Source organism: Camellia sinensis, chromosome 7, assembly GCF_055761805.1.
Source record: "Camellia sinensis isolate YWXY chromosome 7, ASM5576180v1, whole genome shotgun sequence".
Classification (NCBI taxonomy): Eukaryota; Viridiplantae; Streptophyta; class Magnoliopsida; order Ericales; family Theaceae; genus Camellia; species Camellia sinensis.
In genome coordinates this window covers 30,141-102,229 of record NC_138967.1, presented here as the reverse complement: position 1 = coordinate 102,229, position 72,089 = coordinate 30,141, and the positions used below count along the sequence as shown (strand labels likewise).

The following is a 72,089-nucleotide window of genomic DNA, read 5'->3' as shown; positions in this document are numbered from 1 at the left end:
CGATTCAATTCTTGATTTGTTTTGAAAGAAATTCGATTTCTGACTTTTGAATAGAAAAACTTGGATTAATCGAACATGTGAAGTGACAATTTCTTGAAAGTACTATTGTAAAAAAGTTTCTCTAGGTCTTGAAAGCGTTTTGACTAAAAAGAGGGGTTATGTTTGGTTTAAGGATCTCACCACCTTATAGTTTCTTTCGAGAAGACATTATCATACATTTCTTCTTTCATCATCGAGGAGCATTAAAGGTGCCTAAATCTTAAAGCCAATCAAAATGAAATGTCTACACCAAAACTATCTTATGTATGTATCCAAAAAAATAAAAAACAAAAAAACAAAAATTATCCATAAACTAGGTTAATTTTGAGATAAAGGGAATTTTTTTTTCAAAGAAAATGACCCACATGCAAGAAGAGAGATTTGAACCACTAACCTCTTAGTGAATTTTCAAGGGTTCTGCCCAAAGGGCTAGACCCGTTGGTTTACTATTTACCAATAATTGAACAACATATTTTTCACAAGGTTGACAAATTTTCTGCTTCAAACAGATTTCCCAATTTAATGCCTCATGCATAATGAAAATCCCTTATGCAATTACAATGTCATTTATTTGGGAGGCCCAATCTTCCTCTGGATCATCTTCTTAAGTGAGTTCTCTATTTTTAGGGTAAAACTTCAGTGTAACAATGATACATGTCATTATCATCCACTAATAAAACACCACATAGATGGGGAACCACACTTTCTACCATCCAACTCAACACACACATATGAATAGCGAGGTAAATTAGTAATTCATGATTGGATGATAATACTACATGTCAATGATGATGTGCTATCATTGTTGTAATGAATTTTTTTCTTCTATTTACCATATGAAAAGAGCATCTCTATTAGTATAGTGTTTCCTTTGCTATTGTAGTATATTAAAAATGCACTTTATATAAATTTATCATAAGTTTCTCCATTAGTATGTAGTATTTACTATGCAAAAATAGAACAAATGCACCAAAAATCTATTATTTTTCTATGCTATTTGCATTTTTATTTATTACCTAACAACTGTCATTCACTAGTTATTTGAGAATTTGTTTTTTTATTTTTTTTATTTTTTATACTAAAAGATGTGTAAAAAGTAGAGAAAGTGACATGACAATTGATAGTAACTTTTTGGTAACAAACCTAACTCCCCAAACGGGGCCTAAATTTAGTCAAAGTTCTAAAATAAATATGAGTTGCACTAAAAATAAAAACAATACATAGTCTGTAGTGACCCACATTTCATGTTCTCATCATGTTCATGAGCATCTGTGTGATTATGATTTGTTAAGTTTGCATGTGTGTGTTGCGATTTGTTTCGTTTGAGTTAATGTGATCCATGCCTTGTCTTGAAGCCTTGTGATTTGTCTAAGTGTAGTATGCTTGTCTTGTTCCTTCCTTGATGTGAAACCTAGGTCACGGCTTGCCGGAGTTATACTAGCCGATGTTATTCCTAGCCGAGGTCATCCTTAGTCTAGTAATAGTATCTTGGAACCCCTTGTCGACCTCAGTCCTTGCCTTGACCACATTAGCCGAGATGTTACCTTGCACCCGAGCGATCTCGTCCTGGAGTGGTGCAACCTAGGCCGAGGTGTGGTGCATCTAGGCCAAGATGTGGCACAGCTTAGTCAAGTGTTGTCCTTCCTAGCCGAGGTCATTGTCGCCTTAGTTGCCGAAGTCCTTTTGTTAGCCGACGACATCCCTTGCCGGAGTGCCATTCCGTGTAGCGTGTTAGATACGCCTCATTGTTAGCCGATGTCATTGCCCCGTCAGAGAGCCCATACCGCTTTGCTTGTTGAACACCCTTCCACCATGCTTTGTCTGGTCTGTCAGCCACCTTTTCAGGATGAACCCAACCAGTCGCCGCCACGTGTCTCAGCAGAGGGTTAACCCCAGAACCGGGTCTAGAAAACTATCATTTAGTATCATAACCTTGTCTTGTAGAGAGAGAAGCTCTAGAAGAGGAAGAAAGAGTTTTAGAGTGAGGAAGTAGATCCTCAAGCTTGATTCCTAGAGATCCAGCCGTTAGATCCGCGTTCTAAGGTTAGATTCTTGATCTACTCATGATGTTCTCTATGTTTATGTTATTGCATTGCATGATCGGACATGATTTGTAAACCATGCATCGTTTTGAAGCTCGATTTTAGAAAGAGAAAATGGCATTCATGTGTTCTTCAAGAAAAGTCTTGTTTTGATCCGAAAGCTTTTTGCCTAGACTCGTGTTTTGTGTTTGTTCTTACATGATTTTCAACTACGGGTACCCAGGTCCATGTTTTCAAACTCATAGCACGAAAATCCCGGATTTGTGATAACAGATTGTGATCGAACATCCATATTTTTCATGTTTCACACTCATGTTCTTCATGTTCATCAGCGGAGGGGAACCCAGAATTTCCCGATCTCTTTTCCTTGCACGTGGCCCTCGGGAACACACCTCGGCGAAGAGGTGTGGAACCTCGGCCTAGACCTGGTTGGTGCCCAGCATGTTTTCGAAACCATTTGTGTACATACGAAACTTGTTGAAGGTGCATTCAATAGGCTTTGCCCTGTATTTGTAGGACTTGGGCTTGTCTCGACCCCGACGTGTGAAGAAACTATGTGAGTGGTATTTTTAATAAAGCTATGTTACACTTGTTTTGATAAATCTTGTTTTGCCTTGTCTTGAAAAGTATTTGATTTAGCATGAATGACTATCCCTACTTGCATATCAAGCACTATCTTGTTTTTATGACATTTCTTGAAAGTCCTTAGCTGCAGGGGACTATAATGCAACTGCACTCTTGTCTTGACAGTCCTTAGTGCTAGAGGACTCTAAACTTTCGCAGCACAGCTTGTCTTGACAGTCCTTAGTGCTAGAGGACTATAAACTTTCGCAGCACAGCTTGTCTTGACAGTCCTTAGTGCTAAAGGACTATAAACTTTCGCAGCACAGCTTGTCTTGAAAGTCCTTAGTTGCAGGGGACTATAATGCAACTGCACTCTTGTCTTGATATGTCATCACCCCTTGAAATAAGTAGATGTTATTAACATCCAAGGAACTTGAAAGCCGGCAAATGAACTTGACTTTTTCTTTGATTGTAAAGTATACTATGTATTGTTTTGTAAGAAATCTTGGATATCAATCATGCAAACCTTTATTTCTAACATCATTCACTGAGTATCCAAGCTCACCCTCTCTATATATATATGTAGGTGATGAACAAGAAGGCATTGAGGCCTAGACGTGATTGCCGATGTGTTTTGGGCGCATAGCCGACATGTTTTGGATTTGTGTTTTGCATCGTCTTGAAGATTATGCTTCTCGGCTTATGTTTTCTTTTGTTTGTTTTGACATATGTCGGCTTGAGAAGCCTTTTGGTCAGGATGTATTTTGGTATCTCATTCTTGTTGTATCTAAATTGTAAGACTTGTAAAGATGCTTGATGTATGACATTCCATTGGACATATGCACGGCTCTCATGGACTACTCAGTTTTATATGTGTATTTTGCTTCCGCTCTTGTAAGCCCCATATTTCATACTCCGGTTGTGTGTGATTTATTTTGTAAGTCGGCCTTCGGTAATCTCGGATTACTGGCCATCACGGCACCAAACTACTAGGGGCGGTTTGGGGGCGTGACAGAATGGTATCAGAGCACAAGATCCTTGTAGTACGTTAATCACACACCTCGAGTCCTAGAGAGCCTAGGATTTCCCTTAGAATGATGTTAGGAATTGCATCATATTGCTTGCTACTTGACTATGTGTGCATCATTTTGGCCTAGACGCTCGTTACTTGCGCATGTGTCATTTGTTTAGTTGTTTTAAAGTCTCATCTTGCATTCCCCCTAGCATCATGAGGAGAGGTAGACCCCCAGTTGGCCGGGATCGTTCAGAAGACAGGTTGGAGAGATTGGAAAGGTTAGTCGAAGGCTTGGTTCGTGAGCAGAGACAACCTAGGCCGCAGGATACTGGTACCACTTCTATGCATGCCGAACAGACGAATGGCCGATATGCAGCTCCACCCCCTCCAGTGCCACAAGTGCCTCCGCAGCAAGCTTTGTATGGGAACGACACGATAACTCTAATCAGAGAGTTCAAGAAGATGAAACCGCCGAGATTTCAGGGAGGCATAGAACCAATGAAAGCCGAGGCATGGGTTTTAGAGATGGAGAAGTTATTTGAAGTTTTCCCCAGTACAGACGCCCAGAAGGTATCTCTGGCAGCATTCACATTAGACGACGATGCTCGTAGGTGGTGGATGATGGTCCGAGAAAGCAATCCGGGTTTGACTTGGGCAAAATTTTTGGAGTTGTTCTACAACAAGCATTTCCCCCTCAGCGTCCGAGACCGAAAGACCACGGAGTTTCAGAATCTGATGCAAGGAAACAAGACAGTCACAGAATATGATCGTGCCTTTACTGAACTGGCGAGATATGCGCCTCATATGGTTGACGATGAATACCGCAAGGCGAGAAAGTTCGAAAGTGGGTTACGTGGACCGATACAAGATAGAGTCAATATGCTCAATATGCCGACATACGCTGGAGTACTGGACAAGGCCATCATGGCTGAAGCTAATTTAAACCGATACCAGAGTTCGGGTGAGGGTCAGAGGAAGAGACAGAATTATGATAATCGCCGAGTTCCGTTCAATGCTAAGAAGAGAATGAGCACAGACAGTTCCAGCAACTCAAATCAGGAGGGTAACGCCAAGCCGGTGTGCGCGAGTTGTGGAAAGCTCCATTTCGGGGTTTGTCGTTGGGCAACAGGAGCTTGCTATGAGTGCGGCGAGATAGGTCATCGTGTGAAGGACTGCCCGAAAGCAAAGGCTGATGACGGAAGGAAGAATGGAAGCACCTCGGGCCTTGCACAGAACAACAACGTTGGGAGGATATAGGCAAGGCAAGGCAGAGTTTTTGCATTAGTACCAGGAGACGCCCAGAATGCCGAGGCGGTAGTGTCAGGTACCCTCTCAATTTGTTCTCGAGATGCATACGTATTGATTGATTCGGGTTCTACGCATTCATTTGTGTCCACTATATTCGCCGAGAAGTTGAGTAGAGAATTAGAACCCCTTGATTATGTATTATCTGTGTCTACTCCATCTGGGAGGAATATGATTGTTACATCCATTTATAGGGCGTGTATTGTTACGATTGAGAGTGTAGAATTGTTAGTTGATTTGATGCCATTAAACATGACTCACTTCGATGTTATATTGGGAATGGATTGGTTAGTGGCGAATCATGCATCCATTAATTGTGTTACTAAGAATGTCACATTGAAGACCCCAAGTCAAGCCGAGGTCATTTTCCAGGGTAAAGGAGTAGTACCCCCACCTTACTTAATCTCATCCATGAAGGCCTACAAGTTGATCCAAAAGGGATGTCAGGGTTATTTGTGCAGTATACTAAGTAATTTGAATGGAAGAGTTGAGTTAGCCGACATACCCGTGGTTGAGGAATTCCCCGACGTCTTTCCGAATGAGTTGCCGGGCCACCTTGTCGATAGAGAAATAGAGTTTACTGTGGACGTCTTGCTAGGAACACAACCTATCTCCAAAACACCCTACAGAATGGCTCCAGCAGAACTTAGAGAACTGAAATCGCAATTACAGGAATTGTTGGATAAGGGATTCGTCAGGCCGAGCACTTCACCGTGGGGAGCACCCGTTCTATTTGTTAAGAAAAAGGACGGCACGCTTCGTCTTTGCATTGACTACAGAGAACTTAATAAGGTGACCATCAAGAACAAGTACCCATTGCCTAGAATTGACGATTTACTTGATCAACTACGAGGAGCACGAGTCTTTTCCAAGATTGACCTTAGGTCGGGCTACCACCAGTTGAAGGTTAAAGCCGAGGACATTGAGAAAACCGCTTTTCGGACAAGATATGGCCACTACGAATTCTTGGTAATGCCCTTCGGAGTAACCAATGCCCCAGCAGCATTCATGGACTTGATGAACAGAGTCTTTAAGCCGTACCTAGATGAGTTTGTCATTATTTTTATCGACGACATATTGATCTATTCCGGGAGTGCGAGCGAGCACGAGAATCATCTGAGACTTGCCCTGCAGACCTTGAGGGATAAGAAGTTGTACGCCAAGTTAAGTAAATGCGAGTTTTGGCTTTCCAGCATTTCATTTCTAGGACATGTGATTAACGAAGACGGTATATCAGTTGACCCCAGTAAGATCGAAGCCATTGTGAATTGGCCGACGCCGACCAACGTGTCCGAGGTTCGTAGTTTTCTGGGTTTGGCAGGTTATTACAGAGAGTTTGTGAAGGATTTCTCGAGGATTGCAGTGCCTTTGACACAACTAACTAAGAAGGGAGCAGCTTATGAATGGACTAAGGAAAGAGAATCGGCCTTCCAGGAGCTGAAGACAAGGTTAGTTACAGCACCAATTCTGGTACTACCATCAGCTAATGAGGAATTTCAGATTTACAGTGATGCTTCACATAAGGGTTTGGGTTGCGTGCTAATGCAAGAAGGTAAAGTCATAGCGTACGCGTCTCGTCAGTTGAAGCCCAATGAAAAGAATTATCCTACCCACGATCTGGAGCTAGCTGCCGTGGTTTTTGCTTTGAAGATATGGCGTCATTACCTGTATGGAACCTCTTGCCAAGTTTTCACCGACCACAAGAGTCTGAAGTACTTGTTCACCCAGAAGGAGCTAAATATGAGACAGAGAAGATGGCTCGAGCTACTGAAGGATTATGACATACAGATTCAGTATCACCCAGGTAAGGCAAATTCCGTAGCCGACGCATTGAGCAGGAAGTTAGTTGGAAGTATGGCGTGCCTGACAGCGGTTTCGGTGGAACCAACCATTATTGAGGAAGTGAAGACCAGACAGAGGGAGGATAAATTCCTCAACAAGGTAATTGATGAATTCGTCACCAAGCCGAGGCCGGGATACACTATGGAGAATCAAGTGCTTAAGTTTGAAGGAAGATTGTGCGTGGCCGACGTACCAGAGTTAAAAAGGAAGATTTTGCAAGAGGCTCATAGTTCCAAGTTTGCCATTCACCCAGGGAGCACCAAGATGTATCAGGACGTAAAGCGGACCTTCTGGTGGCCAAACATGAAAAGAGAAATAGCCGAGTTTGTATTTCAGTGTCTGTGTTGTCAGCAAGTGAAGGCAGAACACCAGAGACCAGCAGGACTTCTTCAACCCTTGTCAATTCCTGAGTGGAAATGGGAGCACATCTCCATGGATTTTGTAGTGGGTCTACCGAGGACGCAAAGAGGTATGGATTCCATTTGGGTTATAGTCGACAGGTTTACCAAGTCAGCTCACTTCTTGCCTGTCAAGACTACATTCAATGCCGACCGACTTGCCGAATTGTACGTGAATGAAATCGTTAGGCTTCATGGCGTGCCGATGTCCATTGTGTCAGACCGAGATCAGAAGTTCGTTTCTAGATTTTGGCAGAGTCTACAAGGAGCCTTGGGAACAGAGTTGAGATTTAGCACAACCTTTCACCCTCAGACCGACGGGCAGACAGAAAGAACGATTCAGACACTAGAAGACATGCTCAGACTGTGCGTGTTGGATTTCCAGGGAAGTTGGGAGTCGCATTTTCCATTAGTAGAGTTCGCGTACAACAACAGTTATCAAGCCAGCATAGGTATGGCGCCGTATGAAGCTTTGTATGGAAGGGAGTGTAGATCGCCGATATGTTGGACTGAAGTAGGAGACAAAGCTCTAATTGGCCCCGAGTTGGTTCAGATGACGACTGAAAAGATCAAACTCATTCAGCAGAGGATTAAAACTGCACAGAGTCGACAGAAGTGTTATGCCGACCAAAGAAGGAGGGAGTTAGAATTTGAAATTGGGGACCATGTATTTTTGAAGGTCTCGCCGATGACAGGAGTTTCGAGATTTGGGAAGAAGGGTAAACTCTCACCCCGATATATTGGGCCGTTTGAAATTCTGGAGAAAGTTAACACCGTTGCTTACAGACTCGCTTTGCCGCCAGATTTGAGCCAAGTCCACAGTGTGTTCCATGTCTCAATGCTGAGAAAATACATCCGAGACCCACTGCATGTCATAGATTACTCTGGAGTTGTAGTTAACGAAGACTTGGGCTACGAAGAGAAGCCGATGAGAATTATCGACAGACAAGTGAGGCAGTTGAGAAACAAGTCGATATCAATGGTGAAAATCGAATGGGAGAAACATTATGGCGCGGAGGCCACATGGGAAAAGGAAGAGGAGATGAAAATCCGTTACCCGGAGTTATTCGTAGGACATGGTAACTTAAGTTTGGGGACCAAACTTCCTTAAGGAGGGTAGACTGTAGTGACCCACATTTCATGTTCTCATCATGTTCATGAGCATCTGTGCGATTATGATTTGTTAAGTTTGCATGTGTGTGTTGCGATTTGTTTCGTTTGAGTTAATGTGATCCATGCCTTGTCTTGAAGCCTTGTGATTTGTCTAAGTGTAGTATGCTTGTCTTGTTCCTTCCTTGATGTGAAACCTAGGTCACGGCTTGCCGGAGTTATACTAGCCGATGTTATTCCTAGCCGAGGTCATCCTTAGTCTAGTAATAGTATCTTGGAACCCCTTGTCGACCTCAGTCCTTGCCTTGACCACATTAGCCGAGATGTTACCTTGCACCCGAGCGATCTCGTCCTGGAGTGGTGCAACCTAGGCCGAGGTGTGGTGCATCTAGGCCAAGATGTGGCACAGCTTAGTCAAGTGTTGTCCTTCCTAGCCGAGGTCATTGTCGCCTTAGTTGCCGAAGTCCTTTTGTTAGCCGACGACATCCCTTGCCGGAGTGCCATTCCGTGTAGCGTGTTAGATACGCCTCATTGTTAGCCGATGTCATTGCCCCGTCAGAGAGCCCATACCGCTTTGCTTGTTGAACACCCTTCCACCATGCTTTGTCTGGTCTGTCAGCCACCTTTTCAGGATGAACCCAACCAGTCGCCGCCACGTGTCTCAGCAGAGGGTTAACCCCAGAACCGGGTCTAGAAAACTATCATTTAGTATCATAACCTTGTCTTGTAGAGAGAGAAGCTCTAGAAGAGGAAGAAAGAGTTTTAGAGTGAGGAAGTAGATCCTCAAGCTTGATTCCTAGAGATCCAGCCGTTAGATCCGCGTTCTAAGGTTAGATTCTTGATCTACTCATGATGTTCTCTATGTTTATGTTATTGCATTGCATGATCGGACATGATTTGTAAACCATGCATCGTTTTGAAGCTCGATTTTAGAAAGAGAAAATGGCATTCATGTGTTCTTCAAGAAAAGTCTTGTTTTGATCCGAAAGCTTTTTGCCTAGACTCGTGTTTTGTGTTTGTTCTTACATGATTTTCAACTACGGGTACCCAGGTCCATGTTTTCAAACTCATAGCACGAAAATCCCAGATTTGTGATAACAGATTGTGATCGAACATCCATATTTTTCATGTTTCACACTCATGTTCTTCATGTTCATCAGCGGAGGGGAACCCAGAATTTCCCGATCTCTTTTCCTTGCACGTGGCCCTCGGGAACACACCTCGGCGAAGAGGTGTGGAACCTCGGCCTAGACCTGGTTGGTGCCCAGCATGTTTTCGAAACCATTTGTGTACATACGAAACTTGTTGAAGGTGCATTCAATAGGCTTTGCCCTGTATTTGTAGGACTTGGGCTTGTCTCGACCCCGACGTGTGAAGAAACTATGTGAGTGGTATTTTTAATAAAGCTATGTTACACTTGTTTTGATAAATCTTGTTTTGCCTTGTCTTGAAAAGTATTTGATTTAGCATGAATGACTATCCCTACTTGCATATCAAGCACTATCTTGTTTTTATGACATTTCTTGAAAGTCCTTAGCTGCAGGGGACTATAATGCAACTGCACTCTTGTCTTGACAGTCCTTAGTGCTAGAGGACTCTAAACTTTCGCAGCACAGCTTGTCTTGACAGTCCTTAGTGCTAGAGGACTATAAACTTTCGCAGCACAGCTTGTCTTGACAGTCCTTAGTGCTAAAGGACTATAAACTTTCGCAGCACAGCTTGTCTTGAAAGTCCTTAGTTGCAGGGGACTATAATGCAACTGCACTCTTGTCTTGATATGTCATCACCCCTTGAAATAAGTAGATGTTATTAACATCCAAGGAACTTGAAAGCCGGCAAATGAACTTGACTTTTTCTTTGATTGTAAAGTATACTATGTATTGTTTTGTAAGAAATCTTGGATATCAATCATGCAAACCTTTATTTCTAACATCATTCACTGAGTATCCAAGCTCACCCTCTCTATATATATATGTAGGTGATGAACAAGAAGGCATTGAGGCCTAGACGTGATTGCCGATGTGTTTTGGGCGCATAGCCGACATGTTTTGGATTTGTGTTTTGCATCGTCTTGAAGATTATGCTTCTCGGCTTATGTTTTCTTTTGTTTGTTTTGACATATGTCGGCTTGAGAAGCCTTTTGGTCAGGATGTATTTTGGTATCTCATTCTTGTTGTATCTAAATTGTAAGACTTGTAAAGATGCTTGATGTATGACATTCCATTGGACATATGCACGGCTCTCATGGACTACTCAGTTTTATATGTGTATTTTGCTTCCGCTCTTGTAAGCCCCATATTTCATACTCCGGTTGTGTGTGATTTATTTTGTAAGTCGGCCTTCGGTAATCTCGGATTACTGGCCATCACGGCACCAAACTACTAGGGGCGGTTTGGGGGCGTGACAGAATGGTATCAGAGCACAAGATCCTTGTAGTACGTTAATCACACACCTCGAGTCCTAGAGAGCCTAGGATTTCCCTTAGAATGATGTTAGGAATTGCATCATATTGCTTGCTACTTGACTATGTGTGCATCATTTTGGCCTAGACGCTCGTTACTTGCGCATGTGTCATTTGTTTAGTTGTTTTAAAGTCTCATCTTGCATTCCCCCTAGCATCATGAGGAGAGGTTGACCCCCAGTTGGCCGGGATCGTTCAGAAGACAGGTTGGAGAGATTGGAAAGGTTAGTCGAAGGCTTGGTTCGTGAGCAGAGACAACCTAGGCCGCAGGATACTGGTACCACTTCTATGCATGCCGAACAGACGAATGGCCGATATGCAGCTCCACCCCCTCCAGTGCCACAAGTGCCTCCGCAGCAAGCTTTGTATGGGAACGACACGATAACTCTAATCAGAGAGTTCAAGAAGATGAAACCGCCGAGATTTCAGGGAGGCATAGAACCAATGAAAGCCGAGGCATGGGTTTTAGAGATGGAGAAGTTATTTGAAGTTTTCCCCAGTACAGACGCCCAGAAGGTATCTCTGGCAGCATTCACATTAGACGACGATGCTCGTAGGTGGTGGATGATGGTCCGAGAAAGCAATCCGGGTTTGACTTGGGCAAAATTTTTGGAGTTGTTCTACAACAAGCATTTCCCCCTCAGCGTCCGAGACCGAAAGACCACGGAGTTTCAGAATCTGATGCAAGGAAACAAGACAGTCACAGAATATGATCGTGCCTTTACTGAACTGGCGAGATATGCGCCTCATATGGTTGACGATGAATACCGCAAGGCGAGAAAGTTCGAAAGTGGGTTACGTGGACCGATACAAGATAGAGTCAATATGCTCAATATGCCGACATACGCTGGAGTACTGGACAAGGCCATCCTGGCTGAAGCTAATTTAAACCGATACCAGAGTTCGGGTGAGGGTCAGAGGAAGAGACAGAATTATGATAATCGCTGAGTTCCGTTCAATGCTAAGAAGAGAATGAGCACAGACAGTTCCAGCAACTCAAATCAGGAGGGTAACGCCAAGCCGGTGTGCGCGAGTTGTGGAAAGCTCCATTTCGGGGTTTGTCGTTGGGCAACAGGAGCTTGCTATGAGTGCGGCGAGATAGGTCATCGTGTGAAGGACTGCCCGAAAGCAAAGGCTGATGACGGAAGGAAGAATGGAAGCACCTCGGGCCTTGCACAGAACAACAACGTTGGGAGGATATAGGCAAGGCAAGGCAGAGTTTTTGCATTAGTACCAGGAGACGCCCAGAATGCCGAGGCGGTAGTGTCAGGTACCCTCTCAATTTGTTCTCGAGATGCATACGTATTGATTGATTCGGGTTCTACGCATTCATTTGTGTCCACTATATTCGCCGAGAAGTTGAGTAGAGAATTAGAACCCCTTGATTATGTATTATCTGTGTCTACTCCATCTGGGAGGAATATGATTGTTACATCCATTTATAGGGCGTGTATTGTTACGATTGAGAGTGTAGAATTGTTAGTTGATTTGATGCCATTAAACATGACTCACTTCGATGTTATATTGGGAATGGATTGGTTAGTGGCGAATCATGCATCCATTAATTGTGTTACTAAGAATGTCACATTGAAGACCCCAAGTCAAGCCGAGGTCATTTTCCAGGGTAAAGGAGTAGTACCCCCACCTTACTTAATCTCATCCATGAAGGCCTACAAGTTGATCCAAAAGGGATGTCAGGGTTATTTGTGCAGTATACTAAGTAATTTGAATGGAAGAGTTGAGTTAGCCGACATACCCGTGGTTGAGGAATTCCCCGACGTCTTTCCGAATGAGTTGCCGGGCCACCTTGTCGATAGAGAAATAGAGTTTACTGTGGACGTCTTGCCAGGAACACAACCTATCTCCAAAACACCCTACAGAATGGCTCCAGCAGAACTTAGAGAACTGAAATCGCAATTACAGGAATTGTTGGATAAGGGATTCGTCAGGCCGAGCACTTCACCGTGGGGAGCACCCGTTCTATTTGTTAAGAAAAAGGACGGCACGCTTCGTCTTTGCATTGACTACAGAGAACTTAATAAGGTGACCATCAAGAACAAGTACCCATTGCCTAGAATTGACGATTTACTTGATCAACTACGAGGAGCACGAGTCTTTTCCAAGATTGACCTTAGGTCGGGCTACCACCAGTTGAAGGTTAAAGCCGAGGACATTGAGAAAACCGCTTTTCGGACAAGATATGGCCACTACGAATTCTTGGTAATGCCCTTCGGAGTAACCAATGCCCCAGCAGCATTCATGGACTTGATGAACAGAGTCTTTAAGCCGTACCTAGATGAGTTTGTCATTATTTTTATCGACGACATATTGATCTATTCCGGGAGTGCGAGCGAGCACGAGAATCATCTGAGACTTGCCCTGCAGACCTTGAGGGATAAGAAGTTGTACGCCAAGTTAAGTAAATGCGAGTTTTGGCTTTCCAGCATTTCATTTCTAGGACATGTGATTAACGAAGACGGTATATCAGTTGACCCCAGTAAGATCGAAGCCATTGTGAATTGGCCGACGCCGACCAACGTGTCCGAGGTTCGTAGTTTTCTGGGTTTGGCAGGTTATTACAGAGAGTTTGTGAAGGATTTCTCGAGGATTGCAGTGCCTTTGACACAACTAACTAAGAAGGGAGCAGCTTATGAATGGACTAAGGAAAGAGAATCGGCCTTCCAGGAGCTGAAGACGAGGTTAGTTACAGCACCAATTCTGGTACTACCATCAGCTAATGAGGAATTTCAGATTTACAGTGATGCTTCACATAAGGGTTTGGGTTGCGTGCTAATGCAAGAAGGTAAAGTCATAGCGTACGCGTCTCGTCAGTTGAAGCCCAATGAAAAGAATTATCCTACCCACGATCTGGAGCTAGCTGCCGTGGTTTTTGCTTTGAAGATATGGCGTCATTACCTGTATGGAACCTCTTGCCAAGTTTTCACCGACCACAAGAGTCTGAAGTACTTGTTCACCCAGAAGGAGCTAAATATGAGACAGAGAAGATGGCTCGAGCTACTGAAGGATTATGACATACAGATTCAGTATCACCCAGGTAAGGCAAATTCCGTAGCCGACGCATTGAGCAGGAAGTTAGTTGGAAGTATGGCGTGCCTGACAGCGGTTTCGGTGGAACCAACCATTATTGAGGAAGTGAAGACCAGACAGAGGGAGGATAAATTCCTCAACAAGGTAATTGATGAATTCGTCACCAAGCCGAGGCCGGGATACACTATGGAGAATCAAGTGCTTAAGTTTGAAGGAAGATTGTGCGTGGCCGACGTACCAGAGTTAAAAAGGAAGATTTTGCAAGAGGCTCATAGTTCCAAGTTTGCCATTCACCCAGGGAGCCCCAAGATGTATCAGGACGTAAAGCGGACCTTCTGGTGGCCAAACATGAAAAGAGAAATAGCCGAGTTTGTATTTCAGTGTCTGTGTTGTCAGCAAGTGAAGGCAGAACACCAGAGACCAGCAGGACTTCTTCAACCCTTGTCAATTCCTGAGTGGAAATGGGAGCACATCTCCATGGATTTTGTAGTGGGTCTACCGAGGACGCAAAGAGGTATGGATTCCATTTGGGTTATAGTCGACAGGTTTACCAAGTCAGCTCACTTCTTGCCTGTCAAGACTACATTCAATGCCGACCGACTTGCCGAATTGTACGTGAATGAAATCGTTAGGCTTCATGGCGTGCCGATGTCCATTGTGTCAGACCGAGATCAGAAGTTCGTTTCTAGATTTTGGCAGAGTCTACAAGGAGCCTTGGGAACAGAGTTGAGATTTAGCACAGCCTTTCACCCTCAGACCGACGGGCAGACAGAAAGAACGATTCAGACACTAGAAGACATGCTCAGACTGTGCGTGTTGGATTTCCAGGGAAGTTGGGAGTCGCATTTTCCATTAGTAGAGTTCGCGTACAACAACAGTTATCAAGCCAGCATAGGTATGGCGCCGTATGAAGCTTTGTATAGAAGGGAGTGTAGATCGCCGATATGTTGGACTGAAGTAGGAGACAAAGCTCTAATTGGCCCCGAGTTGGTTCAGATGACGACTGAAAAGATCAAACTCATTCAGTAGAGGATTAAAACTGCACAGAGTCGACAGAAGTGTTATGCCGACCAAAGAAGGAGGGAGTTAGAATTTGAAATTGGGGACCATGTATTTTTGAAGGTCTCGCCGATGACAGGAGTTTCGAGATTTGGGAAGAAGGGTAAACTCTCACCCCGATATATTGGGCCGTTTGAAATTCTGGAGAAAGTTAACACCGTTGCTTACAGACTCGCTTTGCCGCCAGATTTGAGCCAAGTCCACAGTGTGTTCCATGTCTCAATGCTGAGAAAATACATCCGAGACCCACTGCATGTCATAGATTACTCTGGAGTTGTAGTTAACGAAGACTTGGGCTACGAAGAGAAGCCGATGAGAATTATCGACAGACAAGTGAGGCAGTTGAGAAACAAGTCGATATCAATGGTGAAAATCGAATGGGAGAAACATTATGGCGCGGAGGCCACATGGGAAAAGGAAGAGGAGATGAAAATCCGTTACCCGGAGTTATTCGTAGGACATGGTAACTTAAGTTTGGGGACCAAACTTCCTTAAGGAGGGTAGACTGTAGTGACCCACATTTCATGTTCTCATCATGTTCATGAGCATCTGTGCGATTATGATTTGTTAAGTTTGCATGTGTGTGTTGCGATTTGTTTCGTTTGAGTTAATGTGATCCATGCCTTGTCTTGAAGCCTTGTGATTTGTCTAAGTGTAGTATGCTTGTCTTGTTCCTTCCTTGATGTGAAACCTAGGTCACGGCTTGCCGGAGTTATACTAGCCGATGTTATTCCTAGCCGAGGTCATCCTTAGTCTAGTAATAGTATCTTGGAACCCCTTGTCGACCTCAGTCCTTGCCTTGACCACATTAGCCGAGATGTTACCTTGCACCCGAGCGATCTCGTCCTGGAGTGGTGCAACCTAGGCCGAGGTGTGGTGCATCTAGGCCAAGATGTGGCACAGCTTAGTCAAGTGTTGTCCTTCCTAGCCGAGGTCATTGTCGCCTTAGTTGCCGAAGTCCTTTTGTTAGCCGACGACATCCCTTGCCGGAGTGCCATTCCGTGTAGCGTGTTAGATACGCCTCATTGTTAGCCGATGTCATTGCCCCGTCAGAGAGCCCATACCGCTTTGCTTGTTGAACACCCTTCCACCATGCTTTGTCTGGTCTGTCAGCCACCTTTTCAGGATGAACCCAACCAGTCGCCGCCACGTGTCTCAGCAGAGGGTTAACCCCAGAACCGGGTCTAGAAAACTATCATTTAGTATCATAACCTTGTCTTGTAGAGAGAGAAGCTCTAGAAGAGGAAGAAAGAGTTTTAGAGTGAGGAAGTAGATCCTCAAGCTTGATTCCTAGAGATCCAGCCGTTAGATCCGCGTTCTAAGGTTAGATTCTTGATCTACTCATGATGTTCTCTATGTTTATGTTATTGCATTGCATGATCGGACATGATTTGTAAACCATGCATCGTTTTGAAGCTCGATTTTAGAAAGAGAAAATGGCATTCATGTGTTCTTCAAGAAAAGTCTTGTTTTGATCCGAAAGCTTTTTGCCTAGACTCGTGTTTTGTGTTTGTTCTTACATGATTTTCAACTACGGGTACCCAGGTCCATGTTTTCAAACTCATAGCACGAAAATCCCGGATTTGTGATAACAGATTGTGATCGAACATCCATATTTTTCATGTTTCACACTCATGTTCTTCATGTTCATCAGCGGAGGGGAACCCAGAATTTCCCGATCTCTTTTCCTTGCACGTGGCCCTCGGGAACACACCTCGGCGAAGAGGTGTGGAACCTCGGCCTAGACCTGGTTGGTGCCCAGCATGTTTTCGAAACCATTTGTGTACATACGAAACTTGTTGAAGGTGCATTCAATAGGCTTTGCCCTGTATTTGTAGGACTTGGGCTTGTCTCGACCCCGACGTGTGAAGAAACTATGTGAGTGGTATTTTTAATAAAGCTATGTTACACTTGTTTTGATAAATCTTGTTTTGCCTTGTCTTGAAAAGTATTTGATTTAGCATGAATGACTATCCCTACTTGCATATCAAGCACTATCTTGTTTTTATGACATTTCTTGAAAGTCCTTAGCTGCAGGGGACTATAATGCAACTGCACTCTTGTCTTGACAGTCCTTAGTGCTAGAGGACTCTAAACTTTCGCAGCACAGCTTGTCTTGACAGTCCTTAGTGCTAGAGGACTATAAACTTTCGCAGCACAGCTTGTCTTGACAGTCCTTAGTGCTAGAGGACTATAAACTTTCGCAGCACAGCTTGTCTTGAAAGTCCTTAGTTGCAGGGGACTATAATGCAACTGCACTCTTGTCTTGATATGTCATCACCCCTTGAAATAAGTAGATGTTATTAACATCCAAGGAACTTGAAAGCCGGCAAATGAACTTGACTTTTTCTTTGATTGTAAAGTATACTATGTATTGTTTTGTAAGAAATCTTGGATATCAATCATGCAAACCTTTATTTCTAACATCATTCACTGAGTATCCAAGCTCACCCTCTCTATATATATATGTAGGTGATGAACAAGAAGGCATTGAGGCCTAGACGTGATTGCCGATGTGTTTTGGGCGCATAGCCGACATGTTTTGGATTTGTGTTTTGCATCGTCTTGAAGATTATGCTTCTCGGCTTATGTTTTCTTTTGTTTGTTTTGACATATGTCGGCTTGAGAAGCCTTTTGGTCAGGATGTATTTTGGTATCTCATTCTTGTTGTATCTAAATTGTAAGACTTGTAAAGATGCTTGATGTATGACATTCCATTGGACATATGCACGGCTCTCATGGACTACTCAGTTTTATATGTGTATTTTGCTTCCGCTCTTGTAAGCCCCATATTTCATACTCCGGTTGTGTGTGATTTATTTTGTAAGTCGGCCTTCGGTAATCTCGGATTACTGGCCATCACGGCACCAAACTACTAGGGGCGGTTTGGGGGCGTGACAGAATGGTATCAGAGCACAAGATCCTTGTAGTACGTTAATCACACACCTCGAGTCCTAGAGAGCCTAGGATTTCCCATAGAATGATGTTAGGAATTGCATCATATTGCTTGCTACTTGACTATGTGTGCATCATTTTGGCCTAGACGCTCGTTACTTGCGCATGTGTCATTTGTTTAGTTGTTTTAAAGTCTCATCTTGCATTCCCCCTAGCATCATGAGGAGAGGTAGACCCCCAGTTGGCCGGGATCGTTCAGAAGACAGGTTGGAGAGATTGGAAAGGTTAGTCGAAGGCTTGGTTCGTGAGCAGAGACAACCTAGGCCGCAGGATACTGGTACCACTTCTATGCATGCCGAACAGACGAATGGCCGATATGCAGCTCCACCCCCTCCAGTGCCACAAGTGCCTCCGCAGCAAGCTTTGTATGGGAACGACACGATAACTCTAATCAGAGAGTTCAAGAAGATGAAACCGCCGAGATTTCAGGGAGGCATAGAACCAATGAAAGCCGAGGCATGGGTTTTAGAGATGGAGAAGTTATTTGAAGTTTTCCCCAGTACAGACGCCCAGAAGGTATCTCTGGCAGCATTCACATTAGATGACGATGCTCGTAGGTGGTGGATGATGGTCCGAGAAAGCAATCCGGGTTTGACTTGGGCAAAATTTTTGGAGTTGTTCTACAACAAGCATTTCCCCCTCAGCGTCCGAGACCGAAAGACCACGGAGTTTCAGAATCTGATGCAAGGAAACAAGACAGTCACAGAATATGATCGTGCCTTTACTGAACTGGCGAGATATGCGCCTCATATGGTTGACGATGAATACCGCAAGGCGAGAAAGTTCGAAAGTGGGTTACGTGGACCGATACAAGATAGAGTCAATATGCTCAATATGCCGACATACGCTGGAGTACTGGACAAGGCCATCCTGGCTGAAGCTAATTTAAACCGATACCAGAGTTCGGGTGAGGGTCAGAGGAAGAGACAGAATTATGATAATCGCCGAGTTCCGTTCAATGCTAAGAAGAGAATGAGCACAGACAGTTCCAGCAACTCAAATCAGGAGGGTAACGCCAAGCCGGTGTGCGCGAGTTGTGGAAAGCTCCATTTCGGGGTTTGTCGTTGGGCAACAGGAGCTTGCTATGAGTGCGGCGAGATAGGTCATCGTGTGAAGGACTGCCCGAAAGCAAAGGCTGATGACGGAAGGAAGAATGGAAGCACCTCGGGCCTTGCACAGAACAACAACGTTGGGAGGATATAGGCAAGGCAAGGCAGAGTTTTTGCATTAGTACCAGGAGACGCCCAGAATGCCGAGGCGGTAGTGTCAGGTACCCTCTCAATTTGTTCTCGAGATGCATACGTATTGATTGATTCGGGTTCTACGCATTCATTTGTGTCCACTATATTCGCCGAGAAGTTGAGTAGAGAATTAGAACCCCTTGATTATGTATTATCTGTGTCTACTCCATCTGGGAGGAATATGATTGTTACATCCATTTATAGGGCGTGTATTGTTACGATTGAGAGTGTAGAATTGTTAGTTGATTTGATGCCATTAAACATGACTCACTTCGATGTTATATTGGGAATGGATTGGTTAGTGGCGAATCATGCATCCATTAATTGTGTTACTAAGAATGTCACATTGAAGACCCCAAGTCAAGCCGAGGTCATTTTCCAGGGTAAAGGAGTAGTACCCCCACCTTACTTAATCTCATCCATGAAGGCCTACAAGTTGATCCAAAAGGGATGTCAGGGTTATTTGTGCAGTATACTAAGTAATTTGAATGGAAGAGTTGAGTTAGCCGACATACCCGTGGTTGAGGAATTCCCCGACGTCTTTCCGAATGAGTTGCCGGGCCACCTTGTCGATAGAGAAATAGAGTTTACTGTGGACGTCTTGCCAGGAACACAACCTATCTCCAAAACACCCTACAGAATGGCTCCAGCAGAACTTAGAGAACTGAAATCGCAATTACAGGAATTGTTGGATAAGGGATTCGTCAGGCCGAGCACTTCACCGTGGGGAGCACCCGTTCTATTTGTTAAGAAAAAGGACGGCACGCTTCGTCTTTGCATTGACTACAGAGAACTTAATAAGGTGACCATCAAGAACAAGTACCCATTGCCTAGAATTGACGATTTACTTGATCAACTACGAGGAGCACGAGTCTTTTCCAAGATTGACCTTAGGTCGGGCTACCACCAGTTGAAGGTTAAAGCCGAGGACATTGAGAAAACCGCTTTTCGGACAAGATATGGCCACTACGAATTCTTGGTAATGCCCTTCGAAGTAACCAATGCCCCAGCAGCATTCATGGACTTGATGAACAGAGTCTTTAAGCCGTACCTAGATGAGTTTGTCATTATTTTTATCGACGACATATTGATCTATTCCGGGAGTGCGAGCGAGCACGAGAATCATCTGAGACTTGCCCTGCAGACCTTGAGGGATAAGAAGTTGTACGCCAAGTTAAGTAAATGCGAGTTTTGGCTTTCCAGCATTTCATTTCTAGGACATGTGATTAACGAAGACGGTATATCAGTTGACCCCAGTAAGATCGAAGCCATTGTGAATTGGCCGACGCCGACCAACGTGTCCGAGGTTCGTAGTTTTCTGGGTTTGGCAGGTTATTACAGAAAGTTTGTGAAGGATTTCTCGAGGATTGCAGTGCCTTTGACACAACTAACTAAGAAGGGAGCAGCTTATGAATGGACTAAGGAAAGAGAATCGGCCTACCAGGAGCTGAAGACGAGGTTAGTTACAGCACCAATTCTGGTACTACCATCAGCTAATGAGGAATTTCAGATTTACAGTGATGCTTCACATAAGGGTTTGGGTTGCGTGCTAATGCAAGAAGGTAAAGTCATAGCGTACGCATCTCGTCAGTTGAAGCCCAATGAAAAGAATTATCCTACCCACGATCTGGAGCTAGCTGCCGTGGTTTTTGCTTTGAAGATATGGCGTCATTACCTGTATGGAACCTCTTGCCAAGTTTTCACCGACCACAAGAGTCTGAAGTACTTGTTCACCCAGAAGGAGCTAAATATGAGACAGAGAAGATGGCTCGAGCTACTGAAGGATTATGACATACAGATTCAGTATCACCCAGGTAAGGCAAATTCCGTAGCCGACGCATTGAGCAGGAAGTTAGTTGGAAGTATGGCGTGCCTGACAGCGGTTTCGGTGGAACCAACCATTATTGAGGAAGTGAAGACCAGACAGAGGGAGGATAAATTCCTCAACAAGGTAATTGATGAATTCGTCACCAAGCCGAGGCCGGGATACACTATGGAGAATCAAGTGCTTAAGTTTGAAGGAAGATTGTGCGTGGCCGACGTACCAGAGTTAAAAAGGAAGATTTTGCAAGAGGCTCATAGTTCCAAGTTTGCCATTCACCCAGGGAGCACCAAGATGTATCAGGACGTAAAGCGGACCTTCTGGTGGCCAAACATGAAAAGAGAAATAGCCGAGTTTGTATTTCAGTGTCTGTGTTGTCAGCAAGTGAAGGCAGAACACCAGAGACCAGCAGGACTTCTTCAACCCTTGTCAATTCCTGAGTGGAAATGGGAGCACATCTCCATGGATTTTGTAGTGGGTCTACCGAGGACGCAAAGAGGTATGGATTCCATTTGGGTTATAGTCGACAGGTTTACCAAGTCAGCTCACTTCTTGCCTGTCAAGACTACATTCAATGCCGACCGACTTGCCGAATTGTACGTGAATGAAATCGTTAGGCTTCATGGCGTGCCGATGTCCATTGTGTCAGACCGAGATCAGAAGTTCGTTTCTAGATTTTGGCAGAGTCTACAAGGAGCCTTGGGAACAGAGTTGAGATTTAGCACAGCCTTTCACCCTCAGACCGACGGGCAGACAGAAAGAACGATTCAGACACTAGAAGACATGCTCAGACTGTGCGTGTTGGATTTCCAGGGAAGTTGGGAGTCGCATTTTCCATTAGTAGAGTTCGCGTACAACAACAGTTATCAAGCCAGCATAGGTATGGCGCCGTATGAAGCTTTGTATGGAAGGGAGTGTAGATCGCCGATATGTTGGACTGAAGTAGGAGACAAAGCTCTAATTGGCCCCGAGTTGGTTCAGATGACGACTGAAAAGATCAAACTCATTCAGCAGAGGATTAAAACTGCACAGAGTCGACAGAAGTGTTATGCCGACCAAAGAAGGAGGGAGTTAGAATTTGAAATTGGGGACCATGTATTTTTGAAGGTCTCGCCGATGACAGGAGTTTCGAGATTTGGGAAGAAGGGTAAACTCTCACCCCGATATATTGGGCCGTTTGAAATTCTGGAGAAAGTTAACACCGTTGCTTACAGACTCGCTTTGCCGCCAGATTTGAGCCAAGTCCACAGTGTGTTCCATGTCTCAATGCTGAGAAAATACATCCGAGACCCACTGCATGTCATAGATTACTCTGGAGTTGTAGTTAACGAAGACTTGGGCTACGAAGAGAAGCCGATGAGAATTATCGACAGACAAGTGAGGCAGTTGAGAAACAAGTCGATATCAATGGTGAAAATCGAATGGGAGAAACATTATGGCGCGGAGGCCACATGGGAAAAGGAAGAGGAGATGAAAATCCGTTACCCGGAGTTATTCGTAGGACATGGTAACTTAAGTTTGGGGACCAAACTTCCTTAAGGAGGGTAGACTGTAGTGACCCACATTTCATGTTCTCATCATGTTCATGAGCATCTGTGCGATTATGATTTGTTAAGTTTGCATGTGTGTGTTGCGATTTGTTTCGTTTGAGTTAATGTGATCCATGCCTTGTCTTGAAGCCTTGTGATTTGTCTAAGTGTAGTATGCTTGTCTTGTTCCTTCCTTGATGTGAAACCTAGGTCACGGCTTGCCGGAGTTATACTAGCCGATGTTATTCCTAGCCGAGGTCATCCTTAGTCTAGTAATAGTATCTTGGAACCCCTTGTCGACCTCAGTCCTTGCCTTGACCACATTAGCCGAGATGTTACCTTGCACCCGAGCGATCTCGTCCTGGAGTGGTGCAACCTAGGCCGAGGTGTGGTGCATCTAGGCCAAGATGTGGCACAGCTTAGTCAAGTGTTGTCCTTCCTAGCCGTGGTCATTGTCGCCTTAGTTGCCGAAGTCCTTTTGTTAGCCGACGACATCCCTTGCCGGAGTGCCATTCCGTGTAGCGTGTTAGATACGCCTCGTTGTTAGCTGATGTCATTGCCCCGTCAGAGAGCCCATACCGCTTTGCTTGTTGAACACCCTTCCACCATGCTTTGTCTGGTCTGTCAGCCACCTTTTCAGGATGAACCCAACCAGTCGCCGCCACGTGTCTCAGCAGAGGGTTAACCCCAGAACCGGGTCTAGAAAACTATCATTTAGTATCATAACCTTGTCTTGTAGAGAGAGAAGCTCTAGAAGAGGAAGAAAGAGTTTTAGAGTGAGGAAGTAGATCCTCAAGCTTGATTCCTAGAGATCCAGCCGTTAGATCCGCGTTCTAAGGTTAGATTCTTGATCTACTCATGATGTTCTCTATGTTTATGTTATTGCATTGCATGATCGGACATGATTTGTAAACCATGCATCGTTTTGAAGCTCGATTTTAGAAAGAGAAAATGGCATTCATGTGTTCTTCAAGAAAAGTCTTGTTTTGATCCGAAAGCTTTTTGCCTAGACTCGTGTTTTGTGTTTGTTCTTACATGATTTTCAACTACGGGTACCCAGGTCCATGTTTTCAAACTCATAGCACGAAAATCCCGGATTTGTGATAACAGATTGTGATCGAACATCCATATTTTTCATGTTTCACACTCATGTTCTTCATGTTCATCAGCGGAGGGGAACCCAGAATTTCCCGATCTCTTTTCCTTGCACGTGGCCCTCGGGAACACACCTCGGCGAAGAGGTGTGGAACCTCGGCCTAGACCTGGTTGGTGCCCAGCATGTTTTCGAAACCATTTGTGTACATACGAAACTTGTTGAAGGTGCATTCAATAGGCTTTGCCCTGTATTTGTAGGACTTGGGCTTGTCTCGACCCCGACGTGTGAAGAAACTATGTGAGTGGTATTTTTAATAAAGCTATGTTACATTTGTTTTGATAAATCTTGTTTTGCCTTGTCTTGAAAAGTATTTGATTTAGCATGAATGACTATCCCTACTTGCATATCAAGCACTATCTTGTTTTGATGACATTTCTTGAAAGTCCTTAGCTGCAGGGGACTATAATGCAACTGCACTCTTGTCTTGACAGTCCTTAGTGCTAGAGGACTCTAAACTTTCGCAGCACAGCTTGTCTTGACAGTCCTTAGTGCTAGAGGACTATAAACTTTCGCAGCACAGCTTGTCTTGACAGTCCTTAGTGCTAGAGGACTATAAACTTTCGCAGCACAGCTTGTCTTGAAAGTCCTTAGTTGCAGGGGACTATAATGCAACTGCACTCTTGTCTTGATATGTCATCACCCCTTGAAATAAGTAGATGTTATTAACATCCAAGGAACTTGAAAGCCGGCAAATGAACTTGACTTTTTCTTTGATTGTAAAGTATACTATGTATTGTTTTGTAAGAAATCTTGGATATCAATCATGCAAACCTTTATTTCTAACATCATTCACTGAGTATCCAAGCTCACCCTCTCTATATATATATGTAGGTGATGAACAAGAAGGCATTGAGGCCTAGACGTGATTGCCGATGTGTTTTGGGCGCATAGCCGACATGTTTTGGATTTGTGTTTTGCATCGTCTTGAAGATTATGCTTCTCGGCTTATGTTTTCTTTTGTTTGTTTTGACATATGTCGGCTTGAGAAGCCTTTTGGTCAGGATGTATTTTGGTATCTCATTCTTGTTGTATCTAAATTGTAAGACTTGTAAAGATGCTTGATGTATGACATTCCATTGGACATATGCACGGCTCTCATGGACTACTCAGTTTTATATGTGTATTTTGCTTCCGCTCTTGTAAGCCCCATATTTCATACTCCGGTTGTGTGTGATTTATTTTGTAAGTCGGCCTTCGGTAATCTCGGATTACTGGTCATCACGGCACCAAACTACTAGGGGCGGTTTGGGGGCGTGACATAGTCATTAAAAAATATGCCCCCATTAAAGTCGTAGTTTGTTGAGTGTGCTATTATTTTGGCATAATTGTCATTTTTACATTATTGATGATAAGTTTTTAGTTGAGGCTCCATGTTAGAGATGTCCATGACTATAATCATATTATCATTTTCTTTATACTTCATTTCCTTTCAGCCTTTTTGTTACCCTTTCTTTTCTTTCTTCTAGTCTAGTTTCCCTATCTTGAGTATCATATATTTGTTTGCTAAATTTCTCCAACAAATTGCAAAACATAAACTCATCAAATCATGTGCAACATTGCTCTTTCTATGCAATTTCATTTTGGTTTTCTTCCATTAAGCTTTTTAGTTTTTGGAGAATCAACACCAATTTCAATTAGATTTCAATTAAAATTCAAAGATATAGGAGTGTCAAAATGATAGTAGTAGATTGGGGGATAGATTTAGGGGTTGTTGCATGAGTTATTTTCGTTTTGTTATAGATTAATAATGCTAGGATGAAAGTAATAAATTAAATTTCAATTATAATGCAAGATAGGTGTGTTCGTTGGAGTTTAATGTTGTTCTATGCATGATGTTATTGTAGGAGTGCTCGATGATGGATTCATGGCGAAGGACCTAACAATCGAGAACATGGCAGGTCCCAGTGCCCACCAAGCAGTGGCATTCTGATCAGATAGCGACCTACCCATCATAGAAAATTGTGAATTTATAGGAAACCAAGACATTGTATATGCTAACACACTTCGACAATTTTACAAGTCCTATGGCATCCAAGACAATGTGGACTTCATTTTTGGATTTTCGACTTCAATCTTCCAAGATTGCCTCATCCTAGTCTCTCCTAGCCCCCAAGTCTTCCCTCAAAACAATGTCATAACAGCTCATGGAAGGTTTGACCCTGCCCAAACAACCGGCTTTGTGTTCTTGAATTGCACAGTTAATGGTACTAATGAATACATGATGACATTTTATAACAAAAGGAATCCTAGTCCTAAGGAGGTTGCAAGAACTTCTTGGGGAGACCATGGAAGGAGTATTCAAGTACAATTTTTATTCAATGTAACTTAGGGGATCTCATTGCACCCACAGGATGGATGCCTTGGGATGGAAACTTTGCTTTATCAACCCTATATTATGGGGAATTTGACAACTTTGGCCACGGATCCAATTTGTCTCTTAGAGAAAATTGGAGTAGCACAATTCCAGCTAATCATGTCCAAACATATTCAGTGCAAAATTTTATACAAGGTGCTAAGTGGATCCCAACATCTCCAACCTCATCTTACTCATAATGAGTCATGGCCCATAGGGCAACATGGGGCTATACTATACAATGGAATCCTATCCTCTTTTATTGCGCTTTTGTATCACCATAAATTCTTTCAATCCAAATTATATCATCAAATGATTTTATTTGTCTAAACTAAAGTGGCTCAAATTAGATATCAATGGGCTTTTAGGGGTGTTAGAGTGAATTGGGGTTAGTTCTAGTGCATTTAATTCCGAATTAGAGGTGGCAAATTGGGAGTTTTCGGTCATTCTCAATTACATCATAAAGTGACATTCCTCAAGTGGGGCAAAGAATTATAGTTAGTTAAAATGTGGTTCTACACCTACGACTTACCACTTATTTTAACCTATATTGTTAACAACTTAAAAAAAATGTTACATATAATCTTTTTATTTTTTATTTTATCACTCAATGATGCAAGTGAGTAGATCTTATATGTATATGTGTGTAGGCACCCCATTTTTGACCGTCCTCAAGACTTGGACGTCACCGTTTGAACACTCGGTGATTATCCATGTTGGTGTTCGTTTGGAGTTCCCGAAGGTCTCGGTTACGCGCCTTGCCTCAGGATCTCCGAACTCGACTGTTTAGTGTCTGGTTTTGCACCAAACACTTGTGTTTTGCCTTGGAGGGGCAGGGAATGCTTTGTGAGGCATCCCCACACACCACCGGCAGTGGCTAGAGGTCACCGGCTGATTTTTGCTGCCATCGGCACTTTTTTTTGCCGGTCGGCACATTTTGTTGCCGGTCGGCACTCATTTTTGCCAAAATGGCATCTTTCGCCGGCCGACTACTGTGCATCTGCTTTTGCAGATATTTTATCACAGCTGTCTTGCTTTTTGCTCCCCTCCATACACGTGTATGGAGGGATCTCTCTCTTGAGAAGCTTGTCTTGTAAGCTTTACAAGACAAAAGGCTCTATAAGAGAGAGCCTTCGCTCTTGGCTTTAGGGTTAGACACTTGAGAGACTTAAGATATTTTTAGACAGCCATTCTTAGGGTTTTGAGTTCTAGGGTTAGAAACCATACACTTTCTATCTCTATATCTCCCTCTTGTGTGTGTTTAGGTGCATTTGTGTCTTACTATTGCACACAAACACATAGTGTTTCACCTTCACTTAGCTACTGAGGTTCTAAGAGGTTGGTTTTGAAGTTTTGGAGCTATTTTCAACCTAGAAGGAGCTGTTGGAGCACCATTGTTGAAAGGGGTCTTCAAGGGTAACAATTTTGCCTCTTTATTCCCCAATCTTGCATTGTATTTATACCTATCTTAAAATCGTTTTTGAGCTTAGTGTATAATACAAAAAATTTCTGTTTTTTAACCCTCTTGACTGTTTATTAAGAGTGTTTTTTGGTTTGGAGGTGTTTGACCCCTCTTAGGCCTTGAAAGGCCCCATTTTGTGCTATTTTGAGTGAGATTCGAGACTTTGGTGTTTGGGCCTCTTCACCACTGAAATCTTGAGGGATTTCAGTGGTGGAGATGGTGCCTTGAAGTCTCCTAAAGGGGAGGGCCACCCCCTCTCCTTGTTATCCTTGAAATGGACCCTTTTTGGCCTCTTGAGAGAGCATCATGTTAGAGTGTGTATTGATCATGTCTTGGTTGTTTTCCATGCTTATTATGCCATGATATAACCTTGTTGTGTGTTGGTTTTGGTACACCATGCATGCTTAGCATACCTACCATGTAATGCCTTGTTATTGCCTTAATATGTCTTAGGTTGTTAACCTTTGCTCGAGCATGTTTTAGGTCTCATTTTGTGAAGCTTGTGTGCTTATTTTGCCATGCTAGAGGTCTGTCCATAGTTGTTTGGGTCGGCCATGGCACACATTATATGCCCCCTTTGCATTTTGGCTTGTTGGCCTCAAGTGTGTGAGTTTGTAGCATGCACTATTTGCTTTATTCTAATGATTTGGCATCATTTTTAGCATAATTTCAAACCTTATAGCATGCTTGTTTGTTTGCTTTGGACACCTCTTTGAAGCTTTTGCTTTGGACACCTCTTTGAAGCTTTGAAAGCTTGTGCAGCATGTTCCATGTTTTGGCCATTGTACATGCCTTTGAATTTGAGCCACTTAGATGCCATCTAGGGGGTCCCCTTTGCATGGTCTAGGTCTGCCTTGAACCTATTTTAAGTCTCCTTAGCCTTGTGAGGCTTGGTTGGCTTGGTCATGGTTCAAGCCCTTTTGACTTGCTTCAAGCACTTGGGCCATTTGTTGCATGTTTAGCTTGATTTGTTGCTTGGTTTGGCACCATGTTTTAACATGATTTTCAGAGCTTATGTTGCATGCTAATTGTCCATGATATCCTTCTTTCAAATGTGTTTGAGAGTTGTCCCATTGGTGCTTAAGTGTTGACCTTTAATCATGTGTGTGTATGCATGTGTATTTGGTCCCTTATTATAGCACTATGGCCACTGTTTTAGGCCTATTTAGAGTTGCCTAAATCATGTATAAGTCCACCTTTCCATCAATTTGCATTGCCTCATGTTTGCTTGTATGCTTGCATAAGTGTCTTGCCATGCCATGTTGCGTCCTTAGCTTGTATGCCTAGGTTGCATTGCATCTTGCATGCATGCTTTATTCCTTGACTTGGTGATAGGAATTGGGCCTTGGTTTGTTTGTTTGGTTTGCATTTCATTTGACATAAAAGTTACACACTTGATTCTTTGGGCCGTCATGCATGGAAATGCGTGATTGGCGGTCCGAGAATAGAGACACGTGCCCTTTTGAGTCATAAACATGATAGAGGGTATAATTGGTGCATACATTGTTTGAATTGTATTGCCATGCAAGTTCTGTCCTCTGCTGCTGTGAGTTGCAGGTTCTGCAGGCATTCTTTGCCGACCGGCAATGTACATTGCCAACCGGCAGTAATTCACCAGCCGATGGATCAATTTTGTGCCGATGACCACATACCACTGCCGGTGGTAATTCTACTCAGCCGGTGGTGATTCCCAGTATCCAGAGAAACATCCCTGAGGTTTTGGTAGCCTCCAGAAGAGCAGAGCAGGGAAAACAGAGGCAGACTATGCATGGCCGTGCATTTCCGAACGGGACCCGAGCATACGCTGCATCTGGCTCTCCTCCCAAGGCGGTTTACTGTTTTTCCTAGCTTAGTTAATTTATTAATTAATTAGGCAATTTGTAATATTTAATTAGCTTGCGTAGTTAATTAATTTGTATTATTTATTTGGTCCCTCCGCGCGAGGGCAAATCTGTAATAAGTGTGTGTGAGTGGTGTGTATGTCTTCCAATCCCCACTTCTTTCTTCCCTTTTATTTACCTGCTTTGATGGTAGATTAGGGCACGTTTAAATTAGCATACCTTATGCAATGCATGCGTGCATTCATTCATTTGTTTTACATGCACCGGGCTCGGTACATCACGCTAACTGCATTTGTACTTCAATTCCAAATTGAATACGTGCATCAATTGACTGCGTTTCACATGCCATGCTTAGGTTAGCCGAGCCTACTCTAATTGCATTTTGCATGCGTTGCATTAGCCACTCTAACATGAACTAGGATCATGCATGTTTGCTAACTAGTTTATTGTTTTGGCATGGAGTACTATGTAAGTATTTTCCTGCTTTAGCATACTGCATGCGTGCGATTGTTGCCATGACAGTATGCCTGCCATGCGGCTAAATGCTTACGTGATATAATTGTTTGGATGTCTGTGGGTGAAGGTTGGATGGCCCGAATTGGAAAAACTCGTTGAAATCCGTATTTTAGCCTACTTGCGAGTAGCAAATTCCAAAAACGTTTTTCAAGATAAACAGATATGCAATGCTTGTTTCCAAATTAGGCAATCTAGTCTATACTTGTTTGTTGTGCGCATAACATAGTAATTCTAGGCTAACAAATGGAATAAGAACACATAACGTTTTCAAAATCGGATATCATGGTTAGTAGAGGCCGGTCTTCGGACCGGGCGAAAGGGGGTGCTCATAGCTGACCTTCCCCGATCGTACCCTAGCTCCCGAGCCGAGACAACTCCGGTGATGACGGACACGTGGCCTTTGGCACCGAGTCAGGGTTTCCTAAATTCCCCCATTTTAAAATATTTAGGTGGCGGCTCTGTATCTCGCAAAGCAGTCCATTTTGGCACTTCTTTCCTAAAATCTGTTTTCTCAAAACGATTTGCCAGATTTGGACTCTTTGGTTCAAGATTAAGAACCGCGACACAAATCGAGTCCGAACTGTAGTAGCGGGGTCCCTCGCGGGCGCGTGCTACAATGTGTGTATGGGTGGGGTGGGGTGGCTTGGGGGGATTACATTGCTTTGTGTCTCAATGTGAAAAAATGAGATAAAAATTAATTATTAATCGTTATCAATTTTAACACTTTTCTTTTCTATTTATCAAATCAAAAAAGAAATTTGGATTAATTACGCAAACCTTCCTTGAGGTTATTGATAATTGCAAGAAGCTTTATAATTTTTAAAATTACATTACTCTTCCTTATTTTCATTAACAACTTACGGAAACTTTTGTTGTGTAATCTAACTAGCAAAGGTGATAACAAAAGCGGATTTTTTTTAAGCTCTCTGATATTAAAATTTTATAGCATAAAGGACACCCAATATTTTCATAATGTTTAAGGTCTCTCAATATCGATCCAGAAAAAATTTGATCCAGAAAAATTTTGATCCAGTGAATTTCTTTGGACTTTCCAAAGAAAATTCGATCCAGAGAAAATTTTACACATCTCCAACACCAAAATTCTCTGGACACATCACATAAATTTTTTTACACATCACAAAAAAACATTTCTCTGGACACATCACAGAGAAAGTTTTACACATATGCAACACCAAATTTCTCTAGACACATCACAGACAAATTTTTACACATCATCAACACCAAATCTCTCTAGACACATCATAGAAAAAATTTTACACATCTCCAATACCAAATTTCTCTGGACACATTACAGAGAAAATTTTACACATCACCAACACCAAATTTCTCTGGACACATCACAGAGAAAATTTTATACATCTCCAGTACCAAACTTCTCCTAACACATCACAGAGAAAATTTTACACATCACCAACACCAAATTTCCCTAGACACATCATAGAGAAAATTTTACACATCTCTAACACAAAATTTCTCTGCACACATCACAGAGAAAATTTTACACATCACCAACACCGAATTTCATTGAACATATTACAGAAAAAATTTACACATCTCCAACACCAAATTTTTCTGGACACATCACAGAGAAAATTATACACATCGCTAACACCAAATTTCTCTAAATACATCATAGAGAAAAATTTACACATCTCCGACATCAAATTTCTCTAGACACAGGAAGTGAGGGTAAAACCTAAGGAGGTCTCAAATCTACCCAAAAACTTAACAAAAATAAAAAACGACCCCAAGAAATCAAGATACTTTACTTTGCACCCCCTCTACTAATCATATCCTTGTATCTTCTAACGGAGTCCAGCCTCTACAATTTCAATTGTTGCCTGAACATATTGATGAAATCATCAGCCTTTACATCAGCCTGCTCATCTTCTACAGCCTCCATTAAGACTCTACCCTCTTTCACAGTCGCTGGACGGTGAGCCTCCATGATTTTATCTTCCTCAAAATGCGCAAAACTCGACTTGGCACTCGCCGGAGGTAGGGTTGGTGTTGGACTTGGTTTTGTTCACGTGATGATGGTAGACCTCATTTAGACTCTCATATCATCTTTGAGAAAATGGGTTTGTTGAGAATTTTGATGGGTCTCTGATTTGGGGGATTTTGAATCTAGGTTTGGATTTGGATTGAAGTCTTGAAGTGAGGTTTGGATTTAGAGAAAGAGAGAGAGATGAAATAGGGAAGGTAGAGAGAGAGATGAGAATTGATTTGAGAGAGTCAAATTTCTCTGTGATATATGGATGTTGGGTTAAGGGACCTTAAACAATACAAAATAATATTTTTGATCTTTTCCATTACTAAAAATGGGATAGGGACTTTAAACTAATTTTCTCATAACAAAAGTTGGTTTATATAAGCAAATGTTAGTAACTAAATATAGGTTTCCTTTCAGAATCAATTATTTTAGTTAATTTTTAAATTTAAAAAAAAAAACATAAAAAATGAAATAAAAAGAACAACCCTATATATCCTTTCAAACAAACAACCGACTCTCAATATATCCATACAACCAAACAAACCCATTCCATTTATTTATCATTACAAGAAACAGCCCCCATCTTGTTCTTATCTTCCCTCTACTCAATCATTCATTGCCCTTACTCCACCGGCGACATGGTGACACCACCTCCTCATCCTTTTCTCCATCGGTAGCAGCACCATCACTCGTGTTATCCCTACCCACTCTTCATCCATCCCTCCTTAACTCTCTCTCTCTCTCTCTCTCTCTCTCTCTCTCTCTCTCTCTTATACCCATCATGGATTTAAACAACCTTTTCTTTGTCTCTTCACTGCCCCAATTTTATTTGCCCCCATTCTTACAGTAATTACAGAGTACTGTTTAAGTGTGGCATTTCCTCGAACACCTCATACCTATCTATACCCATAAACATTGTCAACATCCCAGAAAATTTCAAAACCATCCACACCCCCCTCTTTTCTCTTCAAACCCAACAATGAGATGAAAAAAAGAAAGAAAAAAAAAAGGATTTGAATATATATATATATATATATATTCAGGTGGGTTTCACACTTGCAGAGGGTGGCGGTGGTGGCTCTCTCAGTGTGTAAGTGCAAATGGAAGGAAATGAAATATTTGAGTGGTAATGGTATGCTTTAAATTGACCGTGAACATCTCTTGATATGCTTTAAATTTCAGCCTGCTTGTGTGAATTGCATGTATAATTGAAGATAAATGTGTATATATGTGTATATATATACAGATACATATACACATATTTATATAGGAGTAGTTTTTTTTTTTTTTGAAACCTGTAAGTGTATATAATTGAAGTCACTGTGCTGTTACTGTATGGTGAATTCTATGTATAATGAAGATAAATATGTATGTAAATGCATTTGTGGTCTTTCGTTATTACCTATTGTCGTGTTGGTTGTGATTCAAGAGCTCTTTAGTTATATCTTACGTGTTGTTTGTTAGTAACTAATTTTTTTTTTATTATTATATAGTTATGACTCCTATGAGGGTGAGTTTTGAGGGTGTGTACCATAGCATTAACCATCTATATATGATTGAAGTAACACTGTTGTTTGTTGTTAGTGTATTTTGGTGGTGGTATAGGAATGGTGGTGGCACAGGAATGTTAGTGTAACACAGCTGTTTGCTAGAGAGAGAGAGAGGAAAAAGGGAAAAGGATGGGTACAGGCATGATTTTGTTTGGTTCTAAAGATAAATAATTGAGGTGAAAGTTTGGTCTTTAAATTAAGGCTGTTTGGTTATAAGAAAGGAGATCAAAATAAAAGGGTGAAAATGTAAAATTATTTTTTCTGTCAATTTCCATCACCCATCAACTCTAACAAGGGAGGTTAGTGTAATTTCAAAAACCATAAGGGAGGTTACGGTATTTGTCAAAAACCTCAAAGGTCCATGTAATTAGCTCAAAAAATTTAAATGTACAAGTGTAAAGGGAGGAGAGTTAGTATAGCTTGCATACAAAAAATAAGTGGACAAGTGAGAAAGGTAGAGAAATAGAGGATACTGGTTTTAAACTATATTATAGTGGCAAGGATAGACACAGGAATGGGATAGGAATAATAGTTGCTAAGAGTCTTGTAGAAAATGTAGTTGCGATCATTAGGAAATGTGATAGGATTATATTAGTTAAACTAGTTATTGGAAAAAATATAGTGAATGTTATTAGCGCGTACGCCTCTATAGTAGGATTAGGTGATCAGACTAAAAGAGATTTTTGGGACCAAATGGATGAGGTATTATAGGAGATACCCGTTGGAGAGAACCTAGTTATAGGCAGTGATTTCAACGGCCATATAAGAATAGATGAACTAGGATATGAGAGGGTGCATGGTACGTATGGTTTTGGTGATAAAAATGAGTCTAAAGAGAGTATTTTAGATTTTGCGTTGGCTTTTGACTTGGTGGTAGCCAATACTATATATAAGAAGAGAGAGGAGCATTTGATAACCTTTAAGAGTGGGTCAATTAGGAACCAAATAGATTACTTTCTAGTAAGAAAAGTAGACCATCTAAAATGCAGTGATAGTAAGGTGATTCCTGGAGAGAGCCTGATGTCTCAACATAGGATTTTGGGACTAGATTTATACCTTAAAAGGGCAATTCCAAGCTATGAAGGATAGTGGGCGTTGTAGGACGAGATGGTGGGACCTAAAAGGAGATAAACTAGAAATATTTAAGAATAGAATGGATAAAGAAGGTACTTGGGACTTGGGACTTAGAAGATGATGCAAACACTATGTGCAACTTGATGGCCAATTGTATGAAGAGAATCTTAAGAGAAGTTCTTGGATAGTCGAAAGAAAAGGGACCCAACTCTAGGAAAACTTCGTGGTGGAAGGAGGAGGTTCGAGAGGTAGTAAAGATGAAAAAAATGTGCTTTAAAAAGTGGCAGAGTGATAGAATTGAGGGAAATCTTAAGAGTTACAGATTGGCTAAAGATGTCAAAAAAGTAGTGAGAGAGACTAAGTTGAAGCCTATAATGACCTATACACTAGATTAGATAGTAAGTAAGGAGAGGAAATGATATACAAAATTGCTAAGATGAGAGAGGAAAAAAAGTGACTTTAATCAGGTTAAGTGCATCAAGAGTGAGGACTTCAAGGTGTTGGTAAAGGATGAAGAGATTAAGGAGAGGTGGAAGAACTATTTTGAGAAGTTGTTAAATGAAGAACATGGAGGTAGGTCAAAAGGGGAGGAAGTAGGCAGTAATAAGGAAAACTAGGACTACAGGTTCTATTGTAGGATTATGAACTTCGAAGTGAAGATTGCACTTAAGAAGATGAAATTAAATAAGGCTTTAGGACCCGATAATATCCCTTTTGAAGCTTGGAAATGTTTGGGTAAGAAGGGGATGGCTTGGTTTTTATTTATTTTTTATTTTTTTGGAATTAAGGGGGTGGCTTGATTAACTAGGTTATTTAGTAAAATTTTGTTGACTAGGAAAATGCCAGAGGAGTAGAGGAAGAATATCTTAGTGCCAATCTATAAGAATAAAGGAGATGTTCAGAACTGCAACAACTATAGAGGAATCAAGCAAATGTGTTATATAGAGAGAGTAATGGAACATCGATTGCGAGATATAACAAAGGTGTTAGAGAATCAATTTGGGTTTATGTCTGGTAAACCAACAATGGAAGCGATCTATATTTTGAGGAGAGTAATAGAAAAGTATAAAGAAATGAAAAGAGACATTCATATAGTTTTTATCGATCTTAAGAAAACATATGATAAAGTGCTTTGGGATATAATCTGGTGAGTGTTAGAGAAGAAAGGGGTGACAAGAGGTTACATTGATGTGATTAGAGATATGTATGAAGGTGTGGTGACCACTATTAGATCACCGGTTGGAGGGGCAAGTGAATTTTCCATTACTGTAGGGTTGCATCAAGGATCAATCTTAAGTCCTTATCTTTTTGCTTTAGTTATGGATGAGTTGATGAGAAATATTCAGGATGATGTGCCATGGTGTATGCTTTTTGCAGATGATATCGTGTTAGTGGATGATACTAGAGAATGAGTTAATACTAAGTTGGAGACTTGGAGAGAAGCACTTGAATATAAAGAAATTAGGATAAGCAGAACTAAGACAGAGTACATGGAGCATTATTTTAATAACAGTAACAATGGAAGTAGAGGAGAAGTGAAGATTGAGGACTAAGTACTACTAAAGAGCAAACATTTTCGTTATTTACGATTGACTATCACAACGGTTGGGGAGATTGGAGCAGATATGGTCCATAGAATTAAGGCAGGGTGACTTAAGCGGAGGAGTGCGTCTGCGGTACTGTGCGATAAATAGGTACCCACTAGACTAAAAGGAAAATTTTATAGAACGACTATTAGACCAGCGATATTGTATGGGATGGAATGTTGGGCAATTAAGAAACAACATGTAGATAAGATGAGTGCTGCTGAGATGAGGATGCTTAGGTGGATGTGTGACAAGACTAGAAAAGACAGAGTTAGGAATGAGTATATCCGAGAATGGGTAGTATGGATAGAATATATGTTGAAGGAGAATAGTTTGAGATGGTTTAGTCATATACAACGGAGACCAACAGGGGCAGTAGTGAAGAGATGCGATATAGTGACCATAGATGGAAGTGTTAGGAGAAGGGCAGACCTAGATTGACCTTGGTTAGTGTATTAAATAGAGATATGAATCTCCTTAATTTGACTAACAATATGGCCTTGGATAGAGTCGAATGGAGAAGAAAGATTCATGTAGTTGACCCTATTTGATGGGACTTAAGGCTTAGTTTGGTTTGGTTTGGTTTGGTTTGGTTAAGTGTAAATGGAGGTTTGCACCCACTGCTATTCCAATTTAAGGCCTTATTTTACTACTCACTGGTCTGTTCTGCAAATCATCTGGGAAAATGCTATAATGTTTTGATTTCGTTTGATTTTATTTTTGGTGGATTTTTTTTAATCATTTCAAATTAAACATGAATTCTATTGGAAATGAGACAATTCATTTTTAAGTTCTTATCATGTTCAACGTTGAAGAACTCTGACACTTAACAATTACACTCTGTTTGCATAGTGGGGTAAGAAAGCTTTGCGTAACCAATCTATGCAAGGCCTCATATAGATGTTTGTTTTGATAGATTCAAAGCTTGTATCTATGCTCTGAAAATAAATAGGGGATACTTTTTTTTGTTTTTCTCTTTTTTATGATTATGATAAATTCAAAGTCTGTGTCACTTCTGCAAAAACAAGGCTAGTTTTGCCATAAAAATGAAAATAGGGCTTTCTTTATATTGTGGGTGTTTGGGAAGTGGGTTTTTTTGTAGGTTTTTTTAGTTGTAGCATATTATTAGAGAATTTTTTTTTTTTTTTTTTTTGTATTTGGGAAGATAGTTGGGTTTTTTTGTGGTTGGATGTGATATTTGTGAGAGAAAAAGTGAAATGATTACGGGGTTTGATGTGATATTTTGTTTGGATTGTTTTTTTTTGGTTTTGTAATCAATTTGTCTTTTACTGAAAAAAAAACAAAAACCAAATACCAAAAACCCAACTTCCCAAACAGTGCCATTGTTCTCTAAATTTTTCACTAGTTATGATAGGTTGCCGGACTTTATGTTCAATGACGAAGATTCATCCAAACAATCCAATGGTTTAAATTAATTTTCATGTATTTTTGGGCATCACAATTAAACCCCAAAGTTGAGAGAATTTTACGCTTCACACTCTCAATGGTGGACTCTTTTCACTTGTTTGAATGTTCAGGGCAAAGCAATCTAGGGTTTTCTCTCGTAGGACCTTCATGGCAGTTTTTCTTTGATTGCATGTAACTTCTCACCCTAAATTGTTTCTTTTCGATTCTATGTGATTATTCTGTTACATACACTCACATACATGCAAACAACAAGGGTTTTAATTTCATTTATTTTCATTGGCTTTTGCTCAATTGAAGAGTGATGATGTTTTGAACTTTTAAATTAAGGCTTTTTTTTCTTTTTGTTTGACTGATTGTAATTGGATGATTTATTTTTTTCAATATATACTTTGACTTTGAACTAGTGTTTGAAGAAAGCCCTAATTCTTCCATCATGAACAATATTTTGTGAAATTTTCATAGTGATGAGTAATACTCTGTGTGGCGTAGTTTGATTAGTAGGATCAATAGTGAGGGGACAATGTAGTACTGGTTATCCAATTGGATTAGTCGAATAAATAATCCCCTCTTATGCACATTTGTTTTGCAATGGATACGGAAATATATAATATGTTTGTTTTGCATTATTAGTTGTAGGATTAAAAAATGGGCCAATTTTGTTAGATAAAATGTTTGTTGGAATCTAATCCAAATAGCAAAAATTGCAATCAAACATTGGAATGTGATAATCCCAATCCTACGCTATAATTAGCCAAATCAAATAGGTCATGTAGATTCAAAACTAACTTAATTTTTCTTAGTATTTTTGTTTACGCATGGGAACTCAATTTTTGAAGGGTTGCACAAAACATTGTATTTTTTGAACCACAAAATATGTTTGGATTTTGCATATGATTTAGTTATAACTAATTTGGAGTGGCTAGGGTGCCCTTAACTGCCATATAACCCTATAGTAGATATTGTTGACTTTGTGGTTGGCTATAAAGCAAGGGTACTTCGAAAATGTTGCCGTGCTCGTATTGGATACTTACGGGGTACTGGTACATATATCAATAGGATTACTGTATACATACTGGGTACTCGAAATACGTATTGAGTACTTTTTACATTCTTTGGCACTTGGGTACATTGCTGGTACTTCGTGGGTACATGATCGTGTAGACGTCTCGAACGTCCCGGGGGAAAATCCCCCGTGTTTTGTTCATCTTGGGCTTACTATAGTAGTGGACTCAAATGTCACGGTTTTGAATCTAATCTCGCAAAGTGCAATGCAAGAATGATAAATCACCAAAGAGTCCAAATCCGGCAAATCGTTTTGGAAAACAGATTTTTAAGAAAGAAGTGCCAAACATAGACTGCTTTGCTAGATACAGAGTCACCACCTAAATATTTTATTTTGAAAAATTTAGGAAACCCTGACTCATTGCCTACGGCCACGTGTCTGTCATCACCAAAGTTGCCTCGGCTCGGGAACTTGGGTACGATTGGAGAAGGTCATCCATGAGCACCCCCGCTCGTCCGATCAAAGATCGGCCTGTACTAAGTATGATATCTTGTTTTTGAAAACGCATGTGCTCTTATTCTGGTTATTAGCCTAGAATTACTATGTGATGCGCACAACACACAAGTATAGACTAGATCGCCTAACTTGGAACAAAACATCTCATGTTTGTTTGAAAATGGTTTGATGATGCTACTCGCAAGTAGGCTAAGATGTGGATTTGCCACCCTCGGGTGGGCTTAGAAAACATGATTTTGCCACTCGCAAGTGGGCTTAAAACTTGCATTTTGATGAATTGTTCCAATTCAAGTAACCCAACCTTCACCCACAGGCAGTCAGGCACTTATATCACATAAGCAAATAGTCTCATGGTAAGCATGCTATCATGGAAACACTCACACACATGCAAGGATGCTAAAGTATAAAAGCTTGCCGAGTACTCCAAGCCAAAGAAAGAAGTTGATTAAAAATCATGCATGAATCCTAACTATGCTGAAATGCCTAATGCAACACATACAAAAATGCAACTAGAAATAGGCTCAGCTATCCTAAGATGGCATATGAAATGCAACATTTGATACATGTATTCAACTTGGAATTGAAATACAATGCGGTTAGTATGATGCGCCGAGTCTGGTGCATGCAAGACAGATGAATGATGCAAACATGCTAGCATAAGTATGCTAATTTAAACATGCCCTAAACTAACCATCATAAGCTGGTAAATAAAAGGGAGAAAGACGTCGGATTGGAAGACATGCATCACACACACGCACACTTATTACAACAATTAGCCCTCTCTCGGAGGGTCCGAATAAATAATACAACACCAACTAGCTAATCTAAGCTAATCTAATTAAGCTAGTTATTACATAACCAAAATGAATAATAAATTACAGCTAATTATTACACAACTCTAATTAATTAACAAACTAGCTAAGTAAGCAAATAAACTAGCATGCAAACTACATGAATGTGGACTGCCTCAGCTCTGCCTTGAATGATAAAGGGTGCATGCATGCTCGAGTCGCCTCGTCGGGAAATCCATCGCGATGCCCCGGCTTGCCTTTGTTTGCAATTGATTTCAGAACACTGCACGAAGCTCCAAAAGGCTGAAACTCTACCCTGGGAATCCATGGGAGGGCCACCGACCAGCCATGGACCTTGGAGACCACCCACCGACCAGTTTTTGTGAGAAAAACCAACAAGGGTGGTCGGCCTGCCAGAAAAGCTGGTCGGCCGACCAGTTTCTGCCTCTGGTTCTGGTTTTCTGCAACAAGGAACAAGAGAGGAGCATGGCAAGGTATTTTCAACATATGTGTGCTCGACCACTCTCCCCATCATTGTACAAGCTCAAGGGAGTGTAGGTCTCGATCCTCGAGCCATCAATCACGCATCTCGATGCATGATGGCTGAGGAGTCGAATTGCACGACTCAATGTGAAATGAATGCACATATAAACACATAAATGCCTAAACTCCATCATGTGTTAGTCAAGAGTTTCGGCGACCGAGAATCGAGGCACGTTTCATCACTTTGAGTACGAAACGTCCCTTGTTTCCTGTGTTTGGACTAAACCCTACTCCAAACACAATGCAACAAACAATGTATGGACAAATGCAACTCTAGCATGCGATTTAAATGCAATGCAACTAGGTGATGCAAAGATGCACGGAATGACATGCAAGCATGCAAATGGCATACACAATGCTATGAACTAGTCAATGGCATACTCATTGCACATGGATTATGTGGCATGCATGCACAATGCACTAACATACACAATGTTATGAACGAGGAATACGCAATGCAATGATCGAGCATGCGACAACATGGATATGGCATACATAATTCAAGATAGACTTAAACTAAAATGAATGGGCCTCAGCCACACTCAAATCAGTGGCCATACATGGTGAAAATGAAGCGACAACACACATGCAAACATGCACAAATGCAGGGGACCAAACCTAAGGCACAAAGTGCAACTCCACCAAAGCAGGGTAAGCATGAAATATGGCATACAATCACATATTTTTCAGATCTGAAATGACATGCAAGATGGTCCCGAATCATGCAAACACCTCACACAATGCATGCTAGATGGCCCAAATACCGAAACTAGTGAAGTGGATTACACTATAGGCATGCAAAGCAATACTCAAATGGCTAAACCAGCTCCAAATAGTCCTTGTGCAGGCCAAAACAGTAGCAAATATGGACTAAAATGATGGCTCGCAAAGCATGGAAATGAAGCTCATGCAATGGTCCAAAAATGAGGTATTCATGCACAACGCTCAAACACACTTAAAGAGTGGAAAACATGGGAATATGGCATACCTATAAGCTCTAAAATATGATTCACAATGATGCCAAAACATGGAAACACCTCAAAATACGCATGCAATACGCTTCACAACTCAAAGCTAGGCAAGGGTATTGAACTACAACCATGCATAGCAAACATCATTTGACCATGAGGCCAAAAAATAGAGCTAAGGAAGTCCAAAACATACACAAAATCAGTTTAAGGCATGGCCAAAAAGTGCTAGAATCAAAGACCAAAATAGCATGCAATGTAAGCTAGTAAAGAGGGTTTGCACTACAAGCATGTGAGGCAATCAAGAGGCCACTAAACCAGCAAAACTCAGAGGTATGACATGCCAAATAAAACCCAAAAACCCACTGAAATATCGTTAATGCATGCAACAATGAGATGCTCCTTTGATATGCTATGAAGAGGGTTATTCTACACATACAAGATGGACATCCAATATGGAAAAACAAGCTCTGGAAAGAGCCTATACAGGTCCTAAAACTCATCAAAAATGACTTGAAACATGGCTTGGAAGCATGCAAATAAGGGCTCCTTTGTAAGGCCAAAAATGCTAGAAAACAAAACAAGGAGAGAGAGGGTCACCCCTCTCTGATTTTGGGGATCAAAATAGCATGGTAGCCACTAAAAATCCGCTGGATTTCAGTGGCTAAAAGGCCAAGAAAAGGCTAACACAAATGCTCTAAGGCATGGCTCAAAACAAGGTAAAATGAGGCATGCAAGGGGATAGATGACCCCCAATGGAAAAATGATCTTAAACAAACATGTTAAGGGCCTTAAAATAAGACTTTTTTAGTTTACACCAAAGCTCAAATATGCATTCAAATAAGGCTAAGAGATGGATCAAGATAAAGCTTAAAAGAGGGAAAAAGGAGTTACCCTTGTAGCTCTGCAAAACCAGCAACTTCTCCAGCCCAAAACCAACTCTTTGAGACCTCTCAAGACCTCCCAAGAACCTTAGAACAATGGTGGAGGTATGTGGCTATGAGGTGAAGTGTAAAAGGGCAAGAGTCATACACTTTCTAAGCCTAAAATGTAGAGATATAGAGAGATATATTGTATGAGCCTTAGCAAATTTTCTAAACCCCCTACAAGGAAGGGGAGCCCTTCCTTTATAGACAAGAGGGACTAAAGCTTCTCCTAGAAGCTTCAAACCAAGGGCAAACATCCTCCATACACGTGTATGGAGGATGCAGTCTGTGCCTCCCAGTTGGCACAGCTGGAATCAACTCACTGAGACAGAACTGAGGGAAGCAGGCCGACCAGTTCAGGTGGTCGGCTGACCACTTCCCCTAGTCGGCCAACCAGTTCAAAAGGGTCAAACCAATGAATGGTGGTCGGCAGCCCCATTTGGTGGTCTCCACAGGAAATGCAAGCAAGTGGTATGGTGGGAGACCAGCAATTGTGGCCAAAAAAATGAGGGAGACCAATTACCTGACAAGAAAATCGGCAGGCGGGGGAAAAGTGGTCTCCAAGGAGAAAAGGTGGTCTCCCATCCTTGTACCACCTTCTAAACAATGAAAATAGGGTCCATGCCAAAAATGAACCAAGACGGATGCAAAATGAGGGTTCGGAGGCCAAAACGCGCAGCCGGGTGCCCCGAAAACTGACTGTTAAGCATTGAAAGTGGCGTGCGACCACGAAGGTGGTCTCCCAGGCCACAGTGTCCCTATAGAGAGAGGAAACAAGGTGTGTGCCAAAAGCCAGAGCAAACGGAGAAAGTTAAGCGGTCCTGAACCGAGGCGCACGACCGACGGCTTTGAAAATCAGAAACTGGTCTCTAGACGGGAACAGTGGTCTACGACCACGAAAAGTAGCCTACGGCCACTGAGAGATGGTCTACAAGACCTCTCCCTCCCTTCAAGAAGAGAAAACAGAACCTGGTTCGTAAACCGAGGCAAAGCACAAAAGTGTCCCGAAGTTTGGAGGCAAGGCTCTCAACCGAGCCTCCGTAACCTCAGAACGAGCACAACATGCGCAATCACCGAGCGCTCAATCAATGACGTTTGAGTCTTAAGGTTGGTAAAAAATAGAGTGTCTACAGTTGCCCCTCTTTGACAGAACTCGGAAGTCATAAGTGACGAGAGTGAATGTCAAAGCCCAGAGACGACCCATTTTTGACAAGGCCGAAGACTTAGACAAACATGCAAGATAACAAAGAGATGCGCCTGCAGGCAGGGGCAAGATGCAAAGGATATGCCCAAAGCCGAACATAACTCATGATCATGCGAAGCAGCAAACCGCAATGAAGCAAATAGTCACAATAAATGCGACAGTTTTAAGCAAGCATGCAGAGCAAAACTATATTTCATGCAGTAAGGATGTAAGAGAATTACAATTCTCGCTACGTCTCACACGGAGAAGATACAATACCTGTCCGATTCGTCTGGTCGCGCCAGCTTCAAATGAACCGTGCATACAATATCGTGCCTACAAAAGAGAGAAACCTAACAGGCACAACATAGTTAGCAACATATGTTCAACGCTATATCGAACGCAGACAAACATGGTGCCGATGAAAAAGTACATCGCGATGCAAGAAGAAACGTGCACGACAACGCAAGTTAAGCATGGAGGTATGACGATACCAGTGAAATGTGCACAACGATGCAAAGGATGCGCATAATAATGCCAGTGACGTGCATAACAATGCAAGATAAGCGCAACTTCAAAAGCATGTTTGAAACAAAACATTGAGCAAAGAAAAGCAAGCCTCGACGAGGGCAACTCAAACGCGACCTCCGATTTACCTCTCGGAGGGGTCGTAACGTACTCAAAAAGGATACACCTGGCTCTTGGCGAATAATGATGAGCCATGCATCGAGGATTGGATTTGAAGTTCCCGCGAAGGGATTTCTCGCCGAAAAATGCACTTTCCTTGTACTATCTTGAGAGTCGGGGACTCCGATCACCACTAAAATTTGCAGAGAGAACAAAGAGTCATTGGAGGCCACCCAAGAGGGCCACCGACCACCTAGGGAGGCCACCGACCAGGTTTTGTGCAACGGGGTGGTCGGCCTACCAGGAAAGGTGGTCGGCCGACCACCTGTCCAAATCCGGGACGGTTTTGTCTTTTTACACTTGTTTTTTTAAATCCATATGTCCCAATCACTATTCCTCACACCCTCAAGGCCGAAATCAGTTCTCCTTCCTTCCTAAACCATTTTCTCTCTCAGATCTGCGCTTTATACGCGTTTTCCAACACCCCACGCAAAGTTGTTTCGCGAAATCTTCCAGTTTTCTTCACTTTGGACCGATTAAAATTTGATTTCAAAGCTTATTCCTTCATTTTCACCACTTGAGGTAAGTTTGTCTCGACATTTGGTACATTTTCTCAGGAGTTGACTTTTGTTGACTTTTTCATTTCCCGAGAGTTGACTTTTGTTGACTTTTTCTAATTTTGGCTCATTTTGCTCATTTGTGCTCCTTTTTTGCAGATTTCTTCAAATGGCGGGTCATTTTCCTCATGGTGGAGGTCCTTCAGGTGCCGAGGGTGAGCCGGACATCATGTCCTTGCCCCCCGAGAGTTCGGCCATTTGATCCCGAGAGGTATCATCCTTGGGAGCACGTCCTTCCTCAGGCCACTTTCTACCATTTCACTGACTTTGATGACCGAGCACCTGCGGATCTATTACTGCGGGAGCCAGAGACTCATCTCTCTCATCAGGCACAAGAGGTACGTACTTCACTTTTACATTCTCTGCATTGTATTCTGCATTTCATGCACATTTCATACTTTCGCTATGTATACTTATCCGCTCGTTCTGAACACATTTGCACACCATATTTCTGCTTATTTTAGCACATACCTCACAGGACAGAATTCTGTTGAGTGGGCACACAGCTTGTTCTAAACACTTACTCTATAACATAGCATTCTGTTTGCATTTTGAACACACAACACAATCACTCGGATTTTTGAACACGCAGCTCATACTTTTTATCTTAAACACGCAGCCCACAGTTTTTTAAAGTTGAACACGCAGCCCAAACTCTTGATGGTGAACACACAGCCCACTTTTTTGAAAACTGAACACGCAGCCCAAACGCTTGAGGTGAACACACAGCCCACAGTTTTTGAAATCTGAACACGCAGCCCAAACTCTTGAGGTGAATACACAGCCCGCAGTTTTGAAAGTTTGAACACTTAGCCCAAACTCTTGAGGTGAACACACAGCCCACAATTTTTAAATGTTGAACACGCAGCCCAAACTCTTGAGGTGAACGCACAGCCCACAGTTTTTGAAATCTGAACACGCAGCCCAAACTCTTGAGGTGAACGCACAGCCCACAGTTTTTGAAATCTGAACACGCAGCCCAAACTCTTGAGGTGAACACATAGCCCACAGTTTTTGAAAGTTGAACACGCAGCCCAAACTCTTGAGGTGAACACACAGCCCACAGTTTTTGAAATCTAAACACGCAGCCCAAACTCTTGAGGTGAACACACAGCCCCCTGTTTCTGAAATCTGAACACGCAGCTCAAACTTTTGATGGTGAACACGCAGCCCACTTATTTCATTTGCACGCAGCGCATATTGAACACACAGTTCTTACATTTCACTTTTGAACTCACAGCTCATTCATTTCATTTGCACGCAGCTTATACATTTCATTCTGAAAATGAATACTTCTGTTCATTTTGAACGCAGGTACCCTCTCGTTCTATGCGAGGTTATGGCTCGATTATTGCTAGGGAGTGGTATGTAGAGCTCCCAGAGACCGTTCATCACATGGTGGATGGGACAGGATTTGGGCCCTTCTGCACGGGGTTATCTCGCTATCCTGCGAGGAGGACCTTGATGGGGGCACTCGTGGAGAGATGGTGGGACACCACCAACTCTTTCCACTTCTCAGCTACCGGGGATATGACGAGGACCCCATTCGACTTTGCGATGCTGACTTGCCTTGATGTGGCCGGCCGACCGGTCCCCTACGACGAGGATATGGGCGAGTGAGAGGCTGCCTGGATCTATCTGTTTTGAGCTCGCCCACCGATTGACCGATCTTCGGGCAGAGTCAGGTACACTTGGTTTCCCATGTAGTATAAGATGAGTATGCCTGAGACTCTTGAGGAGATAGAGCAGTACGCTCAAGGTTTTTTGATATTCCTCCTTGGGACCACTTTGTTCTCCGATAGGGGGAACACAGTTGGACCGTATCTGCTCAGTGCTTTGGTGGACCTATCACAGGTCAGTGAGTATGACTGGGGTGGCGCCGGCCTCGCTACCCTCTACTGCTATATGACTGCGACCTCCCGCGGACGGGGGAACATAGTTGGCGGCTACTGGAGAGCTTGGAAGGTACCTTCTGCCCTCTTGATTTACATTTCTGCTTTTCACTCTCTGTACACTGCACACGGCACACTTTACATTTTGTATTCTACATTCTGCACTCAACACTTTGTATTTTCTGTATATTCTGTATTCTGATGGCTACTGCCTTGTTTTCCATAGCTATGGATTTACGCGTACTTTCCAACGCTAGCCCCAGAGTTCGAGGTGGAGGTGCCTTTTACGATCCCTTACTCTCACGTATTTGAGGGTCGATGTCAGACGAGGGCTCGAGAGACTCAGCCCTTCTTGCGACAGTTTTTTGACACGGTGCAGGCGACCGAGGTACTTCAAAACTCTCAGTTCTTTATATTTTCATCTTTGATTCATCTCGCATATTTATGACATCTGATTGGCTCATGCACTTGTTATCCTCAAATCGCTTGGCGGCCTTGGGCACCCTTGGGAGGAGATATCTGTTTCTAGTTCCCGGGGGCATGGGCTTCTTCTCAGTATAGGACTTTGTTTGAGGGGCCAGTTGGCAGGGCCTAGTTTCTGGGAGATCGCTTCATGCGCCAGACGATAGGCGTCCCTGAGCAGAGTGTCCCTTCAGCACCACCAGATGGCATGCGGTCCGCTGAGAGACTCACTTCCGAGGAGGTCGATGTCGCTATGTTGGGTACCGATGCAGCTCTGCACACGAAGGAGGGGGAGTATGTGACTTACCGCCACACGTACTTGATGCCCCCACTGATGGGTGTCCGTACTCCTACTAGGAGGGCTGCTGGTGCATCATCATCAGCTCGAGCCCGGGCTATAGACGTTCCTTCGTCTAGCAGGGCCGACACATCGAGGAGTGGGGCTAGACAGATTCCCCCGATTCCCCCGACTTATCAGCATACCGGGTGGCCAGATCTTCCGACCGAGTTGACTGGATGGCGATACGAGTCACCTTACCCGATTCCAATAGAGCCTCCTATGCCCGATCACCGATATGTCAGTGATCCTGACTCACCACCGGTATGTTCCACTGCTTTTCATTTATCACTCAGATACTTAGGCATTCATTTATTCGTTGATGACTTGAGCTTGTATCTGCAGCCTCCTAGGGAGTATTTTGATGATCTGCTCGGATTTGTGGCCTCACTTGAGGGCATGGTCTTGCGGAGGGAGACACAGCTGTTCATCGCTGGTGTTACGGTATTTTTCAATTTTCTCGCATTTATCATACTTCTGATGACATGTTGTATTTAACCATTTCACTGCATTGCTTCACTATGTGCATAGAGCACATCTGACACACACCATATTCATACATTGTATCTGCATACACCCACTCTATGTAGCATTCTTATCTCTGCATCAGATATACATGTTGGCTAATGTACTCAAATTGTCCTTTTCAGATGCCACCACTACAGGCCAGGCCATCCAGGCCTTCTCGACGAGTTGGGAGAAGGGACTCGTCTCGCAGACGAGGTAGGCGCAGAGCACCCGTCATAGATGACGAGGAGTCCAATGAGGAGGAGTCTGTGCATCCTTAGTCAAAGACGTCTGCAGACAGAGAGGAGGACTCCAGCTCTGGTTCTGAGAGTGGAGGTGATGTCAGGGAGGATCCAGAGGATGACAGCTCCGATTCAGATGATGGTGCTGGTGGAGGTATTGCCGAGACTGTTCAGGCGAAGAGGATGAAGAGGGCCTCCCGATCTTGAGTCCGAGAGCATATATGCAGATGTTCCTGCTTTATTTGCCTTTTTTACTAGTAGTTGTAGCACATTGTACATTATTAGGCAGTTTTATTTTCTGTAAAACTTGTATCCTTGTTGTAAAATGTTATAACAAAGGAAGCATGATGGAATGAAACAGCTTTTTGAAAAAGTGTCGTATTTTATGTTCTTAGCATCGCATCGCATCATTTTGCACAAAAATGAGGTTGAATGAAAATTGAGCATCGAAAATTGCCAAGCCAGTTAGTGAACCGACGCAACAAACTAAACAACTTAACTTAGTAAGAAACAACAAAACCTTAGCAAGTTTACAACTCGATAAGCAAATCCCGACAATGTTGATTAAACAAAGAGTAACAACTCGATATACAGAACTCAATGACTCGATAAGCAACAACTCGATAAACAAAACCTTAATAACTCAATAAGCAAAACCAAACAACAACTCGATAAACAAAGAACAACAACTCGATAAGAAAATGCATCTCGGACAGTTGGAGTGACGAAACGCATCCGAAACAGAGGTAAGCTCGGACCTTCAACACTCCCAACGCATGGAAAAGCTAGGATCTCTTTTTTGGAAACTAGGAACAGACCAAAAGACCAACTTTTCTCCATAGCCGACCACCAGAAGGGGCTGGTCGACCAGCTATTTTCCTTGGAGACCAAAAGGGTGGTTGGCCTACCAGAAAAAGTGGTCGGCCGACCACCTGGTTTGGTGACCACCAGATTTTTGACACGTGTCCCCAAACAGTGCCTTATCCTCTATAAAAGTTCCAGCTTCGTGGTTCTTTCATTTCATCTCAATTTTGCATCAAAATGGAGGCATTCCTCATCGAAAATCTCGCAGCTTGGATTGCTACTTTAGACGGCTCGGAAAAGTTGAACTTCCGGGGCTTCAGCTTGAATGCACTATTCACATTAAGCCACACTCCGCTGCATCTTCCCTTTCTCCATGCCGCGGCGAGGTTTTGGAATCCGATAACACATGTCTTTAACTTCGGCGGGCAAGAGATGTGTCTTACCTTCGAAGATTTCCAAGCTTTGATGGAGTCCGAGCGCAACGAGGAGATCTTGCCCTAACTCCGCTTCGGCCATGCTCAAGCCCTAGGACGAATGTGTGGGCTCACTATGCACGACGCTCGGTCTCTGATCTGTAATGGAGAATTGGACATCCTCAGCTTGATTCAACGTTTTTCTGATCCCGATGACCGCGGTGACCATCATTGGCAGGGCTTTCGGTGACATGCCCTTTGCTTGTGCATGCTATCTCATTTCTTGCTTGCCTCAAGCTCCGGAAGATCTAGTGTCCGATTGATCGAGGTTGCCCAATGCTTAAGGGAGGGCAAGAGCTGCATTGCCATGTCATTGGCCGAGACATTGATGGGCTTGGATGCTTTTCATCGCCGAGAGACGACCAGATTTGCGGGGAGTCCACTACTGCTGCAGGTAATGCTTCTACCCCTCCTCACATATATTACTCACATCACTCGGCTCTCAGGCTCGATTTTTATCTGAAGAAACCTTTTCTCACTTTTTCTCTCAACGTACACCTCTCTATTCTTTAATCTCTCATTTTTCAATCCCTCCCTAGGTATGGTTGATGGATAAATTGAGAGTGGTAGACTCATGCTCAGCATATTCAGTCCGTAGCTATTTCTTCTGACGTCGCCTAGTCAATGCCCTTGATGAGAGATTGTGGTAGAACTGGATGTGCAGTTTGTTCGCGGAAGACATTGCTTGGCGCTACCCCTGGCTCAATCTACCGGTAATGAGTTACAACATGTCTCGCCAGCTTGGAATCCAGCAGATTGGCCTGACCCACTGTGTTTTCTATTTCTCATTTCGGTTCTAGCGTCAGTTCGACCATGATCAGATTTGCCCGGCAGAGGGGATAGAGTACCCGGCTGCATTTCTAATCCGAGGCGCACAGCTTGCTCGGTATGCCAGGGCATGGAGGACGAGAGAGCTTCTGGCCCCTGCTCCCATTTTCAGCTGCACCCTCTCTGATGAGTGCACAGATTGGCTCAATGAAGAGGCACAGATCGAGCCCAGCTTGGCATCAGAGGCTTCCACAAACTCTGGGAGGGGGCGCGGGAACACTTGACTATGCCCTGAATTTATTGCTTTATCAGTACTCTCAAGTTTTCTTTATGAATGTAATAAAAAGAAACTTCAATTTGTATTCAAGAGCAGGAGAACTCTGTACTAAAATCAGTGTAATTGAAGATTGTGGGTACTGAAAATTTTCTGTTCGGTCCAAAAATGGTCTAAGTTGTAAAAAGATTAATTTGCGCAAAATCAATTTTTATTAAAACTTTTCAAAACCATTTTTGATATGGATCACAACTGGACACGCCTAAAGTTTGTTACTGAGATGCACAACCCCGGATCCTAGCATTTGGAAAGTTGTCCCTAGTTTGAATAGCACTGCACTGGATATCACAATCGAGCTCTTGAATGCGGAGTAGACAAAGATGACCAAACATGATCACATGGACAAAGTTGATTGGGGAAGAGTTTATTGCTGGACTTCAGGATGAAGTTGCCTACGTATCCCAAAGATAGTAATCAAGCCTTGCGTAGTTCCGGCTTGGGTTCACTCGTGTATTTTCACTCTCCTTTTGCGCCCTAACTTTTGCCAAGGCCGCCCTTTGCGGGTTTTCAACCTTGCGAGCTCAGTTTTTATATTTTCAAATTTTTCATGCTCTAACTTTTGCCTAGGTCGCCTTTTCAGGTTTTCGGCCTAGCGAGCCACTCAGGGGTAATATTTCTTCAACTTGTCCATGTTGATCGGCTGTGAGATCTCTAGTCCATCTAGGTCCATCAGAACGACAGCTCTACCCGACTAAATAGACTTAATGATGTAGGGACCAGTCCAATTGGGTCAGAACTTGCTCCTAGGGTCATGGATGGGAGCTCGGTTGTCTTTGAGCACAAGATCTCCTTCTTTCAAATTCCTGGACTTAACTTTCTTGTTGAAAGCCCTGGCAATTCTGTGTTTATATCCCTGAATATAGTACAGTGCTTTCAGCCTCTTTCATCAAAGAGCATGAGTTCTTCAAATCTGCTCTGCTGCCAATCTGCCTCGACTATCTAACACTCGGCCAGTACTCATAATGACGGAACCTCAATTTTGATAGGTAGAACAGTCTCCATCCCATATACCAATGAATACGGAGTTGCTCCAGTGGAAGTTCGAATTGAAGTTTGGTAGCCCTTGAGAGCAAACGACAGCTTATCTGGCCAATCCCGATAGGTTTCCACCATCTTCTGTAGAATGTGCTTGATGTTCTTGTTGGCGGCCTCAACTGCGCCATTAGTCTGTGGCTGATATGTGGATGACTTATGAAAAGCCACGTTGTATTTTTCCAACAAGTCAATCACTTCTTTCTTGAAATAGGAACCATTATCTGAAATGATCTTGTTCGGGACCCCATAGCGACCGATGATGTTGTTTCTGATAAACTTGGCAACATGGGAAGCTTTCAACACTGCATAAGATTGGGCCTCGACCCACTTCGTAAAATAGTCTTTCGCGACCAGAATGAACTCATGCCCATTAGACCCTTTCGGACTGACAGCCCTAATTACATCAATTCCCCAAACTGAAAATGGCCACGTCGAAGTCATGCTGTACAGCTTGGACAGCGGAATGTTCATGCGGTTTGCATGGATCTGACATTTATGGCATCGCCGAACAAAACTAATACAATCCTTCTCTATGGTGGACCAGTAGTAACCTTATCTGAGAATCTTCTGGGCTAGCATCACTCCGTTCATGTGCACTCCGCACTCTCCCCCATGGATGGCCTCCATCAGATGCTTCGATTCTTCAGCTTCCACACACAGCTTATGCATCCAGAGATGACCCCTTTTGTACAGTTTAACCCCACAGATGATGAACTAAGCAGCGATTCTTCTGATTGCCCTTTTATCCATGGCATTTGCCCCTAGTGGATACGTCTCCTTCTCCAAGAAGTTCCAGACATCGTAATACCAGGGGTTCTCATCTTGAACCTCTTCTACAGCAGCAATCAGTTCGTAAGCTGGCACAAATTTCTTCTTGATGATGATTGGACGCATCTGGACTCCGAAAGGGATGTCTATCATGGACGATAGAGTTGCTAAAGAATCAGTGAACTTGTTGTTCTCTCTTAAAAGATGAGCGAAATTCAGTTTCTCAAACCGAGGAATCAGCATGTCCAAGGTCTGGTGATAGATTTTTATCTTTTCCTCTTTGGCTTTCCAATCTCCTTTAGCTTGAGATACAACAAGGTTCGAGTCCCTGATGACGTCCAACCATTTTGCCCCTAGTTCTAGGGCCGCTTCTAGTCCAGCAATGCATGCCTCGTACTCTGCTTCGTTGTTCGATACTTTGAACCAGAGTTTGAATGCTAAAGGTATGCGAGAATTGTCAGGTGCTATCAGCAACACCCCTATCCCATATCCATATTGGTTTGACGCTCCATCAAAGTACATCGTCCAAAATTCTTCTTCAACATGTAGAATGGCCTCGTCTGGGAATAGGTACTCAACTGCTTCATCCCCTTCAACTAGGTGATCGGCTAGGAACTCCGCTACCGCTCTCCCCTTTACTGACTTGCGCGTTACATACTTCAGATCAAATTCAGAAAGCAGAAGCAACCAATGAGCTAGCCTACCTATAAGTGTCGGTTTCTCGAAAAGGTATTTGATGGAATCTAATATGGAAACCAACATTACGGAGTGAGCTAATAGGTAGTGCCACAACTTCCTGGTAACCCATACTAAGGCCAGACAAGCCTTCTCAAGCAGAGTGTAGCGGGTCTCGTTATCAAGCATCTTCTTGCTCAGGTAGTAGATGGCTTTTTCCACTTTGTCTTCGGACTCCTGTGCGAGCATGCAGCCCATTGTAGTCTTAGTCACTGAAAGATACAAAATCAACGGTTTCCCTAATTTAGGTGGTGACAACACAGGCGGGTTCTGCAAGTATTGTTTGATCTGCTCAAAAGCTGCTTGGCATCGACCGTCCCATTGGAACTTCGTTCCTTTTTTCAGGAGACCAAAAAGTGGTTCACAAGTCAAGGTTAATTTTGCGATAAACTGTCTTATGAATTGCACTTTACCCAGAAAGCCTCGCACCTCCTTTTCAGTCATTGGTGGTGGCATTTCTAAGATGGCCTTGATTTTGGAAGGGTCGACTTCGATACCTCTCTGTGTAATCAAGAACACCGAACGTACATTTTTAAGGATTTAGCCGCAACCGAAATTCTCTAATCCTTTGGAAGAACTTTTGCAAGGCGGTGTAGTGGCCCTCTCTTTCCTTGGACTTGACAATCATGTCATCCACGTACACCTTAACCTCTTTGTGGATCATGTCATACAAAATCATGGCCGCGGCCTGTTGATATGTAGCTCCAGCATTCTTCAACCCAAACGGCATCACCCTGTAGCAATAAGTCCCTACGGGGTGGTGAAAGCAATCTTCTCCCGGTCTTTAGGTACCATCACTATCTGATTGTAGCCTGAGAATCCATCCATGAACGAAAGCAATGCATGCCCCGCTGTGAAGTCTACTAACTCGTCAATATGCAGCAAAAGAAAGTCGTCCTTTGGATTGGCTCTATTCAAATCCCTGAAGTCCACACATACCCGAATTCTGCCGTCCTTCTTTGGTACTGGAACTATGTTGGCCAACCAAGTTGGGTATTCAGATACCAGCAGGAACCCTGTGTCAATTTTCTTGGTGACCTCTTCTTGATCTTGAGGGCCCAGTCCGAGCGGATCCTTCTGAGTTTCTGTTTAACGGGTCGGGCCTCGGGGTCAAGAGGGATCCGGTGCTGTACAATCTCAGGATCGATTCCAGGCATGTCTTCGCAGGACCACGCGAAAACATATTTGAAATCTTTTAATAAAGCGACTAAGCGCTCGCGCTCCTCCAAAGACAATGTGGACCCGATCTGGACCAACCGTGGGTCCTTCTTAGTACCCACATTAACTATAGTGATTTCGTCAACCAGGGGTTTAATAAATCTCTCCTGCTCTTGATCAATTAAACGTTGTAAAATCGGAGAAATTTCTTCCTCGTCGTTTTCATCAAAATTTTGAAAATCCTGATTCAAGCAATAAATTAAAGGCACAGAAAAATACTCAGAAGCCACAGCCATTCCATTCTCATTAAGTACCTCCAAAACGTCATATTCCTCTGTTACAACAGACTCAAAAGAGAAAGAAAAAGACGACCTTGACAGGACTGTGGCATCCAGGTTGTCACCCCCAGGAATACCGGACTCAGACTCAGACGAGCTGGAACCTGATTCCGACTCCACAGACTCGGTGGAATCAGATTCCGGCTCACTACCTGACCCGGTGCTGCTTGACAAAAATCCCTCCTCGTACTGCCAGATGAGGGAGGGTGCGATGGATGCATCCAAAATATTTGCAGATAAGCCCGCAGCTATTTCATTCTCGATCATGGATACCAAGAAGTTATTCCCCAAGCACTTCTGTACGATCGGAGGATCTGAAAGTAGACAAGCCAGTGCTACCCCCATTTCATTCTCGGTGCTCTCGAAACCCACTTCCTTACACTGCTCAAACTCAGCTGATGGGTCTGTCTGCTCTTCAGCAACATCTTCCCCAGATAACTGCAGGTCGAAGAAGATCTCAAACCCCGGCAGACGCTTCTTCTCCGCATTCAACCATGGCTCTGGGAAGCCGTAAAATGGAAAATCCTCCCCCTCTTGGACCTTTGGCGGTAGATGGATCGATGAATTCCCAAAAACTATAGCCACCCCTTTCTCGTAGGGGTATTTCAACATCTAGTGAAGGGTGGAAGAGACTGCCTTCACCTGGTGCAGCCACGGCCGCCCCAGGAGTAGATTGAAGGTTGCGGGAACGTCCAAGACATGAAAGTCAATCTCGTGTTGTCCTGGACCAACCTAGGTTTGAATTTTCACTGTCCCCATCACCTCTCTCTTGTGTTATCATATGCCCTTATCACCTGCATTGTCGGCGCAAAGTCCGCGGGCTTCAACCCGATTGCATATGTTGTCCTTGCCGGGCACATGTTGATGGCGGATCCGGTATCGACAAGAACCACCGGTATCCATGTGTTTCTACACTCCACAGAGATGTAGAGAGGTTTGTTGTGATCTGAGCCCTCAGGCGGTAGTTCCTTGTCGAAAAAAGGCAACACTGGAGAACCTCCTCCTGGAAAAACCAAGCCCACCAGTTGTTCAGGCGTGGTGTCTATGAAGAGTTTAGCCTTGTCCATTGCAGAAAGGACAGCCTGTCTATGTACCCTGGAAGCCATAAGCAGTCCCCAGATGGAGATGTCCACCTGTATCTTTTTCAACTGATTCAGCACAGCCTCTTCTTCAAGTAGCTTCTCTTTCTGCTTTTCCGCCTCCTTGTCCTTTCCGGACGCCTCTGGTTGATCTAAGTGCGGGAGCTTAAAATACCGCCCGCTCCTAGTCATATGGTCAACTTCGCCAATATACCAGGTATCATCCGGCTAGTTATTCCCCCAGTCCTCATCTATGTGGGTGAGACATTGGTCATCGTCCTCCCACCACATTCCATCGGCAACCGACAAACACCTGTCCAGCTCTGTTACAGCTATTCTCGTGCCCATAACACCTTCTATTCCTATGCTCACAATATGTTCTGTTCCTGTGCGTACAGTACGTTCGGTCCGCATAGGAGCTTTTAGCCTTTCTGGCTCTCTCAGAATCTTCGATGCCTTCTTGTTCGAGCTGCTTCAGTGTAGCCTGCTGTTCAACATCTTCTATACTCAAAATACCTAAATCTCGAGCGAAATTCTTAGCACCAGCGCTCTCCGGCGATGTATTCTGATCCCCGGCCCTTCCGGCCACAATTGATGTCCTGGTCCCCAATTGCCCCCGTTCTAGCTGAAGTTCTTTGACAATATCCGAATGATCGTTAAGCCATCCTGTGACCTCTGCTGACTCCTCAAAATTGAACCAGTTGACTGTCATGTCCCCCGGATTTTGTTCATTGAAAATCTGAAGGTCGGTAATGTCCCCTTCCAGAACTACTAAGTCATTTATCCTCTGATCAAGTCCATCCCCCCGGAGTACACAAATTTCTGCCCCCACCAGCAATTCCATATTTGGCCTAATCTGACCTGCTGACGCAATGTAGCCACTCGGATCGTACACCCCCTCAGCAGAGCTCCCCAATTCCTCAGTCCCTGAATCCACTGTACCACTTTCCTCCGAAATCATCCCTATCCTGTCTTCAACAGCCACTACCATTGGTTCGGGTTGGGTTCGGGAGATGTCCAACACGCACAAGTCAGTGCTGTCAAGAATGAACACCTCCGGCTTAGGTAGGTGGGACGGGGTGATATACATGCTGGGGTCGTATGACACAATCTTAGTTTGGATTGAGTTGATGCGTTTGGGAGGTGGAGCCTGGTTATGTGGCGGAAGAGGGTTGGTCGTGACATTGGACTTTTCCAGAGGCACAATCACCCTATTGTCGACGAGATCTTGAATCTCGTGACGCAATCTAAAGCAATGGCCGGTGTCGTGACCATGTTGTTGGTGAAAGGCGTAGTATTTAGCAGGGTTGTGAGAGGGAGGAAATGGATTTGGCAATGGCCGTGGCTCTAGAGGCTTCAAGTGCCCTTTCTTAATTAAAACCCCTAGAGCCTTGGACAGGGGCATATATAGTGGGGTAAAGGTTATTTGGCCTCTAGGGGCATATTTGGTTGTTTGCGAGTTAATACCGGACGCACCAGTGAATGGTGTAGCTGAAAGTGTTCTTGGGGTGGTGGTGGTGACCATACTCACATCTGCAGCTCTGGCGGTTGCGGCATTACTTGTGCCTGTATTGGTGTTGCGGTTGAAGGTTCTCCTGGGTTGCTCTTTGTCTTGGTCAATCAGACCCTATTTCATAGCATCCTCAATTTGTACCCCCATCTCATGTAAATCTGAAAAGGTGGGGAAAGGGAGAACAGTCATTTTCTACATAAGCTTGGGCTGGAGATTGCGCACAATCATCTGAATCTGATCTTTGTCAGTGGGCCTAGTGGTCATCATTGAGGCCTTGGCCCTCCACTGGGTTACGAAGTCAGAAAAACTCTCCTTAGGCTCCTGCCTGTCATCTCTAGCTCATGGGTTGTGATCTCGATCTGTGTATTATAGGAGTACTTAGCGACAAAAGCCTCGGCCATCTCATCCTAATTCCTCTTAACATCGTCTTCCAATTTTGCGTACTAGATGGCCACCACACCCGACAGGGTCCGGCCAAATAAGGAAAGCTTTTGTAGTCTGGTGAGGCCCATCAGCCTTAATATGTCTGAAAACAACTGCAGATGTACCATAAGATCGCCGGACACGTCAAAGCGGTCAATGTGTGGCATCTTAAATCTGTCCGGCAGCGTCACGGCTGCGTCAGTATACCTGTCCTCAATGTCTGGGATGGACTTTACCCCTTGGGATTTCTTGAAAAACTTTTCAAGCTTGCTTAACTTCAATGCTGTAGGGTCCACCTCGAACTCAAAGGAAGAGTCTGGTTGATTGATAGGCGTAGGTGCCTTAGATAGTTGAGGTAGAATCGGGGGCGGAGCCGGCCCTGTTAGGATGTCTGTGTCCTCCTGGATATTCTGGACATTTGGTGTCTCCCCGGGTAGTGGGACCCTTGGTGGGGGAGGAGCTTGATGTGAGGCTGATGCTCCAGCTTGCTGCTGTAGCCAGGTAATTAGCTCTGCCTGTTGGGTCATGACCACGGCCTGCTGTTTGGCAAATTCTGCTTGACAAGCAGCGTCCTCTTGCATGAGTTTCATACTTTCTTGGAGTTGACACATCATTTCCTCCATTCCTACCATGTTCTGTTGTTCCAGCTGACTGACTGGTATATCTATCTCTGTGGTAAAAACTGAAGCCTCAACCTGACTATCCACTGACGGGGTAGACCACTGTTCTGGCAACCTCTGCTCGGATACACTGCGTCTTCTCGACCTCTGTCTGATAACCGGGAGTAAGGAATAAAACACTGGTTGTCCGTTGACCAGATCCTCAGATCGATTGAGTCGGCGACCTCTAGTCCAGAGTGCTTGGGGAATATCTGCTTGGTCTGAAGCAATTGTGCTAAACTACCCCCTAGCAAAAAGATAAATAGATCAATAATAAGGAAATAAACAACCAGACAAACAGACAGCATAACAGCATAAACAAACACACAACACATAGTTAGGCATCACAACACACAGTTGATAAGCTGAATAGACTGTTCTCAAACGCTGATCATTGTTCCCAAATCACTGCCCCCAAAACTGAATCTGATACCCGTAGATAACTGATTCCCAAAATACTGAACTGGTGCCCGCAGGCCTGATACCCAAACTTGTAAACTGATACATGCATTCCTGTAGAGACGCACTCTAAAAGCACATAGCAAATAAGTGAGCCAAAACACCCCTATGTTGGGGGTAAGGTTTCCTTGTCCTATTTTGTTAGGAGCTAGGGTTTCACTATGCACATAGCGGTTTCAAACAACCTACAATCGGGTAAGCAACCTGTCTTAGCTTGGAATGGTCACTATGGATTCCGAATATACACTAGATCGAATGGTCAAAAGCGTGCCCCGGTAAAAATCGGGGTTTGTGTTCCCATCGTGGCAGAGCCCGTAACCGGTCAGCCTTATGGCACGCAGCCTCCGGCAAACCGTTCGGGAATAGTAGATGGCAAACACAGTGTCCTAGGCGCACCAATGCAAATGTAATGCAAAGAAACACATAAGTGTAGTCAAAACGAGATATCATGAGTTCGAGTCAAGCTCTCTAACTCCCCAGCGGAGTCGCCAGAAACTGTAGACGTCCCGAACGTTCTGGGGGAAAATCCCCCATGTTTTGTTCATCTTGGGCTTACTACAGTAGCGGACTCAAATGTCACGGTTCTGAATCTAATCTCGCAAAGTGCAATGCAAGAATGATAAATCACCAAAGAGTCCAAATCTGGAAAATCGTTTTGGAAAACAGATTTTTAAGAAAGAAGTGCCAAACATGGATTGCTTTGCCAGATACAGAGTCGCCACCTAAATATTTTATTTTGGGAAATTTAGGAAACCCTGACTCGTTGCCTAAGGCCACGTGTCTGTCATCACCAAAGTTGCCTCGGCTCGGGAACTTGGGTACAATTGGGGAAGGTCATCTATGAGCACCCCTGCTCGCTCGATCAAAGATCAGCCTGTACTAAGCATGATATCTTCTTTTTGAAAACACATGTGTTCTTATTCTGGTTATTAGCCTAGAATTACTATATGATGCGCACAACACACAAGTATAGACTAGATCGCCTAAATTGGAACAAAACAACTCATGTTTGTTTGAAAATGGTTTGATGATGCTACTCGCAAGTAGGCGAAGACGTGGATTTGCCACCCCTCGGGTGGGCTTAGAAAACATGATTTTGCCACGTGCAAGTGGGCTTAAAACTTGCATTTTGATGAATTGTTCCAATTCAAGTAACCCAACCTTCACCCATAGGCAGTCAGGTAGTTATATCACATAAGCAAATAGTCTCATGGCAAGCATGCTATCATGGCAACACTCACACACATGCAAGGATGCTAAAGCATAAAAGCTTACCGAGTACTCCAAGCCAAAGAAGGAAGCTGATTAGAAATCATGCATAAATCTTAACTATACTGAAATGCCTAATGCAACACATACAAAAATGCAACTAGAAATAGGCTCAGCTGTCCTAAGATGGTATATGAAATGCAACATTTGATACATATATTCAACTTGGAATTAAAATACAATGCGGTTAGTATAATGCGCCGAGCCCGGTGCATGCAAGACAGATGAATAAATGCAAACATGCGAGCATAAGTATGCTAATTTAAACATGCCCTAAACTAACCATCATAAGCTGGTAAACAAAAAGGTGAAAGACGTGGGGTTGGAAGACGTGCATCACACACATGCACACTTATTACAACAATTGGCCCTCTCTCGGAGGGTCCGAATAAATAATACAACACCAACTAGTTAATCTAAGCTAATTTAATTAAGCCAGTTATTACATAACCAAAATGAATAATAAATTACAGCTAATTATTACACAACTCTAATTAATTAACAAACTAGCTAAGTAAACAAATAAACTAGCATGCAAACTACATGAATGTGGACTGCCTCAGCTCTACCTTGAATGATACACGGTGCATGCATGCTCGAGTCGCCTCGTTGGGAAATCCATCGCGATGTCCCGACTTGCCTTTATTTGCAATTGATTTCAGAACACTGCACGAAGCTCCAGAAGGCTGAAACTCCACCCTGGGAATCTGTGGGAGGGCCACCGACCAGCCATGGACCTTGGAGACCACCCACCGACCAGTTTTTGTGAGAAAAACTAGCAGGGGTGGTCGGCCTGCCAGAAAAGCTGGTCGGCCGACCAGTTTCTGCCTCTGGTTCTGGTTGTCTGCAACAAGGAACAAGAGAGGGGCATGACAAGGTATTTTCAACATATGTGTGCTCGACCACTCTCCCCATCATTGTACAAGCTCAATGGAGTGTAGGTCTCGATCCTCGGGCCACCAATCACGCATCTCGATGCATGATGGCCGAGGAGTCGGATTGCACGACTCAAGGTGAAATGAATGCACATATAAACACATAAACGCCTAAACTCCATCATGTGTTAGTCAAGAGTTTCGGCGACCGAGAATCGAGGCACGTTTCGTCACTTTGAGTACGAAACGTCCCTTGTTTCCCGTGTTTGGACTAAACCCTACTCCAAACACAATGCAACAAACAATGTATGGACAAATGCAACTCTAGCATGCAATCTAAATGCAATGCAACTAAGTGATGCGAAGATGCACGGAATGACATGCAAGCATGCAAATGGCATACACAATGCTATGAACTAGTCAATGGCATACTCAATGCACATGGATTATGTGGCATGCATGCACAATGCACTAACATACGCAATGTTATGAACGAGGCATACGCAATGCAATTATCGAGCATGCGACAACATGGATATGGCATACATAATACAAGATGGACTTAAACTAAAATGAATGGGCCACAGCCACACTCAAATCAGTGGCCATACATGATGAAAATGAAGCAACAACATACATGCAAACATGCACAAATGCAGGGGACCAAACCTAAGGCACAAAGTGCAACTCCACCAAAGCATGGTAAGCATGAAATATTGCATACAATCACATATTTTCCAGCTCTGAAATGACATGCAAGATGGTCCCGAATCATGCAAACACCTCACACAATGCATGCTAGATGGCCCAAATACCGAAACTAGTGAAGTGGATTACACTATAGGCATGCAAAGCAATACTCAAATGGCTAAACCAGCCCCAAATAGTCCCTATGCAGGCCAAAACAGTAGCAAATATGGACTAAAATGATGGCTCGCAAAGCATGGAAATGAAGCTCATGCAATGGTCCAAAAATGAGGTATTCATGCACAACTCTCAAACACACTTAAAGAGTGGAAAACATGGGAATATGGCATACATATAAACTCTGAAATATGATTCACAATGATGCCAAAACATGGAAACACCTCAAAATACGCATGCAATAGGCTTCAGAACTCAAAGCTAGGCAAGGGTATTGAACTACAACCATGCATAGCAAACAACATTCGACCCTGAGGCTGAAAAACAGAGCTAAGGAAGTCCAAAACATGCACAAAATCAGTTTAAGGCATGGCCAAAAAGTGCTAGAATCAAAGGCCAAAATAGCATGCAATGTAAGCTAGTAAAGAGGGTTTGCACTACAAGCATGTGAGGCAATCAAGAGGCAACTAAACCAGAAAAATTCAGAAGTATTACATGCCAAATAAAGCCCAAAAACCAACTTAAACATGGTTAATTCAAGCAAGAATGAGATGCTCCTTTGATATGCTATGAAGAGGCTTATTCTACACATACAAGATGGACATCCAACATGGAAAAAAAAGCTCTGGAAAGAGCCTATGAAGGTCCTAAAACTCACCAAAAATGTCCTGAAACATGGCTTGGAAGCATGCAAATAAGGGCTCCTTTGTAAGGCCAAAAATGCTAGAAAATAAAACAAGGAGAGAGAGGGTCACCCCTCTCTGATTTTGGGGCTCAAAACAGCATGGTAGCCACTAAAAATCCACTGGATTTCAGTAGCTAAAAGGCCAAACAAAGGCTAACACAAATGCTCTAAGGCATGGCTCAAAACAAGGTTAAATGAGGCATGCAAGGGGATAGATGACCCCCAACGGAAAAATGATCTTAAACAAACATGTTAAGGGCCTTAAAATAAGACTTTTTTTAGTTTACACCAAAGCTCAAATATGCATTCAAATAAGGCTAAGAGATGGATCAAGATAAAGTTTAAAAGAGGGAAAAAGGAGTTACCCTTGTAGCTCTGCAAAACCAGCAACTTCTCCAGCCCAAAACCAACTCTTTGAGACCTTTCAAGACCCCCCAAGAACCTTAGAACAATGGTGGAGGTGTGTGGCTATGAGGTGATGTGGAAAAGGGTAAGAGCCATACACTTTCTAAGCCTAAAATGTAGAGATATAGACAGATATATTGTATGAGCCTTAGCAAATTTTCTGAACACCCTACAAGGAAAGGGAGCCCTTGCTTTATAGACAAGAGGGACTAAATATTCTCCTAGAAGCTTCAAACCAAGGGCAAACATCCTTCATACACGTGTATGGAGGATGCAATCTGTGCCTCCCAGCTGGCACAGCTGGAATCAACTCACTGAGACAGAATTGAGGGAGGCAGGCCAACCAGTTCAAAAGGGTCAAACCAATGAATGGTGGTCGGTAGGCCCATTTGGTGGTCTCCACAAGAAATGCAAGCAAGTGGTATGGTGGGAGACCAACAATTGTGGCCAAAAAATGAGGGAGACCAGTTACATGACAAGAAAATCGGCCGGCGGGGGAAAAGTGGTCTCCAAGGAGAAAAGGTGGTCTCCCACCCTTGTACCACCTTCCAAATAATGAAAATAGGGTCCATGCCAAAAATAAACCAAGACGGATGCAAAATGAGGGTTCGGGGGCCAAAACACGTAGCCGGGTGCCCCGAAAACTGACTGTTAAGCATCGAAAGTGGCGTACGACCACGAAGGTGGTCTCCCGGGCCACAGTGTCCCTCTAGAGAGAGGAAGCAAGGTGTGTGCCAAAACCCAGAGCAAATGGAGAAAGTTAAGCGGTCCCGAACCGAGGCGCACGGCCGACGGCTCCGAAAATTAGAAACTGGTCTGCAGGCGGGAACAGTGGTCTATGACCACGAAAAGTAGCCTACGGCCATTGACAGATAGTCTACGAGACCTCTCCCTCCTTTTGGGAGGAGAAAATAGAACCTGGTTGGCAAACCGAGGCAAAGCACAAAAGAGTCCCGAAGTCCAGAGGCAAGGCTCTCAGCCGAGACTCCGTAACCTCAGAACGAGCACAACATGCGCAATCACCGAGCACTCAATCGATGATGTCTGAATGTTAAGGTCAGTCAAAAATGGGGTGTCTACAAATGGGTACATTGGGGATACACCAAGCTATGACACATTTGTGGAGATACGTTTAATTAGCAGAGAGTTTTGATTTATTTGAAATTGCAAATCCTTTACTTGATGTGCTAGAAATGAGAGACGTATTATTTAATGATGAAATTGATGGAAGTGAAAATTAAAGTTTCAAGTTTCCAAATTTTGCAATGAAATTTTGTTTTGTAATTTTTCCTATTTAATGGCATTAAAATAGCTTATTGATTTCGCTTTGGAATTGGTATTGTTGAATTAAGATTTCTTTTTTGGTTTTGTAATATCTCCTTTTAGCTTTGGTATTGAAACTTTGATTGGTAGGTTGAATATCAACCTATAAATTATAAAAAAATAAAACATTGATTGACGTACCCCAGACATATCCGTATCCTATTTTTTTAGGTCTTGCTTTATCGGCATGCCCGTAACGTTTCCGTACTAGTATCCGTACCGCACCCGTGCTTCATAAGTGGTCAGGCAATGTAATATCCCTTAATTTTGCAAATAATAAATTTAATAATTTTAACTAGTAGTTCGTGTTAACAATGATTACTTTGTTAATGGTCATAAATGTGTACATTTTGCCATATGCTTTTGGAAAAGAATTGAAATTCTCTTTTGCACATATTTGACATGGTATATTTGCAGCATTTAAATTGTCCGGCTCAAATTTGACTTAATGGTGTGATAGTATATGTTAGCTAGTTTAGTGGGTTTATGGTCACATTGATCCTTGTGTAAATAAGAGAAATCATAAGGGCATTATCGTAATTCTGATGGTTAACCCTTGCACTTAAATAGTGGCTAGGGTTATTTTATGTATCCTCTTATGTTTAGAAATTGCAAAGAGATAGAAGGGGGATTAGTAATCCCTTGGTATTAGTAAAGAGGAGAAAGGGGGATTGGTAAGGAGGAGGTAGAGATGGTATTAGAAAAATAGTGAGGGGATTAGAAATTTTTTTTTTTTTTTATATTGGAAATTTTTTTTAAATATAATGTTTAATTTTTTATATTTTTTTATTTGTTTTATTATTTTATATAAAAATAATTTAACAATTCCTCACTATTAATCCCCTCACTATCAATCCCTTCCATTCTATCTCTGAAAACAAACGGGGCCTGAGGGAGATCGGGGCGGTGGTTTTGTGGGCTTGAGAGAGAGAGAGAGAGAGCTGGTTTTTGACCTTGAGGGTGGAGCCACCAGCAGCGATCATGAAGGCGCAGCCATGGGAAATGAAGAGCAGTGGCAGTGCATGAGAAAGTAGGTCAACAGCTATAGTGAGAGAAGCTTTCCAGTGACTTTTGGGGCTTTTGACGGTTTCCTGCATATCCATAGGTAGGGTGAAGGAATAAACCCAAACGCCTTTTCTTGGCACATATACATATGATTTTGGTATATATATGTGTGTGTGTCTATAGATTGTATCAATTATTGTGTCTATAGATGGTTTACAAACTTGAAATGACTTCAATAAGACAATCATGAATGGATTCATTTATAACAAGAGAGATTTATTGCTGAGTGGAAGAGATAGGGGGGTTCGGTGCTGTGAGTTTCCCTAGTTAACTTTCTTTCTATTTTATTGTGTTGTAGTGTTGTTATAGTTCACATTACTTGGGCATTTTTTTTATATAACTAGAGAGATAAATTTATATGACCTATCATTTTAGGGAAATTCTATGGTGTGTACCATATGCACTGTGTTATGTATTTTTTGGGTGTATGTTATGCATTATTGTAGTAAATATTATATAATTTTCTGGTAGAGTTACGATAATTTGTGGTTCAAAATGCAATGTTATGCATTTTTGTGGTAATGTTGCACATTTGTGGCTAGAAAATGTTTGGATAAACAAATGTGGAATATTACCACAAAAATTTATGACATTAACTTCATTTTTGTACCACAAATTGTTATAACTCTACCTAGAAAATACGTAATATATATCACAAAAATACATAACATGTACCACAAAATGCATAACAAGGTTGCACATGGTACACACCCGTAGCATGGCATAACCCTTCATTTTAACTTTAATTCATCTGGTTAGCAAATTATGGATGTGCCAAGTAAACCACTTGATAATGAGATAGTATGACTTATGTGGAGATGATATTCATTAATTTGTTTGTTTTATTATTTATGTTTTTGGTATAGATGGATAATTGCATTAAAGAAGTCTTGCAAGTTGTATATTGACTAATGGGGTAATTATTTAATAGTTCTAGAGCACCAAGTGGCATTGTTTACATGGCGCTCCAAACCAATCACGTAGTGGTAAATTTTATTAGCAAGACATGGTGGCTCACCTTTATTACGGAGTTGATAATAAAGGTAGTTACGAGATAAAAGATGACATACTTGGTATGTGTAGCGATTTTTTGTTTGTTGGGAGTAACCATGTAGGCAATGCCTAATGCTACTCTAGAAGTATTTATTGTTTTATGCTCAATGGGTACATTAGTTAATTGTTACAGCTCCATGTGACAAAAGTCCTCTTTGATTAACCATTTAAATTCATTTTCCTTTGCCTAGTTCTCCCAACAATAAAATGGTTTGGTAGATAATGGCCAAAATTAATTCTTTTAGGGAAAAAAACTGTATCTGTTGCATGGCTTGTTACTTTTATTTATTTATTTTTATGCCATCCCAATTGTAGTTACCTACTTCACTTTATTGAAGTCCATATATCAACAATAATGTTATATTTTATTGCACTATGAAATATTATAATTTTTTAGAAAATGAAAAAAGCATGAAATGGGGGATTTAATTAATAAAAAGAAAACATGAAACTTGAAGGGTAATGAGTTGTCCAACTATCACCATCCCATCCCATCCCAAACAGGATAATGCGGTGACCAACTAGCAGTCCTTGACTACCAAAGGCCTAACTAGACAAAACAAGAATTGGGGTTTGTTAAGCTGACGCTTTACATTCATTAGTTAATTGAGTCCATTCAGAGCACATAAGTAGATATGAAATGAAATACAAAAACTTTCATTATTTCTTGAGCTTTACGTTGTGTACATAGTTTACAAAATGAGTACACACATCACAAGCTAATATGTACAAGGCTTATTCTATCTATTACAACTTGACTTAGATTACATTACAAAAGCACAAAGTGATACATGAGACACTATTAGCTATTATACAAGTGCAAAACTTCATAAAAAATCTCTCTCTTCCTCAATTTTTCTCCTCTTCATCACCATTCCAAGGATGCCATCTAATACATTGATACAAGAGTATAGAATACTCATTCATGTTGACATAATGACGAGTAACTTTACTAAAAATGGCATGATAGTCTTCGTAAGTGCATTGTGTATGCCATGTTATGTCACAGGCATTGTATATGCCATTTTAGCCCATAGTATTGCGTATGCTAGGTTGCATGTTAGTCACATTATGTATGCCATCTCATTGCTTTGTGTTTGGAGTAGGGTTTAGTCTGAACACGGGAAACGAGGGACGTTTTGTACTCCAAGTGACGAAACGTGCCTCGATTCTTGGTCGCTGACACTCTTGACTATCCATGATAGAGTCGTTGGCTTTAGTTGCTTATATGTGCATTCACGTCCCATTGAGTCGTGCAATTCGACTTCTCAGCCATCATGCATCGAGATATGTGATTGGTGGCACGAGGATCGAGGACTACACTCCTTTGAGCCTGTGCAAGGACGGGGAGAGTGGTCATGCACACATTTCTCGAAAATACATTGCCTTTTTTCTCTCTTGCCTTTGTTGCTGAAAAATCGAAAACCAGAGGTGGAAACTGGTCGACCGACCAGATTTTCTGGCAGGCCGACCACCCTCTGTGGTCCCCACCACAAAGGGTGGTCGGCAGGTGGTCTCCCATGCTAATAACTAGTCGGTGGCCTTCCCAAGGTGGAGTTTCAGCCTTCTGGAGCTTCGTGCAAGTTTTTGAGATCAATTGCAAACAAGGGCGAGGCGAGGCATCGCGATGGAATTTACCGACAAGGTGACTCGAGCATGCATACACCCTTCGCCATCCGAAACAGAGCTAAGGCAGTCCATTGTATTTAGTTTGCATGCTAGTTTATTGCTTACTTAGTTAATTTGTTGATTAATTAATGTTGTGTAATAATTAGCTGTAATTTGTTATTTAGCTTAGATTAGCTAGATGGTTTGTACTATTCATTCAGACCCTCCGAGCGAGGGTACAATCGTAATAAGTGTGTGTGTGTGTGATATATGTCTTTCAACCCCACGTCTTTCTCCCTTTTATTTACCATCTTATGATGGTTAGATTAGGGCATGTTTCAATTAGCATCTATATGTTCGCATGTTTGCATTCATTCATCTGTATTGCATGCACTGGGCTCGGCGCATCATGCTAACTGTATTAATTAGGAAAGGGCACTTAAAGCCCCTAGAACCGAGGCCATTGCCAAATTCACTCCCACCCTCTCATAACCCGGCAAAATACTGCGCATATCACCAACAACACGGTTATGACACCAACCAATGTTTTAGATTGCATCACGAGACTCAGGATCTCGTTGATAACAGGGTAATTATGCCTCCAGAGAAACCCAACGTCACAACCAATCCTCTCCCACCGTACAACCAAGCTCCACCTCCCAAACGCATCAACTTTATCTAGACTGGGGTCGTGTCTTACGATCCTAGCATATATATTATCCGGTCTCACCTACCCAAGCCAGAGGTGCTCCTTCCTGACTGCACTGACTTCTGCATATTGGACATCTCCAGAACCCAACCCGAACTAATGGTGGTAACTGTCGAAGACAGAACAGGGTAGATTTCAGGAGAGAATGGGATTGTTGAGTCAGAATCTGAGGAATCTGGGAGTTTTGCTGAGGAGGTATACAGTCCGAGTGACAATATTCTATCAGTAGGCCAGATTGGGCTAAATGTGGAATTACCGGCAGGAGCAGAGCTTTGTGTGATACGGGGGGATGAATCGGGTCAGAGGATAGATGACTTGGCAGCTGTGGAAGGGGACTTTGCTAACCTCCAATTTTTCAATGAACAAGATCCAGAGGGCATAGTAGTCAACTGGTCAGATTTTGAGGAGTCAGCAGAGGTCACCGGGTGGCTTGATGACCTAACAGATGTTGTTGACGAAACTCAGTTGGGACAGGGCCCGGTAGGGGCAAGGATATTAATTGTGGCCGGAAGGGCGGGAGATCAGAATGCATCGCCGAAGAGCGCCGTCACTAAGAATTTCGCTCAGGATCTGGGCATTTTGAATATAGGAATTATAGAGTAGCCAGCTGTACTGACGCAGTTGGAGCAAAAAGGAATCGAAGAGTTTGAGAGAATCAGAAAAGCCAAGGCCCCCGTGGAGACTGAAAGTACTGTGTGCACGAGGATAGAGAATGCTGCGAGCATGTGGACAGAAGGTACTGCAAGTACAAGAACAGTGGAACCGAAGCCGGACAAGTGTGTTAGCTGCTGATGGAATGTAGTGAGAGGACGATCTTGCCCACACAGATGAGGATTGGGAGAGCAACCAGCCAGATGATACTTGGTACATCGGCGAAGTCGATCATATGACTAGAAGCGGGCGGTATTTCAAGCCCCCACATCTAGATCAGCCAGAGGCGTCTGGGAAAGATAAGGAGACGGAGAAATAGAAAGAGAAGCAACTCGAAGAAGAGGCTGTACTGAAGCAGTTGAAAAAGATACAGGAAGACATCTCAATCTGGGGACTGCTTATGGCATCGCAAGTGCATCGACAAGCTGTCTTATCGGCCATGGACAAGGCCAAGCTCTCAATAGGCACCATGCCTGAACAGCTGGTGGGCTTAGTTTTTTCAGGAGGGGCTACCCCGATCCTGACTTTCTTCGACAAAGAATTGCCACTTGAGGGTGCGAACCGTAACAAACCACTCTATATCTTTGTGGAGTGTAGAAACAAATGGATACCCGTGGTGCTTGTCGACACAGGGTCCGCCATCAATGTGTGCCTGGCAAGGACTGCATATGCAATCGGTTTAAAGACCGCAGACTTTGTGCCGACAGCCCAAGTGATTCGGGCATATGATAACACAAGCAGAGAAGTAATGGGGACAGTGAAAATTCAGACCAAGGTTGGGCCGGGACAGCATGAGGTAGACTTTCACGTCTTAGAAGTTTCTGCAACCTTCAATCTACTTTTGGGGCGGCTGTGGTTGCACCAAGTAAAGGCAGTTTCGTCCACCTTACATCAGATGGTGAAATACCCTCATGGGAAGGGAGTAGCCATCATTTTTGGAAATTCATCGATCCATCCACCGCCAGAAGTATCTACGCCAGTTTTGGAAATTGAGCACGGTATGAAGGATGTGTTCATGTTGGGTTTTACCCTAGCTGAGGCCCGGGTCGTGCAGAACATCTTAGCTGTTAATGAGGGGGTGTATGTTAGCACACAATCAGTATACCTCATGAACAAGCTTCAACACATCCCCGGGATGGGATTGGGAAAGAGCGGCTGAAAGAGCGTTACAGCGTTGGCCGAAGTACCACACAACCCGCATACCTTTGGCTTGGGTTATCTGCCCACCAAAGAGGATTGGGTAAGGAAAGGTAAGGAGATGGCTGGGAGAGCCAGAGCAAAGAAGGCAAGGAAGCCATATGAGTTAATGCACCGACCCATCCAGGATACCCTAAACAGACGCTTTGTCTGGAAAGGGGAGGACTTTCCATTTTGTGGCTTCCCAGAACCATGGTTGAACGAGGAGAGGAAGTGCGTGCCAGGGTTTGAGATCTTCTTCGACCTACAGTTATCTGGGGATGACATTGCCGAAGAGCAGATAGACCCATTAGCTGAGGCTGAGCAGAGCAAGAAAGTGGAGTCTGAGGACGCCGAAAGTGCAATGGGGGTAGCGCTGGCGTGTCTACTTTCAGATCCTCCGATCGAACAGAAGTGCTTGGAGGATAACTTCTCGGTATGCGTGATCAGGAATGAAACGGCTGCGGGCCTACCAGCAAACATTTTGGATGCATCTATCGTACCCTCTCTCATTTGGCAGTATGAAGAGGGATTTTTGTCAAGCAGCATCGGGTCAGGTAGTGGGCCGGAATCTAATTCCACTGAGTCTGTTGAGTCGGAATCAGGTTCCAGCTCGACTAAGTCTGAGTTCGGTATTCTAGGGGGTGATAACCCGGATACCACAGTCCTGTCCAAGTCATCTTTTTCTTTCTCTTTTGAGTCTGTTGTAACCGAAGAATCGGACGATTTGGATGTGCTTAATGAGAATGATGTAGCTGTGGTTTCTGAGTACTTTCCTGTGCCCTTGATTTATTGCATTAACTCAGACTTTCAAAATTTTGATGAAAACGACGAGGAAGAAATTCCTCCGATTTTGCAACGCTTAATTGAACAAGAGCATAAAAGATTTGTTAAACCCTTAATGGATGAAATCACTACTGTGAATATTGGTACTGAGGAGGACCCGCGGCTGGTCCAGATCGGGTCCACGTCGTCTTCGAAGGAACGCGAGCGCTTAGTCGCTTTATTAAAAGATTTCAAAGATGTTTTCACGTGGTCCTACGAAGACATGCCTGGAATTGATCCTGAGATTGTACAGCACTGGATCCCTCTTGACCTCGAGGCCCGACCCGTTAAACAAAAACTCAGAAGGATCTGCCCGAACTGGGCTCTCAAGATTAAGGAAGAGGTTACCAAGCAAATCGACGCAGGTTTCCTGTTGGTATCCGAATACCCAACTTGGTTGGCCAACATCGTTCTGGTGCCGAAGAAGGATGGTAGGATTCGGGTATGCGTGGATTTCAGGGATTTGAATAGAGCTAGTCCGAAGGACGACTTCCCCTTGCCGCATATCAATGAGTTAGTGGACTTCACAGCGAGGCATGCTTTGCTTTCGTTCATGGATGGTTTTTCGAGCTACAACCAGATAGTGATGGCACCTGAAGACCGAGAAAAGACCGCATTCACCACCCCGTGGGGGACCTATTGCTACAGGGTAATGCCATTTGGGCTGAAGAACGCTGAAGCTACATATCAACGGGCCGCGACCACAATATTGCACGACATGATCCGCAAAGAGGTTGAATGTGGTTGACATGATTGTCAAGTCCAAGAAAAGAGAGGCCACTACACCGCCTTGCAAAAGTTCTTTCAAAGGATCAGAGAATTTCAGTTACGGCTGACTCCTCAGAAGTGTACGTTTGGTGTTATAGCAGGGAAAATGTTAGGGTTTCTGATTACACAGAGAGGTATCGAAGTCGACCCTTCCAAAATCAAGGCCATCCTAGAAATACCACTACCAAGGACTGAAAAGGAGGTGCGAGGCTTTCTAGGTAAAGTGCAATTTGTAAGACGGTT

General features: G+C 43.0%; 1 protein-coding gene and 1 pseudogene across 2 annotated transcripts; both read left to right on the top strand.

Annotated features, from left to right (window-relative positions):
• Nucleotides 1-25,450: 25,450 nt before the first annotated feature.
• Nucleotides 25,451-26,139, top strand: LOC114294917 (putative pectinesterase/pectinesterase inhibitor 51 pseudogene; annotated as a pseudogene).
• Nucleotides 26,140-32,752: 6,613 nt separating this feature from the next.
• Nucleotides 32,753-48,397, top strand: LOC114297751 (uncharacterized). Of its 2 annotated transcripts, XR_014334875.1 has the most exons (6): nt 32,753-32,904; nt 44,684-44,922; nt 45,899-46,549; nt 46,703-47,539; nt 47,621-47,719; nt 47,926-48,397. XR_014334875.1 is itself a non-coding variant. In XM_082877259.1 (5 exons), the coding sequence occupies exons 3-5, from the start codon at nt 47,090-47,092 to the stop codon at nt 48,061-48,063; spliced, it is 687 nt and encodes a 228-aa protein (XP_082733385.1). In that variant the 5' UTR covers nt 44,684-44,922; nt 45,899-46,549; nt 46,703-47,089; the 3' UTR covers nt 48,064-48,397. The 2 variants fall into 2 exon arrangements, 1 of the variants encoding a protein (XP_082733385.1); XM_082877259.1 differs by lacking the exon at nt 32,753-32,904.
• Nucleotides 48,398-72,089: the final 23,692 nt, after the last annotated feature.

Coding starts and splice junctions, on each gene's coding strand:
- LOC114297751 (XM_082877259.1), top strand. CDS start 47,090: ATGCGCCAGACGATAGGCGTCCCTGAGCAGAGTGTCCCTTCAGCACCA. Junction 47,540..47,620: donor GTGATCCTGACTCACCACCG/GTATGTTCCACT, acceptor TTGTATCTGCAG/CCTCCTAGGGAGTATTTTGA. Junction 47,720..47,925: donor TGTTCATCGCTGGTGTTACG/GTATTTTTCAAT, acceptor TGTCCTTTTCAG/ATGCCACCACTACAGGCCAG.